Consider the following 61115-nt stretch of genomic DNA (forward strand, 5'->3'; position numbering starts at 1 on the left):
TCGCCAAGATACCAAAGTCTACAATCAAAAGTCAGAGATTACAATTCTAAAAAAACAACAACATTCTCATCAAATTCATCGAAAACCAACTTATCTAAACTATTCCATCCACATTTTTACACTCTTTATTGACAACAATTTTAGGAAAAACATCTGAGATGAAGTTAAAACTAATTAATCAAATTATGAAAGATCTAAGCAATAATCTTTCTCAGTTCTAAAAGTTTTACTTCAGGTTAAGGAACAATTTCTTGCTCTCTCATGGATTGAATCTACATGTAGAGATTAACATACTATGGTTACTATGGTAACAATATTACGCATACTATTTTGGAGTAGTTAATGCTTGATTTCTTTCATGGAATCTACCTGAATAAATAATGCAAAATACCATAACTCAATCAAAAATGTATCTGTGTAATATTCTCAATATTTTCAATAAAACACTGAACCACAATTTTCTTAATAAAATATACACAATATTTTTAATTATCACCTTACATTTTTTTAAATGAAAATTGCAAGACTCATGATTCATTTTTTACAGTGTACGGTTGTTAAAAACATATCCATTTAATTGCTTCAGCTTGTGAAAGCGCATCTCAGTTACAACTCAGGCAGACTCCTAAACTTGTTATTGGAGGTGCTAATATTTTGGATATGAAGTGTAATAACTCTTACATCAGAAAGTGTCTTAATCAAGATATCAGCTGCATGTTACCCAAAAGCAATTCTGAAATGGAAATATTTTTTTACTGCCAAATAAGGTCAAGGGAAATCATTTTAAAATACTACACAGGCAGGGGCGTAGAATTTAGTAGGGATGCTAGGGACGTGTCCCTACCAATATCCAGTGACACTGATATATCCCTAGCAATATTTTCGATCAAAACTTTAAATATATTCAATATTGATGTCCCCGTCCCCACCAATTTCAAAATCAAACCTACGCCACTGTACACAGGTATTATCCGTGTAATGCATTTCTTAATAAGTTTTTAAAAAGACATATCACCACAATGTTGTTTTTGTAATCTTGAATCTAAAACTAGTGACCAGTCACTAGAAAACTTTGAGTTGGGGAGGTTAGATTTCTTTCTTTTTTTTTTACAGTGTATCTGTTTGTCTTATATGTTTGATGTTAAATGTCATTGTAAGCTTTTATGAAAGTTGAATACAAAATAAAATAAAATAAAAACTTTAGGTTAACTAAGGCAAATGAAGCCGAGCACAGAATCATAAATACTGAATAAAACAGGTATATACTGAAGTTATCAGGGCGCTTTTATTTTACAAACGTCTCATGAGTTGTTTTGGCAGCTTTGTGAATGAGAGACATCTCCTGAAGATACAATTCAACAAACTATTACACAGACAAGCGCGCGTTTGTTCAGAGCGCATCCGCGCTGCACGCGCTCGAAGAGTCGTCGCTGGTTCATTTGATCGCTTTTGTAATAACTATATCACATTGTATCGTTTATATAATTGACCAAGCACAAGTAAACATAGTCAAACTTCAAACTTTGCGTCACCCAGCTTTATACTAACGAAGACTTGAAGTGAACTTCTCCCAGCAATTAGGCGCGTGCAGGTGCATGGTACAACTGTCGGTGCGTTTCGGCATCAGCTGTCATTCTGACTCACATTACATGGTTTGGTAAACACTGAACCTATAAACCTCTCAATACACAATGCAGATGTGTTTTGTGTGATGATGAATGCTGGGCGTTATGCATCTACCTGCCGTACAAACATTATGCCCGCATGCTTCATATTTATTACCAGTTTCTCAAACCCGAAATAATTTATTAGAGCATCTACGAACCTTATGACAGGACTTAAAAGATTAAACAACTCAACGTTCAATCTTATGAGTTTTTGGGACAACTACAACGGAGAACAGGGGAAGGGAGGGTACTCACGCTGCTATTTTCACCCGTCCAGTGGACCATTGCCTGGTTGTGGGTGGCATCCCCTTTAAGGACGAAAGAGCTGCTGAGTAGAGAGACTTTCTCCGGAGTCGATGCCCTCCGGACTCGGGGAACTCCCATGGCCGGTCCGCCCGGGTCCCCGCTGTAATCTCCGCGGCTGTGCGCTGAGATAAGCGTTTCATCTCTGCCAATGACATGCCCACCGCGGCTGTCAAGCTCTCGGTCCCGCTCGTTTATCTGCTGTATAACGCCGCTGTGACATGAAATCGGCCCGAACAGTGACATCCAGGCGCAGGCGAAAAACACAGCTGGGTACAGGTGCGCAAAAACTGCCATGATGAGCGTCTTCATTTAACAGTGTCAACGCGAGTGTGCGATGCAAGCGAAAGATGGAAAGCTCTAATGTAAGAGAGGGGGAGGGAGGGAGAGAGTGAGAGAGAAAGGGAGAGAGATGGGAAGAGGGTGGGGGAAAACAGAGCTACAAACCGAGCGCGCTCATGTGCTGTAACCTATACTAGTCAGCCGAGACCAGTGACAAGATCAGCCGTATTTGCCTGCCACCTAGTGGAGCTACGAGTCAAGTGTTTGTTTGCTTGTTAGAAAAGTTTATGTTTGTATTAACATCGCATATCAAATAATGCAACAAAAAAAGTCTCTCCTTCATTTCTAAGCTCCAGTTAATTCATTTAATCCCCCATAACATTTGTGACCAAAATTTTAATTCATAAATGTATATTTTTGTGTCAACTATATAGACTGTCTTGGACATTTTTTGTTTTGTTTACATAGTGTAAACAGTCACATGAACAGAGCTGGATGCATGTAAACTAGACTACTTCAAATACAATTACTACATATATATAATATTTAAATGGCCTATTGTTCAAGTATTATTAAGATTGCTCTGTTTTAAATAAACCACAATCACAATGCATGTAAAAAATGCAAAGGGTCACATCTGTGAGCAGGAAAACACTTTGGATTTACAAAATAGATTTTAAAGAACTGTTATATTAAATTAAACAAAGTTTTTTTTGTTTGTGTGTTTTTTTTTGTTTTTTGTTTTTATATCAATGCTCTCTTCCCCCATTTCCTTCAAGCTGTTTTGACTCTGTCTGTAGTACCGGTTAAACAATTGTTAGCAGGAATAAAATATAAGGCCCGGTTTCACAGACATGGCTTAGATTAAGCCACGATTAGGCCTTAGCTCAATTAGAACATTTAAGTGGCTTTTATAAACATGCCTTAAAAAAATATTACTGATGTGCATCTTGAGGCAAAACAATGCCACTAATATATTTATATATAAGATATGTCAGTGCAAGTTGCTTTCAGTTAAAACAGGTCAAACATGCATTTTAGTCTGGGACTATAGCTTAAGCCTTGTCTGTGAAACCGGGGGTAAAACTTTTTTGAAACTGTTTAAACCCTTTGATGCACAACATGGGTCTAAATAGACCCGACTGAGTTTTAATTTTCTATATCTTTGCAAGAAATTAATTTCATCATTCAGTATTCCAGGTATTCAAATCATTACAAGATCATTACAAAAACTTTTCGAATAAAAATCGTTTTTGTGTCACTACCCTTCTAATGCGCAACATGGGTCTAAAATGACCCGTATTCATGTTTCTTTGCTGGATATTTGAAAGAAATGTATTTTATCATTTATTAATCCAGGTATTTATTAAATATCTTGTTTTTGATTTCCACAAATCATTATGTTTATTTTTCCTTTCTTACTTTATAAACAAACACGGTTTTTGTATTTCTACATTAATTTTACACACATGGGTCAAAAATGACCCATATAGGAACCTTTGATATTTATAAATAGTATAAATATATGTACTGCAGAAAACTTTTCACCTGCCACACATTTCACAATTCAACACGGCTGCTTTTGTATATTTCATGCATGTAAGTTTTATTTAATACATTTTTTGTCACAGATTGTCACAATGTCACAAATATTTAATATTTTGTGAAAGACATCTAGATATAGCCAAATATTTGAACGTTTAGGCTAAGGTTACCTTGACCTTGAAATCCATTACTAGTGCAAAAGAGAAACATGTCCAATACTATTAGCTATAGCTTGCGGTCGGCATATTCTATTTTGTTAGCTAGGTCAACAAAATAAAAGTTGCAATAGAAAGTTATATATACAAGTATATATTGTCACTGTTGGGCAGAAAACTTGTACCTCCATAAATCAATGCTATCGGTCACATAAGCCGTCGTGTGGTGGCGTTCTGCTGCACTATGGCTGCTGTCGCATCATCCGGGTGGATGCTGCACATTGCTGGTGGGGAGATCCCCCTACAGTTGCACTATAAAGTTCAATTTCAGTGTTATCGGTTATATGTGTGTTATGTGTGACAAAGTGGCCAATAAACATATTTCAAGTGTTACAGTAAATGTGTTGATCTAAACAACTGTGACATTGGTTATTTTAACAAAAAAAATTCTTTATTCTTTTGTTTTATCACGCTTGCATGGATGGGTCATTTTAGACCCATGTGTGTAAACTTGATGTATTTACGAAATATTAAAATATGAATTTGTGATAATTGAAAACAAGATATTTTGAATATTCATAAATCATGAAATTTAAAGATCATGAAATATTAAATGCTCAAATAAAGTGATTTCAAAAGGTGAAACAAAAAAACGCCAAGCCATGCATGAAATAACATAGGAAATGAATACGGGTCTTTTAGACCCATGTTGTGCATTAGAAGGGGTTTCCTATAGCTATAGCGCATCAGGGTTAAAGCAGCAAATCACTTTAGCTTGGCTCCTGCATGGGGAAAATTTAATCTGACATTAAATTGTTTCATTCAGTGTTTTTGAATAGACATATGCACTTTTAAAATATTTTTTGATACCTCCGTGTACTTGTTGTGTGTGTGTGTATATATACACATATTTTTTCAAATTTGTATCTTTTTCCCTTTAACTTAAAACATTCAACATGGACCAATTATTCAGTGTCATTAAGCTAACTCAGTTGAAATCAATCTAAAAAATCTAGAATTTCAGAAGATGAAGCATGAAATTATATGCACAGCTAAGTATTTCAATTTACATTCTAGCGAGCTGATGCGGCCACTGAATCATACTGTCCAAGTTTTCTAAATAAAGGCAGATTTTCATTTTAAAACAAGCGACACTAAACAAGAGCTTTGCAATTGATTTAACACCTTTAGACTTGTATAGAGTAAAAAATATTATATATTTTGAGTTGAGTTGAAACTATTCTAAAACATCCACATTTTCTACACCTAATTATCAAATGTAGGGTCACAGGGCAGTGCTGAAGCTCAGGCTGACGGCAGTGAAACACACCTCCGTTCATATATTTTGGGGTCAGTACTCTTTTTTTAAATAGTTGTAAAAAAAGTCTCTTATGCTGCTCACACAGGCTGCATTTAAAAATACAGAAAAAAAACAGTAAGATTGAAATAGTCTTTCAAATTAAAATAACTGTTCTCTATTTTAATATTACATTAATGTGATTTAATTACTCCTGTGATGGCAAAGCTGAATTTTCAGCATTACGACTCTCCAATATTCAGTCACATGATGTTTTTTAGAAAACCATTCTAATATCCTGTAACATTTTTTTTATTTATTATTATTATTATTATCAATGTTGAAAACAATTTTGCTGCTGCTTAACATTTTTGTGGAAACTGTGATACATTTTTGTCAATGCTCTTTATAAATAGAATGTTCACAAGAACAACATTTATTGGAAATAGAAATCTTCTGTAAAACATTTTTGATCAATTTAATGCATCCTTGCTGAATAAAAGTAGGAATTCCTTTTAAAAAAAAATGTTTACTGAACCAAACATTTTGAACGGTGTACTATGCTACACATGACTGTGCTCATAGCAGGATTTGATCACTTCTAGGGACCCAGACAAGGTTCAATCCTTATGCAAGCAGGAACTGTTTCTGAGCCTAAATCAAGATACAAGTTAGGATTTCCTCACCTCAATCTCTCAGATGATTTATTGTCCAAGAGACAGACTAGGCTGACTGAGAGTCAGAGGATTACTGGACTAAATTTAAACATTAGCTGTCTGGAAAGAAAAAAATCACAAACACATTTCCTACTTTGATTCTGAATATATAACAAACTGATAAACAAACAGTAAAATTCAAATTGTGATAATTATAGATAAATGCTTTTTTTATGAGCCGATAGAGAATTTCCATCACTCATGCATGAAGTGAACTGACTAGCCTACTCAAGGCAAGAATCTTGCCATTATTTGTCTTCCAATGCCGGTTAAATGCACTTTAAGCAACATATTTTAAATTCATTCGTGTGTGTTGTCTGAATTGGTGAACCTGGAGTGATATAGCTCGGCGTAGTTGAGTAATAAAAGTGTGCGGTAACCTTCAGTTGGCCAAGAAAAGACGCCGTCCTTTATTACGTGCAAAATGTTTCGACCTTTCTCTCAACCAAACTACCGGTAACTACAGAATTGCGTCAGTTTTGACTAGAGCGATGATTGGTCGTGTAAGACAACCGTGTAAGAACAGAAGCTGTGATTGGTTGAATGAGACTTGCTCTTTCTGCGTGTCTCTCAGCGTGGACATTAGCAGTGAAGAGGAAGATGGCGAACTGGTGTGTGCGAGTGATCAGACAGAGCTCTTCTATTATAGCGTCTCCTTCACTTGTAAGGTAGGCTTTCAGAGCAGTGTTATTGTGTCCAGTTGGTGTCCAAGCTTGGTTAAATATTTTGGTTTTATGAAAATTAATAATCGTTCTGTTGCGTAAGCTGTTTAGAAATGAATGATTCTTTCTGATGTCCTAAGGACCCTCACTTATGGCTTCAGATGACAGTAGTCTATCGTTAGACAGCTTTGTTGTCCTGTCGGATACATTATAACTGTGCAGACTAGTTACGTGTGATCATCGATGCTTCTTAGTGAAATGTGCTTACTGTTCTTTACCATATCATGATATATATATCGTTACATACAGAAAATGTTTAATCGAGTTCAGGATGTTTGTTTTGATCGAGTTCAAGATGTTTGTTTTGATTTAAAAATAGTGTCCGTACGTTGGCATGGCAATGACAGACTCATTTTCAGACACGTGCTAGTTCTGAAGACTTACTGAAGTTTAGGCTAATCGTACTGCCGCTGTTTCACCTCTTGATTGGTTTAGACTATCTCTTAACTAGTTGCAGACTGGACTCTTAACTATTTTGTTATGTCAAGTTATCTAGAATCCCATGTCATTGAAAGGTTATGTCCTACAAAGAATTAACCAGTTTAAGATGATAAATCTATTTTATTTATTTTATAAGTAAAACATTCATCACCCATTCAGTGTTCACTGTTACCCATAAAGAAGCAGTTATCTTAAATCAACTAGTTTATAGATCTTGTCTTTTTTTAAGACTGCTTTGCTTTCCATACAGTGATCATTCATGACAGACTTGTCTCTGGCATGTACAGGACTTCATCAATCATTTAGTCCGCTTAAACTCTGATCCTGCAAGCTCATGTTCATCTGCATCCGTTTTTGAGTGCAACGCCCACATCTCACATCCAATCAACAACAGATATATAGAAGCAGGTCCCACTCCCACATTGTTTTTTCTTTTACACTCGGGTGTACATCAAAATATGGAAGAAAAGCTCTGTCACTGCTTTCACTTCATTGTGACTTTCAGTTCCAAAAAGGATAAAATACCCCAAAATCCCATTGATTTTCAATAGCCATTGAAATCAATGCCAATGCTAAAGAATGACATTCTGTTGGTAAACCTAATTTGAAAGAATTATGACTAATTGTTTTTGGGTGAACTTTTCTATTAAGAATAAGGCATAATATCTCTTATCCAAGATAGGTTGTGTAATCTCAATGTATATTTTGCCTATATTGCAAAGGCTGTATTGGTGAATATTCCCATCTTTTAACATTTCAGGACGACCCCACGCCTCCTTTGCACAGCAGCCCAACAGAAAAGCTCAGGAACTGGAACCGAAGAAGAGAATGGGACTCAGAAACCAGAGCCCGGTGCACCTGAGAAAGCCTTCACAGAAGAAAAGATGCAACTGGAAGAACAGCTGAAAGATGTTACGGTAATGCTTTATTTTCAGAAGGATGCAGTCTATTCTGATAATTGGATATATAAAATGTGGACGTTTAAAGGGTTAGCTCACCCAAAAATGAGAATTCTGTCATTAATTACTCACCCGCATGTAATTCCAAACCTGTAAGACTAGTAGAATACTTTTTGTGTGCAAAAAAACACACAAAAATAATAAACGGCCAATAATGAGCCGTAGAACCCGGAAGCGCTGCGTTGTTTAGACTGACACAGACGAGAAGAAATTGTTGAATAAAGTCTTTGTTTTTTGCGCACAAAAAGTATTCTCGTCACTTCATAACATTAAGGTTGAACCACCGTAGTCACATGGACTATTTTAACAATGTCTTTACTACCTTTCTGGGCTTTGAAAGTTGCAATTACGTTGCTGCCTATGGCTGGTTCAGAAACACCTCAGATTTCATCAAAAATATCTTAATTTGTGTTCCGAAGATGAACAATGGTCTTAAGGGTTTGGAACGACATTAGGGTAAGTAATTAATGACAGAAATTTCATTTTTGGGTGAACTAACCCTTTAATAACTAGGGGAGTAGCGGTATAAAGAAGTCACAATTTGGAATGTACCACGGTTTTGGGGTCACAGTTCGATACAAGTTTCAACAAATATCCAATGCTAGGTTTCTTTTCATTTATTTTGAACAGACAGTAGCTCAAATTACAGTTTGTTCCACCTAGCGGCATTTAGTCCCCTAGTTGGTACAGTACAGCCTCCTTTAGTATATTAAGCAGTAAACAGAATGCACTCATGCGGTGACAGAGGCGGATGCACAAAGTTCAATATTACGCTTTTCCAAGGAGAAATCATGGAAAGATGAGCGAGAAGGAGAAAAAGCGCCATCTACATCTGAGTCTACCTCACCTTTCCACAAGGAAACAGCGATTGAAGCAGCACCTGAGGCTTCCCATTTCCAGGACACAAATATTTCATCACTGGACTGAAGTAGTGAGACTTCCAAAGGAAAAATTGTGTCTCATTATAACAGCGGAAACAGTTATATACAGATTGGAGTGTGGATCTCCTGTGACTGACTGTATTCGTCGTCTGACAGTATGTTGACATGTACCGTCAATATTGGCTTAATATTTCTCTTGTGGACCATACATTAATGATAGTGGACAAAATAATAAGAAAAATATTTCCTGTTAAAGAAGTTTTGTTTTGTTATGAAGTCGGTGTTTGAAGCTGCTTTTGATTTTCATCGATGACTGATTATTATAGTGCTGTGTCGGGACCTAAAGATTAGGCTTATATAATTTTAGTAATAATAATATTATTATTAATAATAATTTGAAATTGTATTGTTACTAGCGTCATTAAAATGTTTTGTTAATGTCATGTGCTATCATATGGAAACAAAACAAAACGCTGACAAACAGTTCCCGTTTTTGCCAAGGCACAAATGACTGTATAAGAAAGAATGATGCTTCTCTTTTATAACCAGCACTCTTGACAATTTGTGAATAATAACCTTTCAGTTCCATTTTGATGTGGGATGTAGTTTAAAAAAATATATATTAATTGAGTCCTCAATCCTGTCACAAGTGTGGTGATGTTGTTATGAAATTTGGGTAGGCAAAAATTAATTGTATGTCCTAATATTAATTTGATAATAATTCTAGCCTGATATAATAAAAATAATAACAATAATCAGGGCTCCAGACTAACTTTTCCACTGGTTGCACTGGTGCTACCAACTTTCTCAGTTGGTTGCACCTTTTTTTTTTTTTTTGCGCTACATGCCATGGGATTAATCAATGCATGCTGATGAATAGTGGTTTTAATCTGCATACCATAATTTTGCACTGATTTAAAAAGACTGACAGTGACACAAGACCTCATGTTAGCAAAATGTTTTAACCTTTTAACTATCAAATCAAAATATTCTCAAAAAAACTATTAAAAAGTTAAAAGTAAAAAGATGACACTGAAAAATAGTAGTATTTAATTAAATGCATTTATGGTGAGATTACTACATTTTATTAAATTAAATGCATTTATGATGAAATTCATTGTCATGTCAATTTGTGCTCATTTGGACCACGAACTATGCGCTGTCACTTCAATTCAGCGCGTGCAGCACATAGACTGTAAAAAAAAGGTGCAGCACAGCAAAAATAGACTCGGTGTGTAAACGATCTCTGCACTGCTACGCACCGCTCCTGGAACGGATGCAGTGTGAAAATACCGTGTCAGGCTACACAAATATTGATCTTGACATTGTTAGCCTAGTCTTTTTTACATGTCGTACACTGTACATTTAACTTGCACTTATTATGACTTAATTCCTAATTGGCGCGTTTCACCATCAGTGCAATGCGCGTGACGTGTACGTTCGTTAATAAATAAACTGCAAGTGTCTTGTGGAAGAACATTGTAGCCGGAGCTACTTCTCTCCGTTAATGTCTATGGCGAGTCACACAGGCACTCGGCAACTCCGCAGCCGAGCCGACCCCGGGATAAAATAGTCAGAATATAAACACGGTTTATAAAGTCAAAAACACGGTTTGGAAAATGGATTCATGATGCACTCGTTCATTTTGAACATACGGACTGCAGCAGCTGCTGATTCAACGGCGTTCTTTTGCGCATGCGTGAATTTAACTGAGTACATGACCATGCACTCGCACAAATGCGACCACATAAAATTTTAACTCGCACATTCTCAAAAAATGGTCCATTTTGGTCGCAGTCTGGAAACCCTTATAATTTAATACGTCAATGTGAAAACAAGCCAATTATCATCTTGATATCTTTAAAGGCATCACCCATCTGCAATATCGCTGAGTCTGACTATCATGATGCATGATATCATCATCTACTGGCACAACCCTAGTATAGGTAGTTCCAGTCAAAAATTCACTTAAACAGAGATTGAAATGTACCGACAGTAAATGTTTTTCTTGCGGTTCACAAAATCATGTAATTTCCTCCTGCACAGCCTGACCTTCAATTGCCCTTGTAGTTCAAGGACACCCCAAGGACTATCCACTTGTTCTATATTGTTTATAAAACCAGTTTTGTAGGAACTGGAGCTGGTCATGTTTCAGATTATTGATATTCAGAGGATTTACTTGCCTGTAAATCAGCTGTAAAGTGTCCCAGACTTAAGCTGGGTGCACACTGTGCGATTTGTGCCACGATTTGGCCGTCTGAGACACTGTTTGCAAATCTTAAAAGATTCCTCTGATCCTAGGCTAAAGTTTGAAGTATTTGATCGTTAGTTTGACATGGTCACCGACAGCCGATTAATGACCGTTGCGATCAAATTTTTACCTCCGACGAAATTCTGAAGTCCTGTAGTGTGACTTCTGCTACGATTTTCAAGAAAAGCCAATGACCAAAATGAACGTTAGTGATTTCTTTGTAGCCACCATTTCAATCCTGCGTGTAATGCAGCTCACTGTCACCGAACGTGTCATTGATTGATGTAAAACTCCGGACAAGTTTTCTTTCTACAGTCTTTAATGACAACTGAGATCTTACAGTGTGACATGGCTTACAGCGAGGATCATGTTCGTACAGTCTGACAAGGAACAATTGTAAAAGACTATAATAAATCGCACAGTGTGCACCGGCTTAACTCAGAATGTGTCTTTGAGTGTCAACCTCAGCTTTGACCTTTCTTTATTTTGAAGCATTCAGATTAATCAATACCGTGAATCCAGCACGTTGTAAATGGTATTATTTCTGTGCAACATAAATCTTCTGAGAGTCAAAAGTGTTTTGGAGAGGAGAAGTTTAAATATTGTGTGTAATTTGATCAGATAACTCAGCATGCTGTTTGTAGTTTATTGTCTGATCATTTTAAATCGCCTTTTGCTGCAGGATAAATACAAGCGGGCACTAGCAGACACTGAGAACCTTAGGCAAAGAAGTCAAAAGATGATTGATGATGCTAAGCTATATGGTAAGCTATTATATTAGTTTATAAGCTGTTTTATAAACCGACATTTCCGCATCTTTGTTTAATGTTTTCACTCTTGTTTGTTTTTTCTCAGGAATTCAGGGCTTCTGTAAAGACCTCTTGGAGGTGGCTGACATCTTAGAGAAGGCAACAGAAAGTGTACCGAAAACAGAAGTGTCTGCTGCAAATCCTCACTTGAAAAATCTTTACGATGGCCTTGTAATGACTGAGGTGCAGATCCAAAAGGTCTTCAAAAAACACGGCCTTGTTAAGCTTAATCCTGATAGTCAGAAATTTGATCCTTATGAACATGAGGCTGTCTTTCATGCACCTGTGGAGGGCAAGGAGCCGGGTACCGTAGCCGTAGTTACTAAAGTAGGCTATAAGCTGCATGGCCGCACCCTCCGGCCAGCTCTGGTGGGTGTAGTCAAGGCCCCCTAACTACTCGTACACTCTATGGTGGGTCATTGCCTGGTCTTAGGTTCCACAGCTTTTTTTGTTAAAGGTGCCTCTGAGAGGTGAAGTCCAATATGTTGACAACTGAAGGACAATGCCAGACTAATCTTTATGTATTAATAATGATCAACATAAATATTGTAAGAGTATATTATAAGAGTTGAGTCTGTATGCAGTAGAAGATTCACTGAATATTGGATTGGATGCAACATTATTCCTTTGAGAATCACCACCACCATTCCATCTTTTAAAGAAACACTGCAGCACATTATACTGTTGGACATCTTTTCTCAATATACGTATTTGCTCTTATATTAATTACTTTACTAAATTTTTTTTTTTTTTTTTTTTTTTACCAATTTGGCCCCTACATGTATGATGATGTGTTGACAGCAGTTGTTAAATTCCACTTGATTTGTTTCTGTTTTTTGTTCAAAAATAAAATGTATATAATTTTATAATAATTTAATTAACAGCAGTTGTACTTCCTACTATTTCACTACTATTTTCATAGTGTGCAGACTTGATGAAATATCACATATGTCAACAGAAATTGTAATAAGAACTGATGAGTTTCTGTGAAGTTTTGGGGAGAGGAAGGTGCGAGCACTCTGAGAGAGATGTGTCCTACAAAGTCATTAAAAATGGTGGTGGTTATATGGGTATATTCAACTTTTCCATTCATGTGAACAAGCAGACAATTGTCAAATAAATCGCATACCATTTTCAAAAGTAGATCTCTCATTATTACATCTTCCATAAGTTTGTAGTACATTTATGTTGAAATTTTCAGGACAAGAGTTCAACTAAGGATACAGTGGTAAATTAAATACTTAATTTTGGTTACTGTTACATAATGTTATTTGAATGAAAGAATATAGTGATATATGTGGGCATATTCTTTTAAATGGCATTTCATACTAATAAAATCCATTAATATTTTAAAATGACTAAATTGTTGTTTTCTTACAGATCTTATTTAGATTACGCCTTCTGATATTTCAGTCTTGACATCTTGAAATGTAAGCAAGGGCATTTTTTCCATTTAAAAACAGACAATAGGTTATATTTCAACACTTTAATACAAAGTAGGAAAGAACATGACATATGCAATAAAATACTTTCCACAACTCAATATTTTGACAAATATGATCCTTCAAAAATGGACTATTTGACCAGAAAACATGTCACAACCAAGCAGAAAAAAGTCTCCTCATCATTTTTAAATGTCACATTGTCTTTAAAAAAATTCTAAAAACATACTTAAGATAGTGTCTTTCTGTGAAGATGCCATTTTCAGTATTATCCCCTCTCACATTTTCAGTTACTTTAGAAAAATAATTATACTTTTTGAAATAGCATATTGAATGAATATTACAGTGAAAATATTAAGCTTTAAATGAACAGGTCACTTTTTTTTCTTAACAATTGAATGGTGGTGAGCATGACTAGACTTGAAGAGTGGCTTGGGAACCAAAAGAAAGATGACCAAAGATCCTATTTCCTATAACTGAAGCACAACCTGAAGATTAACCCTTTGTAACATTTAAGCACCCCAATAGAAATCCCTAATATGCATTATTCATACATCTCACATATGCCATTGGTGAGTTTCTCTCCCAGTGCAACTGCACATCTGCTTTTAATGGCTTTACTCAGAAGACACAAATATTGTGTATTGTGTGGGGCAGTTATGTCTAGCATAGAAATGTGGAAAAAACAGGATCAAACAGACACCTAAATGTACATTTGTGATGTGGTACAATTTAAGATTAAAATATAATATTAATTTAAAGGGAAAGGGATAAAAACCATCAACCTGGGCACATTTGCTTCAAGGCACACTACATGAGCATACTCAAACATGACTGACTTTATATGTACCAATGTCTGGGGCAAAAAATGACAAACAAACAAATGTGGATGGCCACCTTGGCCTTTACAACGGATTTACACTAAACAGTTATTTCCAATATCGTATACATAAAAAAACAATAGCTAAAAGTTATAATGTATCTATTCTATTTGACTCTTAATATATTAATCATTTCAAAACTATGTAAAAATTTTAAACCTTTGCATTTGCCTCTGTGAACAGTGCTTGTCTTAGTTTTCTACAACTTTGGGGTAGACACGAGCAGGCAATAATAACATTAAAAATCATGGAAAAATAGGTTTGTCTCAGTTGTAATCTAAGATTTGGTATTGCATGAACATTTTGTCAAGGCATTTGAAAATTAAAGAAAAAAAACTTTAGTATGTAGTTGAAACACTAACACAGTCTCAGCTTAGAAATTTTGTTGTACACTTTTGAGATGAGAACCCTTGATGCTGCATGTAGCATTATCCATCAAACAAATAGGAATAATACCCTCTTGAAACATGAGCATTATGGTAAATATTCTTATGTTGCTTTACTCGTCAAGCTAATACTTTATATAACCTGGTTGTGTGCCTTTTAACCCAAGCTTCTGAAACATGCTCAATAAACAGCTATAGTAACAACCTCACAAAGGTCAACTCCAAAAAAAAAAATCATAATCAAACATGAACATCGGCTGTTTTTAGATAGTATCGAGCATGCTTCATGTGTCTCACATTCCCACCATTGACAACAGAATATATCCAACTGACACAGGCAAATTCAAGTTAGCATAAGACTTTTGGCAAGCAGAACAAGGATCTGTCTTAAATTCCTTCTTATGACAAAACAAGAAACTCAGAACCAAAACTCTGCTTTGTACAACATTAAGCATTCTGTTGAAACTCTATTGGCAGGGAACATTCAAGTGCCACTCAAAATCACATTCAAAACGGAGGCATTTTAACAAGGGGCAATGGGTTTTGTGTTATATTCTGATGTGTTACACAGGACAACATACTGGAATGTTCCCTATGATGGATACTGATTATGTACCTTCTATAACAGGAATTTCCCTATGTTTATGATCCTATGAGGAGATCTGAGATCAAAGACACACATGTTAGACTGACTGAAGGTCCACATCCAGTAGTGTGGCATCTACAGTCATTTTGTTCTCACAGGCTTTTCTGAGATCCATTATAAAACAGTAGAAAAATATATTTACAATCATTATTCATACAGCCGAATCTTTGGACAGTGTCGTTAAGAGGTTTCTCGGGATATCCAGCCACTCTCCGACAAAAAATTCAGAATCCGTTTTTTCAGCACCTTGTCCAGGTAGCTGGGTAGGCGGCTTTTCGAGGGAATGCCCTGCCGTTTCTGTAAGTGATCTTTGATGATGATAGTCTTGACAGTCAGATAGCGCGTAGGACTAAGGTTCATAGAGTTGCACAGTACCTTCTCCCGATCCGACAGCAGCTCAAAGCCAGACAGGTTCTCGATAGCTGAGAACTCACTGTCCTTCCCCTCCTCTTTAATGGCACTGACTCCTCCACCGCCGCCAAGCCCACCTCCTGCTCCAACCCCTCCTCCAAGCCCGGCCGCTCCTCCTCCACCACTGCTGCCTCTCTTTGAGCCAGCAACACTTTTGTTCTCTTTCCGTTTTTCCCGTTTGTGGCGTGCTGCCTCATACTCGGCCGACTCGTCGAGCCTCGTGATGCCATTTCGCCGATAACGCTGAAGCTCCCGAACCTTCGCCCGTAGCATGCGCTCTTTGTGCATGTTATCGAAGAATTCTTCAAACTCACGCTGTGGCATGAACTGGCAAAGACCACGTAGTTTGGTCCGTTGCTCCTTCTCTTCCTTGGTGATTTTGCGTTTCGGGGTTGCTGCTGCAGAGGAGCCCAGCGGCCCTGTTGGAATGATGGTGGTAACGCCCCCCAATCCAAGAGCACCACCTGCACCCGCAACCCCTCCTGTTCCACCCGGTCGTTCTCGCTCTTTATCTTTTTTGTCCCGTCCCAGAAAGGCTGGCACTAAATTGTAGTCACGAGCAATGTTTTTGCGGCGCTGGCGCTCACGCAGCTTCCGCACGTACATGTCCACGTGGGCTCGCTTCATCTCAATCTCAATATCTTCATCGTCGTAGTTTACAGACAACCCACTGATGAGTTTCTCTGCCTCCTGGTCATATTCAATCTCGTAGTCGTCCCGAAGCGGCATGTATCCAAGCTGCTGCTGCTCCGCCACAGATATGTCTAGTGGGGGCAACGGGGTAGTCAAACTAGGAGATAGCGGACCTCCACTTGGGCAAGTGTGGTCTGTCACGCGGTTGGGGATGCTGTCAGTGATGCAGGCTTTGCCCAGATTCCCATGGATATACATGCTCACATAATGGTCCATGACCTCCTGAGGGGTGCGCGATGCACCAACATGGGCTGCCATATCCTCCTAACACACAGAAATAATCAAAGTTAAAGGGTTAGTTCATCTAAAAAGGAAAATTCATCATCAATTACTCACCCTCATGTTGTTTCAAATCCACAAGACTTTCGTTCATCTTCAAAACATAAGTGAGGATGAGGTGACTGTGTATCTTCAGAAGACTTAAACAGGGTGAATCATGTGTAATACGTTTACAAAAATTTTAATACATTTTTTGATGACATGGACTTTCAATGAAGGAGCAAAAATCTCTCAGGTTTCATTTAAAATATCTTCATCTGTGTTTTGAAGATGAACAAAAGTTGTATGCGCTTGGAACAACATAAGAGCGAGAATATTCGGCGAACTATCCCTTTGACATACAGCCAGATCATTATAATGTGAAAGTTACAAACATAAATATTACTATTAAGTTAATGCAAATATTACTGAATCAACAAAATTGCTTTCGGTACAAGTGCACACAGTACAGTTTGTTCTCTCTATGTATATATTATGTTATAAGTTCTTATGAGTGACAAAAACTGTAATGCACCACAGACCTAGGGAATCTACTAGTAGGTTCTTTAAAAAAAATACTTTCTCTAAGTTTCTTCTTTGAGCAATGCATCATTTGTTTGCATTGCAATGCATCAGACTACTTGCATGGAGGTGCACATTTGGCAATACAATGGAGGTTTATTAAAGCCGCATAAATATGGACTCAATTGAGAATCGTACCCAGTTACCAAATCCATATTGCTCGATGGCATCGAGCAGCGACTGTTCTTCCCTGCTAGTCCATCCTCCCTCTGCTTCGGGACCCCAGAGCGAAAAGCGCCCGCCGTCAACTTGCTGATAGCCATGCCATCGTCTATGGTTGCCGATTTCGGCACCGGCGGAGAAGCACTCCGGGCAAAGTTCAATATCTTGACATTCGGCACAACGAATCCGCAAATTCGTAACATCTGCCAGGCAGTTCACACAGTACTTCTTCCCTACGTCGGCCATATTGCTTACTACCGCTTGTTGTTGGAAGCAGCAGTGGCGCGGGGGAGGACATGCGCAGTGGAGTATCACTGGTCACGCCGCTGCGTCTCATTAATATTAACAGTAACACAGCAATTGCTTGTGATTGGCTTTCGCTCTGGTGTCCATGGCAACACACACGCACTCCCATACAGACACAAAATAGTTGAGGCAAGCGCTGTTTCTGTTTCGTGAGGTAAACGTTGGTTATTTTAGATAAATTACAGGTAATTATTTTTTAGGTGAATAAAAAAATATTATTGTTAAAAATCGTGTGTAAATTCAACTAAATAAAATGGAAGAGGGTTCATTAGATCACGAAGAAAGCCCTGTTTTAGAAAATAACACGCCGGTGGAAAACACTGAAACGTTTGAGGATCTAACAGAGGCAACAAGTGCACAAGAAATTGAAGAAACTGAACCTCCTAATATTTCAGAAGTTGGTGAGGATGATGTGGTCGAGCAGGGTTCACACCTCTCATTGGGCGTCCTCACAGAAGACACGTCCAGTGCTGAGACAAGTGGACCCCAGCAGGAAGAAACCGAGTCTAGGCAACATATGATAACGGAAAAAAGGGATGAAATAGAACTCCTTATAAATGAGAACTCGGAGGACACTGATGGTCCTGAAATAGAACATTTCATTGATGATCTTCTATCACGTGAGGACACTGAGGAGGAGGAGGAGGAGGAGGAGAGACTTCTAACTCCTGACCCAAAAAATGAGAGGACCAGCCCTTCCAATGAATCACTGGTTCCTGCAGAAGTGGAAGAGTTTGGCCTACGGATCAACAATAAGGAACATATGGATCTGCTACATGAACTACAGGCTGAGAATGAAGCACTTAGACAGCTAAATGGTCAGCTGCAGACCCAAATAGCGGAATACCTCAGCAAGAAGACAAGTGCCAAACTGGAGGGAGATATCTCAGGACAGGAGCAGTACCAAAAGTGCATGGAGCTCATGGAGGACCTGAGAGAGCAGCACCACCTTTGCTCAGAGCTCCACCAACAGCAGACTAAGGAGCTCCGCCAGCAGAGCTTAGAGAAACTGAACCAGGTGAACCAGGAGTTGAGATCATTTGCTGCACTGAAATATGAGGCTGCCATGACAGCACTGACTGGTAAGGTGGGCAAACAGGCAGCACTGGCAAAGGTGGAGCAGCTGCAGGCTGATGGACTGAAGCAGGAAGACAAGCTGGCATGTGTGCGTCTCAACAGTATCAAGCTCAAGAACAAAATATGTCAATTTGAGATGGCACTTAGATCCAAACGGCAGCTGGCTGATGGCTTGCTGCTGATGGACTTTGAGCAGCTCAAAGCAGAGAACAAGACATTTAAAGACAAGATGAACGAGCGCAACGAGGAGCTACGTATTCTAAAAACGAGGGTTGCCTGCGCTGTGCAGGTAAATCACAAACATCACCTAAACATCCTTCTTTCTTTCTTTCTTTCTTTCTTTCTTTCTTTCTTTCTTTCTTTCTTTCTTTCTTTCTTTCTTTCTTTCTTTCAACTCATATTGAGGAGTGAAATTAGTTTTGTGGTCATCAGGATGTTAAAACATATATTTATTAATATATTTAATTCATTATATATCAATAAATAAAATATTATTTCAAATATATAGCTAAGCAGCTAAATGCACAACTGTACACATAAGATGTCTTTTGAAATGTTGTTGTGTATAGAAAGCTATTCTTAGTATTTATTTTAACAAACTGTGTAAGTTTTTCATTTAATTTCTACACATTTCTTTGTCCCACAACCTCAGGGCATTTCTCATGTGAAAGAGAAGCTGCATTTCATGCAGATAGAGAATAAGGCCAAACACACTCAACTTGCCAAGGCAGACACGTTGGTGGCTCTTAAACGTGAAGTACTGACACGTACCCGACAGGTTCGTGACGGCCTACGCGCAGACAATCTAAAGCTGCAGCAGCGCTGTGGCCTGCTGGGAAACACCACACTACTGCGGGACTTTGAGGAGAAGGTTGACACCTCTGAATGCCTGCAGCAGAGACTGGAGATGTTAAAAAGACGTCACGCTGAGCTCATACTGAAGTGTGCCGGAGTGAAGCAGAAGATTGAGCAAAGCAAACCAGAGTCCCAGTGACATCACATGTGCACTTTGATCCCCTAAATTGTAAATGTAATGTGTAACTTGACAAAGTAACATAAACAAGAGTGAAAATGTCTGGTGAGAAATACTGAGAAATAATACTTGTCATCAAATTTATCATCTTAGCATTCAAAGTTTATATCTTAGTTGTTTTCTTATTGTGATTGTTACAGTGCCAGCAGATGGCGGTATTTCTTATGGCTTACCTTGCAAGCTAATTGTCTTGTGTGTTCTATAAAGAAATCTGATATCACTACCTGATATTTTGGCATCTGTTGATATTTAAGCCTATTTAAACTAAACAAGTGCTTATAAAGGTTTGTGGTCAACAAACAATGGATGCCAGTTTTGGTTTATGCTCATGACTAACTACTGACTACTTTAAAGGATGCTGTTGAATTCTTGATTCTTTGGTGCAAAGCAGAAGTAATTTAAATGGCCTTTCTGATCTAATTTACTGTATCAATAATTCACAAAGGCAGCATTATTTGACAAAAGTACAAAGACAGTAAGAACATGTACATGGTCAGAGAAGATTTTACTTCAATGTGTATAACTTGCTGAGCAACCTGCATCAGTGCATGTTCTAATAACAATAATTTAGAGATTGCATGTCTTTATTTAAATGCTTATACAGATATATGATATAGATGAATAAAAAACAACAACAAAAGGCAACATTATAGTCTGACTGGCCAAAGTGGCCAATTATTCATACTTGGACACAGATATATTAAACATCCAACTGCCTTAAACTCCTTCAACATCCATATCCGTCCTTCGGATGAGACGTTAAACCGAGGCCCTGACTCTCTGTGGTCATTAAAAATCCCAGGATGTCCTTCGAAAAAGAGTAGGGGTGTAACCCCGGCATCCTGGCCAAAATTTGCCCTTGGCCTTTGTCCATCATGGCCTCCTAATCATCCCCATACACTGATTGGCTTCATCACTGTCTCCTTTCCACCAATAAGCTGGTGTGTGGTGGGCGTATTGGCGCAATATGGCTGCTGTCGCATCATCCAGGTGGATGCTGCACATTGGTGGTGGTTGAGGAGATTCCCCCTTCTATGTATAGCGCTTTTGAGTACCCAGAAAAGCGCTATATAAATGTAACGAATTATTATTATAAGTAAAACTAACAAACAATGCACAATACTTTATTCAGGGTTTTTCCTGGCTCAAAATGAGGTGGAGAAGAAACCACTTTTTACAAGAAAATATTTTAGTTATTTAACAATAAGGTAATTAGATTTATTTTGAGGACACTATCATATACTGTGTTTCCCACAGGATTTTGTGAATGTGAGGTGACTGGACCTTGGTTCTGCTAGGGGGGCGGGGGCTATGCCCATGTTCAGGTTGCAAATTAAAAGTCTGTGGATTGAAGGGGGCTTTAGGGCTCGTGCGCTAGAGATGAGCAGATCAGCTCTAACGCCACCTGAATCTGCTGTTAAAAATAAATCATCCACCTGCCAACCGCTCAAACTTATGATATTCTCTGATTTAGATATCTGCACCTGATCATCACATTACAATTATTCAAATTCTCAGTGTTAAGCATGATGATATGGTAACATATCACACTGAAGTAGGCTGCTTTTAAATGAACATTTATTTAAAATAAAAGTTCTTCTTTGGCAAAAATGAAATTTCTTTAATAGCCTAAACACAGGCTTTACTCCTTCAACCTTAAATTATCACTGTTTCATTACATCATTGTTGGAAAACACTCTTATCAGAATCATTTCTGTTAAGCTTGTTTATGTTTTTAGTTAAAGCTGTTAAGTTATAAAGCAATCTCATATAGGGTTTTCCTTTGTGTATTATATAATGCCCACTAGAAGGTGCTCTAGGCATGTTTTCCTTGATTGTTTTTCCCTGAAGAGAAATATGTTGTTGATAACGAAAGTAAAAGTGACTTCACATTTGTTGCATTTTACTGTGAAATTAGAGATCTGTGTCTTACATTAATGTACCTGTCTACCCACCATACTCCTGTGAAGAGGTGTGTGTGTGCTCTCTTTACACTCCAGCTCCAGAAATCATTACTCCGCTATCGCCCTGGTAAATGAAAAGAGACTCAATTAGTTCATATTCATCTGCTCACCATTATTCTGACTGTTCCATTACTCACCTGCCAGCTGTTACGCTCACCTTCATCACTGTCAATAAATACCCTGTTTGGGTTTAACCTTATCTCTGTCTCCGAGTCTGGTGTTCCCTGACAGAAGACCAGACCATACCAACATGAACCCATCGGGGTATTCACCTGTCCACCCCAGTGACCTGCTCCTATCCCTCTCATAAGCTGGCCGCCCTCTAGAAGACCATGTGGAGGAGTTACTCGAGCTGTCCCATCTGGTGTCCTGAAGCAACGACACTCTGAAGACAGTCTTCGGGAGTGGGTTGGATGATCATCTATTCAAACATCTACCAGTGGGAACTACCAACTGTACCCTTAAACGATATGTAGAATATGTACTGTGGCTGAGTGGTTCCTCCCTCACATTAGGCAAATTGGATGAAGACATCATCGCTCCTCAGTTGCAGGCTCTACAGCCCACTCTAGTCCTCCTGGTGCCGTCGGTCTTCATCTCAAAGATTTCAAAGGGACTTCCTCCCAAGTCCCTTTCCATCCCTCTTCACACCTTCCAACATGCTAGAGTTCACCACGAGTCAAGAACTAGAGCCAATGATTGCCACAAATCCCGAGCTCAGACAGCCCCTTACCCCACCCACCACAGTCACAGAGCCAGATCCAAACAAGGACCTGCCATGGATGGAGAAGGTCATGACCCCATGTCAGGGTCATGTCTGACCAGGTTCGAGAGTCGGCACCCATGGCCATCCCAGTGGGGATTTTAGTGTAATTTGACGGTGTGGAGTTGGATTCCATCCATGCCCCTTTCCCTGATGTACACTGGCTGCATACAAGAACAGTCAATATAATGGATTGACTGGTTCCCTCCTATTCCCAATGCCAGCCCCAAGACTCCTGCATCTCCGCTAGTCCCACCCAGCTCCGTCTCCTACTTCTCTGCTGGTCACGCCCAGCTCCAAGTCTCCATCTCCGATGGTCCCACCCCGCCTCCCTCTCCCGCTTCCTCTACCAAAGCCAGCCAGTAAAACTTGGCCCTGCTTCCGCTGTCTCCTGTTAGCCTCTCAACTCCTCCTTCAGCGATGCCGCATAATGGTTTGGATGCGCCTTGGGACCTCCAGTTTCCAGCTCCGCCTTGGCATGACAATCCCCCATGACAAGCGTAATAAAGCCTAGGCTTAAGTTTCGTTGGTGCAATCGACGTTAGGTCAACTCTAAAGACTGGTCTTAACCAAGACCTACTTAGCAGTTAGGACCAGGCTTAGTAAAGCCCTGTTGATGCAACCGGCTCCCGGACTCCACTTCGGTCCTCTGACCCATTGGCTCCACCTTGGCTCCATGCTCCCTTGACTCCACTGTGGACTGTAATTCCACTGTCTCCGTCTGGCTCCCTCATCCCTCAGGCTACACCTTTGTCAGACGTCTCCCTGGTTTTTCCACTGGATTCCTGGCCTCTAGCTCCTCCTCAACCTTCTATCCCTTCGGCTCCACCGGGCTCCGCCTTCCCTCTGGCTCCATAGTTGTCCTCGGTCACCCCGGATCCACCATCGTCTTCCAGGTACCCATCTCCAACTCAGTCCCATGAGCCATCAGCTCCGCCTTTGCCCTCCAGACCAGAGGTGTCATCTTGGCTCTTAGTCTCCTCGGTTTTGCCTGGGTCTCCACCTCCGTTGGTCAGAACTCTTGCTCCATCCTGGATCCGCCCTCCATCTGCTCCACCGTGGGTCCTCGTCCTGGCTCTAGTCTGGCTCCTGTGGTGTTTGCCTTCAAAAACTCCTCAATTGCCCTGTCACTCACTGTTCCCTCTCATTGCCTCAAGGACCATTACATTTTTGTGGGCGTCAGGAGTTGACAATGGAGGGGTGTGTGTGGGGGGGATTGGTAATGTCACATATGCTCCCTATCTGCCCATCTTCAACAGCCCAGTCATCTAACCAGAAACTACATTTCCTAGCATCCCTCCTGTCCCTCGCTTGCACTCAATCGGCCATAACCCACACCTATTTCCCATCAGCACTTCAATCTGCACCAGGATGTAAGTACACAGCTCACACTCACTCTTTGTCTGGTCTCAACTACGGACAATAGATTACTTACCTACTCCACTTACCTTTTGGATCTCCCTGTGATTCTCCAGCGATCTCCTTGTAAATCTCCCTGTGATACTCCAACAATCTCCTGTAAAGCTACTCTTTGGAATATTACACGTGCCTGTCTACTCACCATACTCATGTGAAGAGGTGTGTGCTCTCTCTACACTCCCGTTCCAGTCATCGTTGCTTTGATAATTTTCGCCCCATTTCAAATCTACAGTTTCTTTCTAAAATACTGGAAAGGATTATTGCAGCCCACACTGTAAAAAATTATCGTGATTTTAACGGTAAAAATGCTACAGTGAAAAAACGTTAATTGGTTAACAGAAAGTTTCCGTACTATATACACGGTACATAACTGTGATAGATCTGATGGTACATTTAATGTAGTTTTACTGTAAAAAAATTGTTTTTGGAAGTGAAAAAGAACAACTCATTGTATAATTTACAGTGAAAAACCGCAAATTGACATTCCCACAATTCCCTGCTTGACGCTTCACATTTGATGGATTTTTGTTGAAATAACTGTTTCTTCATAGTTTTTCTTAGTTTTTTTCTTATCAGTTATGTACATCATGGTTTTATGTTACATTTAATGTTGTTAAATTAATGTTTATTGCATTTTTTAAATGTCATGTGTGTTACCATGATGGTGTTTAGTGTGTGTGAATGACACTCTGCAGCTTCTGTATATCAGTATTAACTGTCTTGTAGAAGAACTGCTTGTGAGGAACTTTGATTGATCATGTGACTCATCACTGCTGTGATTGGTGGTTGTCATTGTATCATCACAATGATACAAAACAGATATTAATACTTCAATAGGACAGTAAATTCACCTTAAATCAGATAATGAAATATGGTTTATTACTGTAAATTTTTAAGTTAGGCCTGTAAAACCAATAAAGTTGCTACCGTATTTTTGACGGTAAAGTTCTGGCAGTCACTGTTGCTGTTTTTTTACTGTAAAAATGAAGGTTTATTTTTTACAGTGCAGGTCCAGGATCATCTTTCTGATAATAGTTTGTATGAGCAATTTCAATCTGGTTTCCATCCATATCATAGTGTTGATATGCATTAGTTAAGATCTTTAATGACTTACTGTCAGCTGCTGACAGCATTCTGTTAGACAGATTAAAGTCTATTGGAATCATTGGTACATTCATACATCAATATGGGTGTTCCGCAGGGCTCAGTTTTGGGTCCTCTTTTATTTATTATTTACTGTATCTTTTACACCTTGGATATATTTTTAGGAAATTTGGTATTCAATTACATTGCTATGCAAATGACACCCAACTTTACCTATCCTCCAAACCCATCTCTACTCTTCCTCCATCTGTCTCCTCATATTGTTATAGCAGAGATTAAAGAGTGTTTTTTTTTCTTCATATTAACAGCAGTAAAACAGAAATTATTCTTGTTGGTTCAAAAACCAATCTGGCCCAATCTAAATGTTCCTCTGTGAATATTGATAACTTTCAGTGTCTGTTTCTAAACAGGTTAAAAGTTTGGGTGTCATCTTTGACAGTACTCTATCATTCGAAGCACATATAAACAGTGTATTTCCACATACGTAATATTAACCGACTTCTTCCAGCTCTTTCAGTAAAGAGCACTGTGATTCTTGTTCATGCTTTAGTCACTTCCCGTATTGATTACTGTTACGCTCTTTTTTTATGGCCTGCCTTCAAAGCTTCTCTACAAAACTCCAGCTAGTACAGAATTCAGCTGCTTGAATTATTTGCAGAACTTCTCTAGCTGAACACATTACTCCCATACTACAACACTTGCATTGGCTCCTGGTTAAATATCATATTGATTTTAAAATTATTCTTCTTTCTTACAAGGGACTCAATAATCTTACCCCTTCATACTTATCTGACCTTCTTCATATTTACACACTATAAGATCATCTTCTGCACTTACTCTTGTTCTCCCTCGAACTCGCACTTCTTGGTCATGCAGCTCCTTATTTATGGAACTTGTTCCCACAGGATGTGCGAAACAGTGAAAGTCTTTCTATTCTAATGGTTTGTCGCAGTGCCGGCAGATGGCCGACAGTCAGCAAAGATGACCAGCTCTGTCTCATTCGTCTAATAATAAAATCGATTTCACCTTGGCATTGTGAGTCTATTTGAATCAAACAAGTTCTTATAGTGGTTAGTGCTCAGCAAACAAAGAATGTTTCAGTTTAAGCACATGACCTTTGGAGGGTCAGATGGGAAAGATGCTTCAGCCATATTTTCCCTGCTATTGCTTGTTGCTGTAGTTCATGCTGGAACATTCAAAGAATTTTTGACCTGATTCCATTACTAAAGAAAAACGTTTTCCATTTCACATTATAAGTGATGTTTTTATTTTTGACACAATCTATTTTCAAAACTATGCACAGCTTATGGCCTTCGACAGGAAATGCAGTTAGAGGTGGTATGGGGTCATAAGCCTCCAACCACAAATTCTAGTGTTCCGCTGACAAGTCTGAGGTGTTATCGTCTAGTGGCACATTGTATGTAGGTGAGACACTAGTGCTATTATAAGACAACACCATCATCACATTCTGTATAAGAAAAAAATCTGTTATGCAATACTGTGCTGTTCTTTTAATGATTAAAAAAATTCAAAAGAGTTATTAGAGAAAACAGGCTTGTATCTGGGTCACCCTTACATTATTGCATTTGATAAGTCTGTCTTGTTTGAGGTCCTTTCATGCTTTAAAGGGATACTCCACCCAAAAATGAAAATTCTGTCTGATATTCTAATTCTGATATTTTGAAGAACGATTGGAACCAAACAGTTGTGGGGCACCATTGACTTCCATAGTATTTTTTTTTTTTCTACTATGGAAGTCAATGGTGCCAAACAGCTGTTTGGTTCCAGTCGTTCTTCAAAATATCTTCCTTTGTGTTCAGCAGAAGAAAGAAACTCATACAGGTTTGCAACAACTTGAGGGTGAGTAAATGATGACAGAATTTTCAATTTTGGGTGGAGTATCCCTTTAAGGTCTACTAGTTCTAAGAAACTTATAAGAGATCCATGTTAATGATCTCACATAAAAATTACAACTCATTAACAGGTTGTATTTAGAAGGAAAATATTTTGGATCTGTCTTTAACTTACACCTCTTACTAGTATTCTTTTATTATTATTTTTTGACAAAGACTTCAGATGCGCAAAATGAGCAATGCATTTATTTTGCAATCCTAAATACTGGAACTCCAGTCCAAAGCTTTTCTCCTGGTTCAATTTAAACTGCATTATCTTTTAATACTTTAGTCACACTACACTTACTGTCTCTGCTGTCTGTGATGTGTGGTGTTGTGTGTGTCCGCTTTACTGTTGTGTGTGTCCGCTTTACTGTCCTCTCTACACTAAAGGATCTTGTTGAATTAATTGTTCTTGAGTGCAAAACAGTAAAAATGTAATATATAAGGACCTGGTTTCACAGGATTTCACAGGCTTTAGTTCAATTAGGATGTTCAAGTAGCTTTTACAAATGGGGCTTAGATTACAGTTTTTTTCAGTCGCTAACAAGCGTTTGTCCAACCAGTAGTCACATTTTCAAAACTCTAAACACAATTAGCACAACATCGGTCTATTGTGGCCATACCATTCACACATTTCATGTCGTTTTCACACAATATGCAGTCAGTGAACACATTTCCACAATGCTTACATTTTCTTAACAGACAAGTTATACCTCCCAACAAAATTATGGATTGTTTTTGTAGTATTTGCGAATGTTAACACACACCATCCCACAATAGCAAAAACAATATTCCAAACCTTAGATACAGTATAAAAACCTCTGCTCCTGCAATGATATCAGTTCAAAAACAATATATCTCAGCAAAATAATAAACAAACAATTGAATAATTGACACACAGCTGATTTATGTTGGGTAAATTGGGCCAACCCAAAATTACCCAATTTTTTTCTATTACATTGACACTTATACAGTAAAATTAGGACTTTGAGGAGTGATGTTTTTGGAAACAGAAACAGAAAAAGACAAACACTGTAATTTCTGGACGAGGAAGAGTAAGAGCAAGGGGCCCAGGGAGAAGAGCAGGAGCAGTGAGAGATGCAGTGAGAGGTGCAGTGAGAGATGCAGTGAGAGGAGCAGTGAGAGGTGCAGTGAGAGGTGCAGTGAGAGGTGCAGTGAGAGGAGCAGTGAGAGATGCAGTGAGAGGTGCAGTGAGAGATGCAGTGAGAGATGCAGTGAGAGGAGCAGTGAGAGATGCAGTGAGAGGTGCAGTGAGAGATGCAGTGAGAGGAGCAGTGAGAGATGCAGTGAGAGGTGCAGTGAGAGATGCAGTGAGAGATGCAGTGAGAGATGCAGTGAGAGGAGCAGTGAGAGATGCAGTGAGAGGTGCAGTGAGAGATGCAGTGAGAGGAGCAGTGAGAGATGCAGTGAGAGATGCAGTGAGAGGAGCAGTGAGAGGAGCAGTGAGAGATACAGTGAGAGGAGCAGTGAGAGGTGCAGTGAGAGATGCAGTGAGAGGTGCAGTGAGAGATGCAGTGAGAGGTGCAGTGAGAGGAGCAGTGAGAGGTGCAGTGAGAGATGCAGTGAGAGGAGCAGTGAGAGATGCAGTGAGAGGTGCAGTGAGAGATGCAGTGAGAGGAGCAGTGAGAGATGCAGTGAGAGATGCAGTGAGAGGAGCAGTGAGAGGTGCAGTGAGAGGAGCAGTGAGAGATACAGTGAGAGGAGCAGTGAGAGGTGCAGTGAGAGATGCAGTGAGAGGTGCAGTGAGAGATGCAGTGAGAGGTGCAGTGAGAGGAGCAGTGAGAGGTGCAGTGAGAGATGCAGTGAGAGGAGCAGTGAGAGATGCAGTGAGAGATGCAGTGAGAGATACAGTGAGAGGAGCAGTGAGAGGTGCAGTGAGAGATGCAGTGAGAGGTGCAGTGAGAGATGCAGTGAGAGGTGCAGTGAGAGATGCAGTGAGAGGAGCAGTGAGAGGTGCAGTGAGAGATGCAGTGAGAGGTGCAGTGAGAGATGCAGTGAGAGGTGCAGTGAGAGATGCAGTGAGAGGTGCAGTGAGAGGTGCAGTGAGAGGAGCAGTGAGAGGTGCAGTGAGAGATGCAGTGAGAGGTGCAGTGAGAGATGCAGTGAGAGGTGCAGTGAGAGATGCAGTGAGAGATGCAGTGAGAGGCGCAGTGAGAGATGCAGTGAGAGATGCAGTGAGAGGTGCAGTGAGAGGTGCAGTGAGAGGTGCAGTGAGAGGTGCAGTGAGAGATGCAGTGAGAGGTGCAGTGAGAGGTGCAGTGAGAGATGCAGTGAGAGGTGCAGTGAGAGGTGCAGTGAGAGGTGCAGTGAGAGGTGCAGTGAGAGATGCAGTGAGAGGTGCAGTGAGAGGTGCAGTGAGAGGTGCAGTGAGAGGTGCAATGAGAGATGCAGTGAGAGATGCAGTGAGAGGTGCAGTGAGATGTGCAGTGAGAGGTGCAGTGAGAGATGCAGTGAGAGGTGCAGTGAGATGTGCAGTGAGAGATGCAGTGAGAGATGCAGTGAGAGGTGCAGTGAGAGGTGCAGAAGTGCAATATTTGATGAAAACATGTGGCCTAACCCTGAAGATTGCAGAGATTAGATACAGTAATTTTGTGCTTTTTTTGTAAGCAATACTGTAAAACTTTTTCTGTTCTATCATACCGTGTTTCTACTGTACCTCCTGTTGTAAACAGTAAAGGGAAAAAACTGATTTGCTTTTTACTAGAATGCTTTTGAATGTGAACATTACTGTACATGTGGACATACAGTTCCCAACCAAGAAATTTAGTGTAAAAAGGTTGGATTGCATGTTTTGCATGCAAATACCTGTAAAACTGAAACATCAAAGTCTATGCAGTTATTGTAATGTCAACAATAGCCAGTATTTTGAAACCTGGTGTACTTTGATTGACTGCATGTACCGTGTGAAGTGAAAACAAGTGTTATTCTTTGACAGAATAATTTCATTTTGAGTCAGATTTCCAGTGTTTTGGTAAAGTTAGTGTGTGCAGAGAAAGATGTGTTCTATTTTGAAATGAAGAGTTAGTATATATTTAACAAAATGTGTTTTTGAGAAGAAAATTAACCATTTGGCCAATTGTGTTTTGTAGGTGCGAGTCTGTGTTAAGAGTTTAGAAAAAGTATCTGAAGTATGGGTAAGCGCTTGTTAGCGATTGAAAAAAACTGTAAGCTAGGAATAGGCTTTAGTTCAATTGGGACATTCAAGTAGCTTTTACAAGCCTGCCTTAGAAAAAATCATTACTGATGTGCATCTTGAGACAAAACAATGGCACATATTTTAAGATATGTCAGTGCAAGTTGCTTTCAGTTAAAACAGCTCAAACATGCATTTTAGTCTGGGACTATATCTTAAACCGGGCAAAGGTTTTCTTTATGAACACAGATAAGAGATCAATAATTACTGACATTTAAATTGATGTACAACTGGGAAATTCATTCAAAGATTCATCATAAGGGGGTTTGTCTTCTGTTTTACTTTATTAGAATTAAGAGCATCATATAAGACAGCTTAATTGTTAATGCAAATTTCTTAAAAATTAAACGTTAACATTTTGAACAATCACAAATCATGTTGTCTTTTTACATGTATTGCTTTCCAGCAAAAGTAACATTACAGTAGCAAGGTAGAACATTTTTTTCATGATGCCACATAATTATGAAAAAAATGACAGATAATAGAAAGAAGGTTACTGAGTTAATTCTTGGGTTAAGAATCAAGTTAAATCACTCATTTGAGTATGCCATTGCCACAACTGCATCACTAAAAGTCACGATCATCGATCATTTTAAGGGCACTCTTCACCCAGCTCAGCCCAGCGTTCACACAGATACGAAAACCCTTCTGTGTGACAAGACTGTAAGAAAGAAATGTTCACAGTTTACAAACATACACAATACAATTAATTTCTATTACGCAATATTTATGATGACAAATTACATATTATGAAAGTTTAATACAATCATTTGCCTCTATTGATTACAGAAAGAGGAATTTAAATAAACTCACATGACTCCAGGCTTATTGCAATCCACTCTCGTCTCGATGTAGGAAGTAACTTTAGCGATGGGGATTTTTCTTGGATAATAATTAAAACAGCATTCGTTTGGCATATTGGCATCTGTGTTGAAAAAAGTAATTTATTTATGTAATAAGTGATTTCTCATAAACATTAATCATCTCAAAGTTAATATAAACATTGTAAACAAATCATTGTATCACTAATTCACTCTTAGAAATGAGTTTCACACTGACAAATACATGTTTATTGATACATGTTAATTCACACCATTGAACAGATAAATAATGAAGGATTTGTTTGACTTACTGTTGGCCAGTACACCAGACTGGAGGAATGCAACCGCCAGAAGTCCAATAAAAAGACAAAGACAATAATGACGCATGGCTGCAGATTTTGCTTCTCGAGGTAATACTGATAACAATAGGATAATGGCCAACAAACTTCACCATGGACTTTAAAGGTAAAAGGGGAGGGGGCGAGTGTGGTTTTGGTAAGGGGTCAGGTTATAGGTGAGAAAATGTTCCACTGCGAATAATAACTGAAAAAAAAAGTGTGCTCACAGATCTTACAGGAAACAGTTATGCGGTTATTTCATGTAGCAAAACTGCAACTCACATATGACTCACCATCTTAATCTTAAGTCTATAGTGCCATTATTCTCAATGTGAACATTAATAAGGTGATGAGACAATGGACCATGAATATATTCAAGTTTATTTCTATATTGACACAACAAAAGCAAAGGCAGCATTATATGACAAAAGGACAAACATAAGAACACAGACATAGTTAAAACGTGTTGTGTGAGCTGCATCAATGCATACTCAAATAACGTCTGAAAGCTTCAAGTGTGGGGTTGCATGCACACAGTCTGCATTTGAATGCTCATAGTGCTTAAATGGATGAATAATAAAAAAAAAGAGCGAGTTTTGACTGGCAAACTATTCATACATAGATACACTGAACATTCTGCTGCCTTCATCTTTTCACCCGATTCGGTTAATTGCCACATAAACAAAACACGAACATAACAAATACAATGCACAATACATTATTGCACTTCATTATCAACATTCCCCGTGTTCGTGGATGCCCTACACCCTTCTAAACACAAATTGTTTATGATTATGTACGCACTCAAGTACTCACAACATAACATGACATTGGTTATACACACAAGTCAGCTCTGTCATTACAATTAAGATTGTAATGAGGACTTTTTTTTTTAAATTGTACATTAAGTCATAAGCAGCTGATTGCACTACCAGACACATATGAAGTCTTTTGAAATCTTTTTTGAGTTATGTATATATTTTCATAAGTTACTTCAAAGATTTGGACAAGAGAAAAAAAAAGCCACTAACAAAGCCATCAACTCCTGGTGCTTGATCCCAGATGTACAAGTTATTAATAGTTTTTTTTAATTGTTATACATAAATTGTTAATATCATAAGTTGAGGGCAATGAATGATCAGATTGATGGTAATGCAAACAGCCAACATTAACATGAAATTAATTCCTGGGGTTCTTATTTGGTAATGAACAAGAAACAAAACCTGAAATAGCAGAGAGCATAGTATAAAAGACCTATGAAATCTATGAAAAAGAAAATGTGCAAAGCAGCTTATTGCAATAGTCTGGTTTAAACCACAAAAAAGGTGGGATGTGTTCCTTCGATCACAGTGATCAAAAAGCAGCAAAACCTCACCACATTATCTTGATAATATCTAAACATAAACTTACGACAGAGTGTGCAAGATAACACGTGCCATTCAATATTCTTTGCAGTGCCTTCATAGATTGTTTACATATTACTGTGTGTACATGTGAACACATGCATTGCACACATGACATACACACAAGGGGATTAAGATCTTTTTCTCACAAAAAAATAAAAATAAAAATGCTAATCAATATAATAAATAAGCATCTGGATGTTTAACGTTATACTGTCAAACCAAAAAATGTCTCCATAAAATTCTCAATGAAAAATATTCACAAAAATGACAAACTTAAAAAAGTGAAAAACGCTGTTATTGCTGTTACATTGTGGTCCCATAAATTAGGCCGTTTTAGTGCATGTTATTTACATGAAACAAGCTAAGACCATGAAGTACTCTATTTGTTAGAATTCAAATTCATAACATTTTGTATTCATAATACGTTTTGCATGATTTTAATCTTGACATGATACATTAATAATTTACTGCAGTTTCTTTGTTATTAGCAAAGACAATATGTCAAACATAAATGTTAACGGGATAGCTCACCCAAAAATGAAAATTCTGTCATCATTTTTTCACCCTCAAGTTGTTCCAAACCTGTATGAGTTTATTTCTTCTGTTGAAAACAAAAGAAGATATTTTAAAGAATGTTGGTAATCAAACAGTCGATAGTAGCCATTGACTTCTAGCCTGGATGCCAGCCGAACTTAGCCCCGCCCAAAACATTTGAGGGTGCGAAGTTCGGTCTGGACTTGATCCGTTGTGAAGCAAGTACGCCTGAACCAAAGCTGTTCGGACCAATACAATTGTCGGGGCGGGCTTTATGCGATGATGGACAGATGATCAACAGTAACGTAATCACCCACGTCTCCAAAGAGCGCTTGGCTGAATTCGTTTACAACAAAGAATGGCTGCCGCTGGAGAATTTAGATGTGTAGATTCAGCCATCGCGTCTGTTATAGAAGATGTAGACAGCGCATTCATTTTAAAAGAGGAACAGACAACTGCGATCAAGGCATTTGTCGATCCAATTGAGTGCAGAGGCATTTTCTTTCCTGGTTCGGTTGAAACGCGCGCTCCATAATCACAGCCCAATGGAGCAGTCTCAGACTCACATTCTGACTAGAATCAGAGTATGACGACGTCAGGCTAATTGACTTCCATAATAGAAAAAAAAATACTATGGAAGTCAATGGCTACCGTCAACTTTCTGGTTACCAACATTCTTCAAAATATCTTCTTTTGTGTTCAGCAGAAGAAAGAAATTCATACAGGTTTGGAACAACTTGAGGGTGAGTAAATAATGACAGAATTTTTGGGTGAACTATCCCTTTAAGATGAGCTGTACGACACAAAACCATAATCATCTCTGAACAGGTTCTCCTACATAATCTTTCATCTACTTTCTTCTCAACACTTCAACCACTATGAGATCTAACTTGCACCGCAATGTTAAAGCCACATTCATCACACTAAATTCCTGTTGTGTAGGCATGAACGGAAGCCAAACTTCAGAAATAGGTATATCAGAAACAGCATGTTTGGTTTTAGACTGGCACAATATTTTCTATAAAAAAAAAGAAAAGGGAGAAAGAATCCAGTAGCAATACCACAACACACTAATATATTTCAGTACTCACTCAAATCTCTGAATAAAGACATTTGTGAGATAGAGGACAGAAACGTAGAATACAGACACAAGGAGTAAGAGGTAGAATAAATGATAGTTCTTGATAAGAAACTTAGATTAAAAAAGTGAGCAAAAAGTCTTCACTGACATTGCATTATAGCAAACAAAATGACCTCATGATTTGTGCACTTCCAGTTTTTTACCACATAAAACTCCCTTTGAGACTCCAAGATTTTGAAGGACACGGAGGTAATTTGAAGTCAGTATGCTTCCACACATTAAAAACAAACAAATAAAAACAATCTCAGAAAACCACAGCAAAATATATATTACTTTATTTCGCTTAAATGGAAATGCCACGTTTAAGCTAAGGGAGAGAAAATGATAAAGCCAAAGATAAAGGGTGAAGGAGTAAATAGTGGACAGAGACATGGAATAGTTAAGAGCTTCACAAACTCACATTGCCACACCTAACTGAGAGGTGGAGTGTACATTCATGTGATGTGTTGTCTCCGTTCCAGCCCTGTGAGATCAGTTTGTATTCCAAGCATCAGTTTGTATGGAAGAGGACACAGAGTGGCCACTGGAACTGATATTCTCTGATGAGGTACCAGAGGTATGCAGGAATACCCATGCACAGTCAACATGAGTTTCTCTCTTAGTCTCTGTAAGGTGGAAGGGAACACACGAGGATGCATCCTTAGCGTTTCAGTAGTGGACTGCCCCGATCTTGTCCTTTCTGCAAAGCCTGAAGAACCTAGAGGAACAAACGAGGGGAAAAAAGACTAGTTGAGTCCCATCAGATTAAACATTTTTAAATAAAACTAAAATACATTTCAGAAAGTATTCAGACTCTTTCATTTAGCCCATTCGTTTCTTTTTATATACGTTTTAAAATGTTAAATAAACTTTTTAAAAGCATTTTTTTTTTTGCATAAGGCTGCAACATAAAATGTGAAAAAAGGAAGGGTCTGAATACTTCCTGAACTCACTGTATAATCCGTTCAAAAGTCTGGTGTCATTAAGATTTTTTTTTTAAAAGAAATACTTTTATTCAGCAAGGACAAATTAAAGCTGCAGTCCGCAATTTTTCCTCTTTGTCGCCATCTCTGTTCGAAATCTGCAATTGCAGTTATTCGCGGAATTATCAACTTTACGTGAGTTGTACTTTGACACAGCACAGCGCGGATGAACACAATGTTTGAGGAGACTGTGAGGCTGTCAGTCACCACGCTAGTGTGGATACTGGCATTCAGAATCACAGATTATTCTTTTTGGAAGTATGACCAACATAATAATTTTCACCGAAAAATGTCATCTGAACAAGTAAAAAACATCCACTTTTGTTCTGGTTCTGACATTGCAGTAAATCGCGCTGATTAAATCTAACAATCGCTTATCATATCACGCAAAACCGTGCAAATTATACTTTGTTCTCAAATTGTTAAAGGGGTGGTTGATTATGATTTCACTTTTCTAACTTTAGTTAGTGTGTAATGTTGCTCTTTGAGCATAAACAACATCTGCAAAGTTACAACGCTCAAAGTTCAAAGCAAAGGGAGATATTTGCTTTTAAAGAAATCGCTTTTTAAGGACTACAATAAATGGCTGGTAGAAACTACACGAGCTTCGGACTGCAGCTTTAAATTGATCAAAAGCGAAAGTAAAAGGCATACGCAGTGAAACAAATATTCCAATTTCAAATAAATACTGTTACTTTGAACTTTCTATTCATCAAAATATCCTGAAAGATGTTTCAATATTTTCACAAAAATATTAAGCAGCACAACATCAATTTAACAAGTCAGAAATCAGAAATGTTTCTTGAGCAGCAAATAAGCATATTATAATGATTTCTGAAGGATCATGAGACACTGAAGACTGGAGTAATGATACTAAAAATTCCACTTTACCATCACAGGAATAAATTACATTATAAAATATATTTTAATAGAAAACAGTTACTTTAAATTGTAAAATTTTCACAATATTATTGTTTTTACTGTATTTTGATCAATTAAATGCAGCATCGGGAAGCATAAGAGACTTTTTTCAAAAGCATAAAAAAAAAACTTACAGACCCCAAACGTTTGAATGGTAGTACTGTATATATCATTCTGCATAATTCAGTGTATATGTAATCATTTCAATGCATGTGACGGGTTTATGTGTGATTGTTTAGAAAAAGATGCGCACCTGTGGCCATTTCTTGTTCTTGCTGTTCATGTTGATGGTGGTGATGCTGGAGAAGATCTCCTCAGCAGAGAGACAGTCCGGCAGGCGTGTCAGGAACTGAGCAATGTGGATGAAGTCCATGTGTGTGAGGATATCCTCATAAAGATGCAGGATACCCAGAGCAGTGCGGAAGAGAAATTCCTCACCATCACGACAGAACACGTCCCACACACGACACGCAATGTCCAGTGGGAGTGATTTACTGTACAAGGTGAAGATCCTACACAGACAAAAAAAAGCAGACCTCTTGATAAATAAATCTATACCTCACAAGACTCAGGGGTACGTTTATGAACTGAACTTTTCAAGAAACAAAGTAACTCACCAGTCAATTAAATAAATATCAGAGGACAGACTGTTATTTTTGAAATGTGCAAAAAGCTTTGGTAGATTTTCTTCAAAGAACACTTCAAATGCTGCAAAGTATGTCAACATCTAGGGAAGATAAAAAAAAAGGAGCATATGATGAGTCTTGACTAATTACGATCTTATTGATTGCACATCTTAAAAACCTGCTCATAAAACTCACAAGGCTGTGGTCCACTCTGTAGAAAGCCATTTGACAAGGCTTGTTCAACAAATTGGCAAATGCAATGAAGGCATCAGCAGTGTTCATGTTGAGAATCAACACTGCTGCTATAAAGGACATTCCTTGCACCTACACAAGAAAACAGATGGGGAACAAAATGACAAATACATAACAGACATGTTTGAGGATTTATCTCTAAAGTCAACATGAAACAGAATAGTCTTCTCTTCCCTATTGTGACATAAGTGAAGTGGCTTCTCGAACATGAAAACAAAAAAAATGTAGGGTGAGAATTTGTCCCTTTTGTCCATTGGGAATTGATTGGATCGTTGTAGCTTGCTATTGCTGTGATCTCATGCGAGTAGATTAAAGATTACGAGTGTACATGAATTAAAAAAAAAAGATAAATTATAATAGATACTGCAATATTCCATTAAAAAAACTAGAATTGTCCATTTGGATTTCATTGTGACTTTAATGCTGAGCTGATAAATGAGTGATGTTTATCAGCTCAAAAATAGAATCTACTCTTAATTTAAAAAAACAAAAAAACAAAAACAAAAAACACGTGTTACCCCATAAATGTCAGATGAGTGCCACCTTTCTATATTCAAACTGATAACAAGCATAGACGCAGAGTAACCACACTGTTCCCTGATAACATTCTTGTTCAACAGGTATGTGTTGTTCAAAGGGTAAAATGAAAATGATTAATAAAGCCAAGTTTTTTTTCTCAAAAGATTCTTAATGCAGAAGTACTAAACTAGGCAGCTAAATTATATTACAGATATTCTCATTTAAATTGTTGCATCATACCAGTGGAGCTGTTTTTGGGAGTGTGACAGAAAAGCTATTCTTAATTTTTAAGTTTTTACAATGTGACCTTTACACCCAGCTCCTATGTGGAGGTGTAAGTGCAAGAGCACTTTGGCCAAACAAATGATATTGTGGTGCAGTGAGCAGGATGTAGAAGGGCTGTGCAGCACACATTGCTGTGGCGTTCTCAAATGCGCAGCAGAATAAGGTCTAGGACTCTACGAAAAATGTGCGTAATAGCTGGAACAATATTGCTCATCATACCCCAGCAAACCAGCTGTACAACACAACATCTATGTCAGTTTCTGTTTTACTCTATAAAGATGTCTTTATATGAGTCAATACTCAAGCAAACTAAGGTTAAGATAGTCAGAGAGGGGTTTTGCTTGTAAACAGTGCAGTGGTGCATGCATTGGTGGTTTTAAAAACTAGACATTACTTGAGTAAAACAAGACGGGTACTTACATATCCCACATCGGGACGATAGCAAGTGTAAGCTCCCAGAATGCTGTGCAATACATCATGGTATGGGCCTCCCTGAAAATAAATGCAAAATCAAACAAAAAAATATGATACAATCTAGGGCTGTCAAATGATTAATCGTGATTAATCACATCCAAAATAAAAGTTTTTTTTACATAATATATGTGGGTGCACTGTGTATAATTATTTTGTGTATATATACACACACATGCAAGTATATTTAGGAAAATGTTTTTATTTATATATAAAATATTTATATTTATATATAATATACATTACATATAAATCTATATACAGTATATACATGAAAATATTTCTTAAATATATACAAGCATGTGTGTGTATTTATATATATAAAATAATTATACACAGTGCACCCACATATATTATGTAAAAAAAACTTTTATTTTGGATATGATTAATCACGATTAATCATTTGACAGCCCTAATACAATCATCAGCAGATGATATAAAACACCAGAAACAGCAATGCAACCTACCTGTTGGAATATACAGAGACTGGGAAAGGTTCTGGAAATGTCTAACTTGATCAGTTCTAGACTGGCCTCTCGATCAGCATGAGACAAGCCTGTATCTAAAAATTAAGCAATTATTAGTTACATGAAAGCAAAGGAGTTCAACAGAAAGAAGAGATTCTGATAAACGACAAAATAATGGACGAAATAGCATAAAAGAGGATAATAAAGATTGCTTTATATGAGGTTAAAGTCCCCGTGAACCGGAAGTTGCAAACGACTTTTCTCCAGTGTTGTGACGTATTTCCGAGAGAAACGGAATACTAAATGAGGCAAAATAGTGGGCGTGGCTTTTTTTCCCAACTAGCACCTGATTGGATCTAGAAAAGTAGGTGTTTTCATTCAGCCTGTCTACTGTCAGTTGGAGGGGCGTGGTTACGGATGTTAAGCAGACACCCAAACCGTCAAACCTACGTCATCAGGGAAGGTCCTCCAATGCAGAGGGGAGGGGAAATTTCAGATTTTGATTAAAGATTACGAAGCCAAACATTTGTTTTGTGTGGATTGACTTGCATGGATGAATTGTTCACCACAAAACGATCAATTTAGGCAAACAAAGTAAGTATGCTCAATTTTGAATTCATGGGGACTTTAAAAGAAGCAATTCCAGCAAAAGTGCAAGGAGAGAAACGAAGCTTAAATAATGGAAAACTAAAAAAGAAAAAGAAAAATTCATAACAATCACCTTCACTCTCTGTTTCTGCAGCAGCCGTCGGGGCTACAAAGGCATTCCACTTTTCCTTAGCTCTTGCCAAACAGATGTCATACAGCTCTATTTAAAACACATACACATGCAGAAAAAAATATGTGTTATTTAAATGTTAATGTTAATATGAAATCATTATTTGCTTTCTAATTAGACCCCCTAGTCAAGTCAATTCACATTTATTTATATAGTGCTTTTTACGATATAGATTGTTTCAAAGCAGATTTACAGAGATAACAGGAACATAATGCAACAAAGTTTGTTTCCAGAAGAAAAAGGCGTCACAGTCCAGCTTAAGTAAGTTCAGTGATGTTTCAGTTTTGTTGTAAAAAAGTTATTAATTTAGTTCATTTATATATACTGTATTTAGCCGCTCTGGAGAAAACCGTGATGTCATCGTCCAGCCCTAGTGATAGAGTAAGGTTATTACAAATCAAATTTGCTCTTAAAGATCTAAGACTAGAAGAGTGTTTCTGATTTCTGAGTGTTTATTGACTAAATATAAAAAAAGTAAGTGCATTGTTTAAATACAGGGAATGTATAAACAATAAATGTAAAACTAAGTTATCATAACATAACTACCCCGCTTGTAAACCTGTCCTCATCAAGAATCATTTGCTATTCAACATTATAGCTCCTAAACTTTCTTTATTTCCACACTTACATTACAACAGATGACTGTTGCAAAAAACAAAACAAAAAAAACATTACAACCACAACACAGTTTCAGTGTAAAGTTCTCACAGTGAACATCCACAAAAGCATTGTTACTACTGCTTGGATTACCATATGACATCAATACAGCATTCAAATAAATTGATTTGCAAATTTATGGTATAAATTACGCATGCAATGGGTTTTTGTTAACGGGGCAATTGTAATGTGGGAGAAAAGTTTCAAATGAAAGACTAATCAAACCACAGGATGCTGCTTGTGAAATACCATGAAAACAAAAGCAATACAAAGAAGGGCTGCACGATTTTTGAAGAAAATACAATATTAAATAATGTGATATTCAATATGTGCTACAATAATACTTTAAGTGTGTAAAATAAATTTAAATGTGATATAACCAACATACATGTTTTTTTTTTGTGAGAAGAAAGCATCCCTACAACTTCTGAAATTGAACAGCAGTGGATTAATGTAGCATCACATAAAAAGTAAGTGTCATTTTAACGTCAGTGTAAACCAGGTGGTTTTCAGGTAGGCTACATTAGGCTTATTTAACAACATAAATTGAATAATCATATCTAAAAACAAAAGACTGCATAGTCTTCACTGTATGAATTAAATATAAACTGATTCTTATTAAAGCTACAAAAGTTATCCCATCAAGAGCAGCAAGTAATTTTCTCTTGGTCTTTTGTTGTTTGATTATTTGATAGCCGTGGGAACGTATTTTGATTTCAATTATGTTGGTCAGTGAAAACATTGGAAAACTTTTCTTTGTACTTTTGTCAGCTAAAAAAAGGTTCAAGAGAATTAACAAATCACAAATGTCTATGTTTAATAGGCCTATAAACAAATTTGACATTGTACTACTTTATTGTTGATGTGTTTTCATTAATAATAATGAACTACAAACTAAGTATTCGTTTTAAATTAAGGGGATAATCCAAAGACCTTTCATTTATTTGTGTTACAAAGCGGGCATACCATGTCATCAGTCTTATTTGTTTTGTTAATAAAAGTTCTCTGTTTAACATAAGCAAGTTTGCAATTGTACTATTTTATTGTTGTTGTGTTTTTTCATTAAGAGTACTACTGAAGTAAGCATTAATTTTGTTCCAAGAAAAGGAAATATCTAACACTCAATTTTTTTTTATTTTTTTATTTTTTCTTGAGCTGTACGCCAGGGGGTGCTGCAGCACCCTTCCCGCGGTACTGCAGGCTGCTGTCACTTTAAGAGCTGCACCGATCCAAAGTACTGTTACATGCGCTCTTCCTTTCTCAACTATTTACTCCACTTAAGACATAGCTGACTGTGTTGACATGAATACTCACCAAGACAGGCATTTTGACATAGTTTTGTGTGTATTTGGTCATATAAACTGTAGAAGAGAACTGAATTAGGGATCACACTCTGTCTGATAGGCGGCTTCTAGGGCTGCATGACTAATTACAATTTCCATGTAATCGCACTTAAATCAAGATGGCTTATCGCGATTTTGAAATCGCAAAGGCTGCGATTATTTTGTATGCAGAGCTTGTCAATGATGTATGGCTCTGTAAACGCTGCTCCATCTGAAAGCACTGTGAGTTTGAATCACTTATAACATGCATTTGAAAAAGCAACACGCGTCAAACAGCTTTCCAAACATGAGAAGCATTTAATAACCTCTTGTCCAACAAAAGACAACATTTAATAACACGCTTTTACTCCAAACTCACTTCATAACGACAGTTGAGCATCCTTCTGTGAAATGATGTGGCTTCTTACACAGAATAAGACAGTTGTGTGTTTATTGGTCATGTTTAATCAATCAAAGCATCTCAATCTCCTGTTTATTCAGCTACAGCGATAGGAATTTCCTGGAATGACGGGCATTATCTACGTCTGTGGCGGGGCATATTTGGCATGTCTGCACGAGAGCGCCCTGTGGTGTTCAGATGGAGCAGCATATTTACTACCGATCAGGTGCACTGCACTGACAAGCTGCGCATAAAATAATAGCAGCCTTTGCCAAATCGCGTGCGGTTTTTAGTGCGATTAATTGTGCAGCCCCAGCGGCTTCCTACACGCATGAGTACTTTGCTTATAGCGCTTAACGTTAAGCATGAAACACGTATGTAACAGTCATGTATCCAGTCTATTCTCTGCAGTCTGCATCGACCTAAAGCTTAGACTTTTCATCATCTTTTGAAGTATTAAAATCATTCAGTATTTGTAAGCCATTGCGATATGCATATCGTGACATGTACATTTGCGATATTTCGCAGTTTGCATTTTTTTTTTTACATTTGCAGCCCTAATGCAAAGCGATTTATATAATAACCCACAAAATACACATTTAAAAAAAACTTTTATATTTAGTATTCTTTTTCATTCATAAATTAAAAAATGAATCCAAAGTGATTGTCCAAAGTGTAAAAGTCTTTTTAGTCTTTTCCTGTATGTGCTTACACTCACCTAGTTATTAGGAACACCATATTAGGAACACCATACTAATACTGTGTTTGACCCCCTTTCGCATTCAGAACTGCCTTAATTCTACGTGGCATTGATTCAACAAGGTGCTGAAAGCATTCTTTAGAAATGTTGGCCCATATTGATAGGATAGCATCTTGCAGTTGATGGAGATTTGTGGGATGCACATCCAGGGCACGAAGCTCCCGTTCCACCACATCCCAAAGATGCTCTATTGGGTTGAGATCTGGTGACTGTGGGGGCCATTTTAGTACAGTGAACTCATTGTCATGTTCAAGAAACCAATTTGAAATGATTCGAGCTTTGTGACATGGTGCATTATCCTGCTGGAAGTAGCCATCAGAGGATGGGTACACGGTGGCCATAAAGGGATGGACATGGTCAGAAACAATGCTCAGGTAGGCCGTGGCATTTAAACGATGCCCAATTGGCACTAAGGGGCCTAAAGTGTGCCAAGAAAACATCCCCCACACCATTACACCACCACCACCAGCCTGTACAGTGGTAACAAGGCATGATGGATCCATGTTCTCATTCTGTTTACGCCAAATTCTGACTCTACCATCTGAATGTCTCAACAGAAATCGAGACTCATCAGACCAGGCAACATTTTTCCAGTCTTCAACTGTCCAATTTTGGTGAGCTCTTGCAAATTGTGGCCTCTTTTTCCTATTTGTAGTGGAGATGAGTGGTACCCGGTGGGGTCTTCTGCTGTTGTAGCCCATCCGCCTCAAGGTTGTGTGTGTTGTGGCTTCACAAATGCTTTGCTGCATACATCGGTTGTAACGAGTGGTTATTTCAGTCAAAGTTGCTCTTCTATCAGCTTGAATCAGTCGGCCCATTCTCCTCTGACCTCTAGCATCAACACGGCATTTTCGCCCACAGGACTGCCGCATACTGGATGTTTTTCCCTTTTCACACCATTCTTTGTAAACCCTAGAAATGGTTGTGCGTGAAAATCCCAGTAACTGAGCAGATTGTGAAATACTCAGACCGGCCCGTCTGGCACCAACAACCATGCCACGCTCAAAATTGCTTAAATCACCTTTCTTTCCCATTCTGACATTCAGTTTGGAGTTCAGGAGATTGTCTTGACCAGGACCACACCCCTAAATGCATTGAAGCAACTGCCATGTGATTGGTTGATTAGATAATTGCATTAATGAGAAATTGAACAGGTGTTCCTAATAATTCTTTAGGTGAGTGTATATGTGGTATGCATGGGTTTTGTGTGTAAAAACATAATATACACAAATATAAAACACACATTCATACCATCTGTGATGTTCAGGTCATTTCCTATCGCTAGACTCCAGACTTTGCCCCTCACACTTGGTGGCAGACCTTGCCACCATAAATCTCTCACCCGCCTAGATGAACACCTGACATGGTGAAAAGAAAGACAGAGTGAAACAAGTTATTTCTCTTCAGATAGTTGTGTATATATCGTGACTGTTTCTCTGAGCACATTTTTAATTCTTACATTGTTTATTTCATTTTTGGACTTTTAGACATTTTAATGTTTTATTTATAGGGACAGAAGAGAGATGATAGGATTTAATAAGGATAAGAACTGGAGCTGAAAATGTTGCAAGCCAAATTGAAACTCACATAGCTTGCATAAGCACCTAAACTCAAAATATCAGCACAAAATATCATGTACTAACTTCTAATCCATGTCTCTCACTAATCTTACATTGGACAATACACCTCTTGCCAAAGATTACTATTTTTAGAATGTTTTTTGGCTACTCAATCTATTGACTGTTATTTAATTATATGGGATATCAAGAAGTGACATTTGTTTGTGTGGCTATAGACTGCGTCAATGAATTTTGTGTGCTGACTCACATGCTTTGCCAGTTGGGTAATATCTCCTGACTCCAGGTAAGCGCAGCATTGCCGATGCTTTCCTCTAGTTTACACCTGTCCTCTAGCTGTTTTTTCCGTTTCTGGGCCTCTTTCAGCTCTGCACAGAGAAACAGAGAAACACACACACACACGCACGCACACGCACAGTGTGTGTGTGAGAGAGAGAGAATGGCAATGAAATGGAAATCTGTCTCTTTTACAACAGCGCCCTCTAGAGCACACAAAACTAAAGACAAACAATCAAACTGTCAAGTTCAGATCCAACTTTTCGCAACATCTGCCAGTGATGAACTGAGAATATTTACTGGCCATAAATATTTCTTACCAGTCATGAAACAGTATTTTTTTTAATCATTATGGTGTGTTATGTGTTGTTGCATGCATATTATCCATGGACCCTGCGCTCACATATACAACAAACACATGCATGAAAAGAAAGTCACCTCTCTTCTTGGCCTGAGCCACCATCTCCTCATATTCTTGTCTGTGTTTCTGGGCTTCTTCCTCAGGCTTTGCGGGAAGATTCCTACACAATAGATACAAAATAACTGTCAATTCACTTTTACATTACTGCCTGTGAGAGTCACATTCGGTCAAACTTTACATCTGTAACTCGCTTCTTGATCTTGATTATCCCTATGCTTTAATACATACTAGTATGCAACATTAAATGGTGCTCATGTCTGTGAATGGTACAACGTTGCATTGAAGATAGAGGTGATTTCATTTTGTTTTAGGAGAGTGCTATGCAGGGGCGTTTCCTCCGAGGAGGCAAGGGAGGCAGTGTCTCCTCAAAACTAGATGAGAAAATAATTGATATTGCAAAAATAAAACAATGCAAACATTAGAGACACAAGTGACTTTTACACTTTTTAATGTAAAGTAACATTGCCCAACAGCGACACCCTCAGGTAAAGTTACAGTGGGAGGCTTCCCAATTGACTTAAAACAGAAACTTACCCATATTCAACATTTCATTCAGTAACATTAGGCCATTTTGATTTATATGCTGTTTATAGTTAGCATTATTTTTCATATGTATCTGCTTACAATATGAGATCTCTCGTTTCTGCTTCTTCTTTGCCTGTGTTTTTTTGATATGGAGATACTGTACTCGTTTAGGAGATGAGTAATAGCCCCCCCCCCTCCTTATAATAGTGATAACGAGGAAAGCCGTAAAAACTCGTCATTGGCAGGGAAGCGTTTTCTCATAAATGTAGCAAGTAAACAATTCAGCCATTTAAATATCACCACTTTATATCGCTTCAAAATCAAACTTGAATTGGCCTGAAAACATGATGACTGTGGGGGTTTTAGTGAGCAATCAGCTTAGTGAAATTAAAGGTACTTCTTCATGTCCATGCCTGTGACCAGTGTGTACAAGCTTGATGACTGCTGAAAATAAGTTGACTATTAAAAAGAAAAGTTGAACATTAGTTTGCAAATAATATTGTTTAAATTGTTACTGTCTTTAGTTACAATTTTGGAATAAATGTTTTTTTTTAAATGCTTAAAAACACCAACTTGATTTATACTTGGTTTTAATAAATAGATTATAAATTACATTTATACAAATTACAAATAAAATTATATTTGGTCTTTCTTTTTTATGCAATGTTTATTTAACTAGGAAAATTAAGTGTAACAGGGACATACATTTACATTTGATATATATATAAAAAGTGAGGACTTTTAAAACATTTTAAAACACCACTGCATACCACTGATGGTACCTCTAAATTCTTTTTTTTTCTTTTACCGATAATACAGGAATAAGAAGTTTGAGGATAGGAGGGTATAAAATGTAACACATTTACAGAGACATAGGCACACACAAAAACACTCACGCTGGACGGTTCTCCAGTATAAGGGCTGTGGTTGAAAGTGGCTCAAAGTCCAGGTTCTTTCTTACGTTCTTCTTGGGAGATGTGGAATTGCTTGTGTGTCCACTCCTGCTTTCATATTCCTGTAAAAATAGATAGATTAATTAATTAATAGCATACCTATAATAAATAATAATGTAGTTTTTAAAAATTTTGATAGTCACTTTTTTTTAACCAAAAAACAGTTAATGTAATTTGACAATGCATGATAATTAAGGCTGTTTTGAGGTCTATTAATTTTTTTTTGCAATGTGACATTATTTGTATGACAATAATGCACATTTTTTGCCATATTATCATTACTGTAATGTTGAGTTTTTTGTAATTCTCCTTATTCTCAATAAAAAGTCTAATTTAGCTCTAATTAATGTAACCATTTTTTGTATTTTATTGAAATCTGCATAAAAGAAAACCAATAGAACAAATACTAAGAGTTTTTGTTTTTGTTTATGGTAACAAGGCTTAACCACCCTAAAATTATAATTAAATAATACATTTCAAGGCTTTAGGCATGACACCTTGATGGAACTCATGCTGAAACATGTTAGAATGTTTTAACATCCAGCTTTTTTTGCCACACAATACTTTCTTCACAACCTGCACAGATGGAAGCAGAAGTTCTCAAACCAGCAGGAACTGAAAATAATAAATGTCTTAACAGAACACAATATGTCATGACGGGCCCAAATGAAATCAGAACAACTTGCTACTGTTACAGTACGAGTTTCCTTTACAAAGTTTCATGTCATACACTGTACACCCTGCCTGAATAGAAATCTGTGCAATCTTGCATTGCATCCATCTTTAAATTCTCTGATTTGGATGATATTCGGTCGAATTTGTATATCCAAACAAGTTGATAGAGGAATATGTTTTGTTTTATTTGTGCAGTCAGAAAGCACACACTATTGCACACTGAACTGAGTGAATATAAATATTTAATTTGCCCCCACACTGCACTTTCTCAGAGGTAACTAGACAAAATGACCTACATTCCAACTATGAGCCAAATAAGTTTAAGAAAAGGACATCAAGTAAGATTAGACGAAGAACTCTTAATTAGTTCTAAGAGTAAATGTGGGACAGCCAACAAAAAAAACAATGAAAATATAATTCACCAACACACACAAATGTGTTCACACATGAACACCAGGTACACCTACTACAACAGAATCTCTCTCGTTCCACGTCATTTCCTCCCCACAAATTCTTGTTTTTCTCTTTCTTCTCGTTCCCCTCACCTTTTCTTATTTATCTGACGGAAAACAATGAGGGGGAAAGAAAAAAATGAATAAGGCATGAACTCACCATGAACGCTGCAGTGCTGTTGAGACATTCAGAATCCAGCGTTTCAGACACTACACTCTACCATTGCAGTATTTTCCTAACTATAAGCTTTCTGCCTTGTAGACAGAAAGGCAAGGCACAGTAGCAGAGGAAGACCGCAAGGAATATGGGACACACCCTGAGAAACAGTAGCATGATACTTATGTGCTCCTGCTCCTCTGCTATTATTGCTGTCTCACTCCTGCTAAGTTACTTGACACTGTTTTTCCTCGCCCTCTTTCTCTCTATAACTCCGTCCAAACAAACATGCACCAAACTGGGAGGGCCTACATCAGAGGGACGCAGAGGATCTGATCTTGTCCCTTGCTCCTGTTGTGTCCATATGCGTGTGTGCATGCTAATGTTACTCGTCATCACAGCGCTGAGAGAGGATCCATGATTTACAGGCAGCCATACTAATTGATTCCAGCTATTAGGAGCATAGAGCTCTCTGCACTGCAGTTTTATACGATCAGTGCGCTCTGTGTTCCGCTGTGCATGCCTGAGTCATGTACAAAGATGATGCATAATCTGTTTTACTGTGTGTCATCAGTTCTCATGAGCTTCCACTGATTAAAATGAAATATAAAGAAACACATCCTAAACACATTGTCAGACAATCCCACAAATGTTTAGTCTGTTAAGACTTAACAAATAAAACAAGTAATGGTAGCAAGTAGAATACTGCAGTTTAAAGTCAGGACTAAAGCACATAATATTAAGTTCATCTTAACTCATCTCTTCCAAGGAGCCACTGCTAGAGAGCCTAAATAAAACAGCAACTCTAAACCAGTCACCCAATACCTCAATCTTCCATTACAGCTACAGAGAACAAAAACGAGAGATAAAGGCAGGAGTTGGAGGTGGGTGGAATCTAGATGGACACAGGGAGGCTGAATCACTGGGGTTCAAATTACCTATAGCACATTGCAGGCCTGTTGTTTCTCTGTACATAGGAAACAAAGCCCCATTCACAACAATGTCATAACAAGACTGCAATGTAAAGCCATTTGATTGATTCATGTGTAACAATTAAAAAAAAGACAAATCTAAACGAATATAGACAAATCCTAAAACATTTTTTTCACTGTTAAATTACTTTCTTTCAAGCAGAGAATATTTTAACTATTGGGATTGTTGTCCTGCCCTTACGCCGATGCACACATCATTAGAGAAGAGACTTTGCTGTGAGGGGGAGAGGAAGGTAAAGTTTTTGGCTGAAGACTACGATGCCACATGAATTAAAAAAAAAAAGCACTGATAAATAATTTTTAGTAAACACTACAATATTCCATACAAAAACTAAGAATTGTCAATTTTGATGGAGACTGAATTTTTATGGTGACTTTAATTCACATGTTGATACCCCCAAAACAGCTCAACCAATGGCGTGGGTTTGGGGCGGGACTACATCTGATCGGGGAAGGCTTTGGGAAACCAGTTTCATTCATTTTGCAAGTTTGTTTAAACTTTAAGCCAAAACATGAACAATACAGACACTAAGACATGACAAAGTATGAACACTACTTCTTGACCTTATTTTACATAGTTCATAAATGTGCATAAATACAAATTTTAGAAACCTCCCTTTGATTTAACTTAAATAAACATTGTTTTTGTAGCACTATATGACTTAATTGTTAAATTGTAAGTTACTGTAAATACTTTCCTCTCATACATTATAAACAAAAATCCACAATTAGAAACAGGACTATTTTCCTGGGTAAAGTGGCAACTTCACGTATTCTAAAGCATAGCTTGACAGTTAATAATTTCTTTAAGGGATGCCTATTAATATTTCACTTGTAAGTGCTATTTCTTGGTTAATATCTAATTCCATATTTGAAGCAGTCATGGGAGGAAAGTGTTACCCTGCACATTTTTACCATCAACGTTGCTAGGAGATGTATGACAAATTAAAACAATAAATTCTAAAAATTACTTAAAATAAATATGAAGCATGTCTGATGTCATCCAACTGGATGTAACCATAGACTCAAACTAAAAAATCTGCAGATTGGATGTGACTTTCAACAACTAATGTTGACTTCTTGAGACTGCAAATCGATGCAAAAATCTGGGCAAAAGATGTGTAGAGTATTCCAGGCTTTAGTTTAAAAGCAGCACCTCATATAACTTGCTTAATACTAAGAGATACTAAATATTCAAAATTAGCAGAGCCATGCTCAGTGAAGGGTACTTTTTACAAATTGAGTTTTTCAAACAATTTTTTCATAATTTCAGGTCAACCTTACTACATACAAAACCACCCAAAAAGCAAGTATTTTGTCTTTTAAAGCTGCAGTCCGCAGTTTTTCCTCTTTGTCGCCATCTCTGTTCGAAATCTGCAATTGCAGTCATTCGCGGAATTATCAACTTTATGTGAGTTGTACTTCGACACAGCACAGCGCGGATGAACACAATGTTTGAGGAGAGTGTGCAGCTGTCAGTCACCGCGCCGGTGTGGATACTGGCATTCAGAATCACAGATTATTCTTTTTGGAAGTATGACCAACAAAATAATTTTCTACGAAAAATGTCATCTGAACTAGTAAGAAACATCCACTTTTGTTCTGGTTCTGACATTGCAGTAAATTGCGCGGATTAAATCTAAAAATCGCTTATATCACGCAAAACCGTGCAAATTATACTTTTTTCTCAATTGTTATTGTTAACAACGTCAGCATTGTGTGACTACATGTAATGTCCTTCCGATATGTATCCTTGTTTTTGCATGGGTCCGGTTTCAGTCTCTTTTTTTCTGTAAGTTAGCCACTCCGAAGTCCGAACGAAGTCTTTTGCATTTTACAACGGGTGAATCTGTTGTCACTGGTGATTGTCGTTTGAACCTTTCTGGATCCGCCATCAAATTGATAAGTTTAATTATATCAAGTGCTGTGAGAAAAGGCTATAAATCTCCACCTCCAGCATCCTCACACGCAATATAGCTTATACTAGCCGAGACTCCTTCTTTATGAGTACAGATGTGACGTAATGACGCAAAGACATGCTCGAATCTCCCGCGGAAATCCACCAGTACCACTGGAATTAAAAACATTATTACAAGCTTACCGTTTTGAATCGAGCTAAGGCAAGCAGAGAGTTTTGAACACTGGCTGGTTATGTATTTTCTCAAATATGTATTTTGGATCATTTTTAACCCAAAAAAGCTACGGACTGCAGCTTTAAAGTCTTGTAAAAATGAGCAGGTGTGTAAAGTTAACGTACCTTTGGTATTTTCCTGGAGTCGTTGGTTGAAAATTCTTTATGTGGAACTTTACCAAACAGCTTCCACCCAGGCTCTCGCTGTCCTTCCAGTGCACCCGTGTCCTTCATCCTCTTAGCAAAAAGACTCCTTACAAATATAGAAAATAAATAACAGAACTGAGCAGTGAGCACTACTGAAAATGAACAAATTTGGCTCTATATTTTAAGCAATATGAACTCCATAAACTCCACATTTATTTAATTATAAAACGGTTAGTTCCAGTCCTTGATTCTGATTGGTCAATAGACCGCTTTTCCCGTGCCCTGACACGCTAGTCATTTGACAGTTGTGTCTTGTTGGTCTTGTTTCAGTCCTTTCAATATAAAAGTCTTCTCTACTGACTGACTCACTCATAAAGACAGTCTTTGCCGCCATCTAACGGCGAAATAATGCAACTTCTGCTGCTGTTCACAGTCAGGGACTTTTTTTTTTTCAGCGGAAGGAAGGCTTAGTGATTTTATTTCATGAAAGTTCCATTGATACATGTTTTTTGGCTTTAATATTTGTATTGTGTGGTAACCGTTTTATAAAAAGGTACTCAAGGCTAGTGCTGTATCGTGAATAAGTCACGACTGAAGGGGTTGCAAGCACTCTGCGACACACTTCAGCCGTGACTTATTCACGATACAGCACAGCCTCTCGTACCTTATTGCTTACGTATAGCACTTTTCATTGAATACTGCACTATAGTGGCGAGTAAGGGAGAAGGACAAATATTTGAGCTGTTTTAAGATATCTATTGAGAGCTTCAAGACAGTCCACCACATCACAAGTGATGAAAGGGCAGGTAATTCTGAGACATGGGTCATAAGAAACACAAGCATACTCTACAATTGGAAGTTCAGATAGAAAGGGATGTTGACAAGAATTTGGCATGTACACATAAGTACACTCAGAGTGTTTTTGTTGGCAGTTCCACTAAAGGCTTTTCCCTCTGTAAACATTTACAAAATCAGCAAGTGTATGATGCCTAGTGTTTTAAAATCTGTTCAGGTTTGAAAAGTTGTGTGTATTCCAGTCTTAAGGAAACACCACTTGCAGCAATTGCAGTATTTCAACTTGTGCTGTAGGTGTTGATATACTAAAAAAAAGGCTGAATCTCGAAAGAAAAACTGAAAAAAATACTTTTAGGGTGCTACCCCTTGACAAATCACAGAAGTCAATGATAAAAAGAGCTTAGATAGTGTGAAAAGTGAAAAGGTATCTACAACAAACAAACATCTATTGCCAAGAGTATTGTAAGATTTTCAAATGTACCTAAGAAAGATGCACACATGAAAAATAAAATGCAATCAAAAATTGTAAATTAGGAAAAAAGCTTTAAGCTTGTTGAATAATATTAATGCAACATTATTTGAAAGGCAACATTTGGATAAACTTGCACAGGCATATCATGATATTACTGAACCAATCTGGTTTCTTAGTGCGAGTTTAACAACATTACAAATGCAAATGCTACAATACCTGTGGAAGAAGTTGGCGAGAGGTCCCAGTCTCTTGGGCCTAGCCTCATGAGGCGTAGAGACCCCCACTGCCTGCCGTTGTGGGCTGCTCAGCTTGCCGTGTAGGTTAGTAGGGGGTGAGAGGGAATTATCAGAACGGTGCAACACATCATCATTCTCAAATGTAACAACGGCGCTGGACTCGGATGTAACCATGAAGTCTAGGAAGTCCTCATTACTGACTGACAATGTGGCAGAAAACTCAGTACTTAAACTGGACACACTGCACACTGAAATATCATCACTGCGGTTCAATGTACCCTTGCCTGCTGCACTGGAAAGCCCACTTGCACCGTAGAGACGTACCAAATCAAAGTCACAACGGGGGAAGGTGGAAGACTTGAGTAAGGAGCTATCTGAAATATCCAAGTTAAGTGTTGCTGGATTATCATCAAGTGGCGGTGGAACCACCAGCTCAGCTGTGTTGACCCGAGCATGAATGTGCTCAGGTGGGTTGATCTCAAGGGTGGGGATACCAGAGTCCTGAGAGGCCAGGCTACTGCGATCCTCATCACCTGCGCCGTTACATGGAGTGAATAATTTGCAGCCGAGTGAGACATGTGGGGGCTGAGAGCATGAGGGCATGAAATGGTTGACATGGTTTTGGGTGAGAGGCTTGGGGGCACTCCGCAAACACTGTGAAGACTTGATTATTGATGAGACCTGGGAATCTAGAAAGACAAATTACAAATGTTGATCAGTCCTTACAAGTAAAAAGCTAATATCTGTAAGCATCAAGTCATATGGGTGTTTCTTCCCTTTTAGAAAATAAACTGACATTTTTCTAAAGCTAACAGATGTAATTTCCATAAATAGGGTTTGATAGCATTCTGTGGTGGAAATTACAATTATCAAGACAAAGCAGTCAGCCATTTTCTTCATCATTCTAATTTTATAAAAGGCATTTTATGCATAGGGTTAGGGTTAGAGGCAGTTTGTGCAGAAAAAAAAATCCATCTCTACTTTTGACTTTACCCATCATCATATATTTCAAAGTCAACTGGAGAGAAATAATTCATAATCAAACTAAAAAAATAAATCAAACATATCTCTCTATCCATAACACCCTACATGGCATGAAAAAAATATAGAAAAACAAAAACGGTACTGGTAATTTTCAGCCAGGAAATCTTACAGACTTTTCCTTCAACCCCGAAACACAACACAATGCGTAAATTAAAATATGGGTAAAACACCTGTGAAATAATCCATCCAGAAAATTCCTTCATATTACCACAGTACATTGTACCCTATTTTTATATACTTTTGTACTGCAGATTTTCCATTGGGTGACAGGTCTGTGCTCTCAGCCCTCACTATAGGCTATTCCCCACATGTCAATGTTCCAGGTAAACATGTCCTGAAGAGTGATAAGACTCAATGTGTGTGGCTGGGTAAACACTTCTCTTAGTCTTGCCTGAGTAAAACAACAGTACAACAACCTTTATCCTCTTTTAGTCGTAACACACCGTTGACCAGCTTATCTCCACATAATAGAATGACATGAAAACTGTCCTGGAGTAGAGAAAGCAAGCTGAAACCAGATTAAAAATGTGACCCAAAGACCTGAGGAAACATCACGTCAACACTCCCTCAAACTATGAGACAGTTGTCCTCAAACGTCCTTGATAATCTACCGGACAATATCTTCCATCAAAATTTGACCAAAATAGCTCGTTGACTTAATGAGGATAGAGGATGAATGATTGGAGAGCGGAGGGCCTGAGGACAGCACAATAGCACATCAACAGCACATCAAAAACAAAGTGGAAAATAGAGCAACATCAGCTCACTATTTTGTTTGTCATGTTTATATTGTGCCTAATAAGGATGCAAAATATACAATGGGAGAGGCAACGAATAATACGAGCTCTACTGGTTCTTCTTCCCCAATTGAATATGGTTCAGTGTGCATCACAGGTGTGTGCAGCTGCACATCTACTGCAAAAGAAAAAAAAAGTGCAAATAATCTACAAGCCGATACTCGATTGTGGACAGAACATGCCTTAACAAAGCTGTGAAATCTTCAATTGAAAATGCAATCAGTAACTGCTGCATTTGACAGGACAATAATAGTTTAATTGCCCAACAATACACACCTTAAACAATAACAACGCTTTCAACGCTTTCAATGGTGACCCAGCCCACATATTTCTCACATACAAAGAATTATTTTTGGTCTTTGTGTTTTAAGGTTTCTGTGTTCCTGCAGTCACAGAGAAATAGCTAACTGATTTTGATTAAATTTCCGAATTAATAATTAGCTTTTTCAACCAAAATCATACAGTCATAGAGCAATGAAGTACCTCATGTGCTGTTAATGCTTGCAAAATGAGACTTGCTCTCTGATGCAATCTTTCATAAGGCAATCAGATCCGCTAAATTTCTCAAAAGCACCAAAGACAAACTGTTTTTTTTTTAAGGAACTGCAATTTCATGACAGAGATTATATGCTGACAAAAGTTAACGTCGGGCTACAACATTTTTATAACAATGAACAAAAGTATTTTGTGTTTAATGCTAATAAAAACAAGACAAGGACAATTTTTTTTTAGAATCTTCACTCATATTAGATTTCCATACGGTAATTTCACTCATTTTAATTAGGTATAGAGTTAATGTATATACAGTGTATATATACATACACAGTAAATAATAAACAAATTTTACATTTCATTGTCATTTGCGATGCTTCATGGGATTGTAGTTTATTCCCTCATTAAAGTGGTTACAGTCTTGTATACGGTGGCCGAGAGAGACAAAACGCAAAATGCTCACAAACGTGTCACTGCTTGATATACAACCACTGATGAACATTCGGTTTTGATGAGAGAGAAATAAAAATAAAAAAACGATACGAGTGCGGACTAGAACCCAGACCTCTGACACGCTTGGCAAAAGTTCTACCACTAGACCATTAAATAAACACAAGAATAGTTTGCGGATCTATGGATTTATTAATGTGAAAATTCTTGGCACTAACAATATATTTGTATATTATTAAATGACAAATAAGGCTAAACCCAATGTACTATAATTGATTTCTGGACATCGTAATGTTAGTGTACACATATATTGCACATATCTGATAGCAACCTCCACCTGGTTACATTTCAAGTGATGGCCTTGAAAATCAGTTTGACACTATCCTGTAGTCTCATTTCATTCTTTCATTGTTTTCTGGACATTGTAATGTTATTGTACACATATATTGTACATATCTGATAGCAACCTCCACCACCAATATCACAAGGTTTTCTATTTTTCTGGTAACATTTCAATTCATACTTTGCACGTGACGTCACAAGTACTGGCTGGCGGCAAGAACGTTGTTCTCTAGCAACGAAACCCAGTAAACTAATCAAGGATCTTGCCAGGACGTCACCAGTTTTACTATACAAAAGTTGGTGTTTTGAGGTTTGTGATATCTATGGTTTTCAATGAGAACCAGAGATGACCCAACAGTAGAGCTAGATTATTTACGGAGGAATTATTACTGCTCGATTATCTTAAAAAACCTTGTCTGCTTTACACAATTTAGATACCTTGGAGTTAATCCTATTTCTAGACCATAGTTATGCAGCTAGCTCGCTAACAGACTTGATAGCTACTAAAAGACCCATAAGACCTGGAACTACAGGACTCTACGTTGAAAATACCCGTTTGTTGCCCGCCAGCTATCCATGGTAGTCACGTGACTGCAAAGTATGAATTGATGACTCTGAAAATTAGTTTGACACTATCCTGTAGTCTCATTTCATTCTTTCATTGAGGTGCATGCTACATTAATTTGTCAATAATTTTTTTATGCTTTATCTTCTGTGTTTTAATACACATCTGAACATGTTAAACAGACAAATAAAAAATTCTGTGATATATAAACTTTCTTCATTTTTCTAAAGAACTTTTCGCTTATGCACAACATAAGCGTAATAATACTACCGTACTTATGCTGTTACCATTTTGACATTCAAGACCCTAAACAAACAGCTTGGAAAAGGATGTTGGGGGATGTACCGGTTACATACATAGGGCAACAAAGTTACTTTGAACTCACCATCGTTGTTCTGACAGTTTGTGTTGCTTTCACTGGACGTAAGCTCTGCTTCTGCCATGTTCCTGCTGCAGGTGAAGGGATGCGTGTGCGTCCATCACCCCCTCACCTTCACTCCAGAGTCCATACCCTCCAACAAACAATACATCAAATACTATTATTATTGCGATTATAATATCACACTGTCCGCTTAAGAACACTTCTACATTTTATTTATCATCTTATCTATAAAATGAACTCAAACCCACAACTTTTCTCATTGCTGCTGGTGCACATCACTCTTCCTCGGTTCGGGATACGTTCAATTTTTTACATTACGGCAGGTGACTGACTGAGCTCAAACTTTACTCAAACTTCTGCGCACGAGTAACGCTAACAGCGCTATAAAAGCTAATGAAAAGTATCTTACCTGTTGTGACGCTGCCACCGCCATTTTAAAACCTCCTCGCCGATATAAACGTGCCAGGAAAGCATACGAATCGATAAGTTCACCTGCCCTGACTGAATGAGGTGCAGGTCTGCCTCAAATAAAGTAAGAAAACTTGCTATTTCCACCTGTAGCAGTAATGTCGCGTTTCAGGGATACAAAACGTCATTTAAAGAGGGGCAGAGCGTTTTGAATCTGTTGGGACATAATGCGACAGTCAGTAAATCAGGAAGTGACCTTCAGTGCCCTATCAACACTGTACACACTGCGCGACGCGATAAAACTACAACGTTCCCATCTACGCAGCTGCTTACAGTGTTATAGCAATCTTCCATGAGTGATTATGGTTTTGTCGCCTCGCGTGAGGTTAAAGTTTGTTTATGCGTAGATACGGTTTAATGCTAGTTTTAATAAATCCAAGTAGGTGGTGTTTTATCAGTATCCAGTAGACAGACTGTTGCTATAGTAACTAAAACAACCCCCAAACCTGCATCAGGCTGATTAAAGTGAACGTCCCTCATTCCTCACACTAACTCTACAATGAAACGTCTGACCATTGGGTGGAAATAACAGTATTTCATCAGTTGTACTGACTAAATACTCTTTACTGTATCTAAAATACAGTTACTTCAGAAAGAATTAACAGTATTAGGAGCCCACCTGTTTGCTCGTAAATGCATTTAATGTTACTGACAGACCTTAAAATTTTACTTTCATTTCACCACTACCAGGTGACAACTTATGAATGAATACATCTGGAACATGCAATATTTGTAGCTGGATTTTATTGTTACTGGTACAGCGTACACTATAAACAGGAGCCCAGGCTGTACAGTGTGACACAGTGGAGAGGCCTCACATTTTAAAGTGAGTGGACCCTGGTAAAATAGACCAAAGCCTACTCTCAAATTACATAATTTTATAATACATTGGATACAATTATTGTGACAATTAAGATAAGTTAAATGTGATTTATTGTCAGCCAACAGTTTCATGAAAACAAAATCCATTCATAAATAAAATACTCAATAACAATTCACAGAATAAGAAAAATAAATGATAAATCATAGGCGGAGCGTTGCTGGGCAAGGTGGACTTAAGACTAGTGTGGAATTGTCTCAGTCAAACCACTGCCTACTGCTGCTTCTGATTGCTTTTAGAATGAAAACCTGCCCATAACTTCTGGTCTATGATAATTTTTTCGCCATAATAATAGCATATTGGCGATTTGGCAAAAGTCTCATTTGATTGAGTCGACCAGCCATCATTCTGAGTGGGCCAGTGCCACCCTGGCCCTTATGTAGCCTTGCCACTGTTGCACATGCTATGAAAAAATCTGTCTGTGTGATGAATGAATTTACCACAGTACGCATGTGATACAGTTTTTCCTGTGTGAGACAGACAATAGTATGAGACAGAGACACTTGTTCGAAGTAAGAGTTTGTTGTGTGTGAGTAATGAAACAGACATTACAATACATGCGTACTCACTAATGCTCACACCATATTTGGGGTAGAAATAGGAAAAATAATACATCTCTCTAAGACATTTGAAGTAAACATATGCGAATCCATACGTTTTTCTCCAGTGTAGAGAAGTGTGCAGGAGTTTTTTTTTTTTCTCAGTGGATGCATACAAATTTAGAAATTACCATCACAGATCTTGTTTTTTTTTTATTTTATTTTTTTTTATAAAACTTTAGACCTAAAGGATGGGTTTTGTTTTGATTGTGATTAGTGATATTGGGCTATATATAAACAAAATGGACTTAATGTTAAGCAAGAGTATTATGTTCCTGCAGTCTGCCAGTCAGTCAATGTTTGGCTGAAAACATTTCGTGTTAAGGTTTGGATTTTGTGTGCCCTGTATGGAACATTAATGTCTTTTGTCAGTCACATGCCTGTTTAAGTGATGAACTGCACTACTTTTGGTTGTTTTCAGAGATGGGAACAGATGTTTAATACTTGTGCTACAAAACTTTCAACCTCTGTAGCACCTAGAACATGGTGCTGGGCCTGCTCGCTATAACATTTTATTAGGCTTACTCAAAGGAAGCACTGAGAGAAAATACTATGAATATTCTTTAAAAGGCAAATTACAGTTTGTAATGTAATTGTCTGTGACAAGTCGTATCGGAAAGTCTTTAAGGTCAGGGATCCACTAACAGATTAAGCATTTCCCTCAGCCTGATTTTGTCATAACCAGGTTGGCTCAGGGTCAGAACTTAATGTGTACCTAAAACCAGGCCAATTCAACATTTAGCTACCTGGTTAATGACTGTATAAATCAGTATTTTTCAGAAATATCTCTAGCCGTCACTAAGAAACAGAACAACTATGAACTTTTTTGATGTTTATTAAAGGTTTAGAAACTTCACAATGGAAACAAAATGATGTACTCAGATGTACATGGCATTAGAACAATGCAACCAACTTTGTCTGTATTGGGGTTCGGTGACTTTCATCAGGTATTCAGAGGAAAAATACAGGTTTGGGCTCCAATTAAGAAGCTGTCACAGAGATGAAATGGAGAGAGTTTTGCTTTAAAAGTTATACAACATTGCAATCAAAACTTAAACCTGTAAGTACAGACTTGAAAGTCATCCTCTCCAAATGTATTGACCAAACCAAAACCTAAGAAAAGAAAGCAAATAATGCAATTTCTCCCACAGACATGTGAGTACTTTCTCCAGCAATCATACCACCTCACACACACAACTAGACTTGAAAGATAACAAAGTGTGTCATTTTTTTTTTCATTTTAAAATGAGTCTGTTCAAACTAAAAGATGAACTGATTCAAATTGATGCAACTGTAAATAATCTGCTTATGCTGTTTTGTTATATTTCACCATCACACATTCACTATATTTATGCATTGTCTCAAAATGCTTAAATTTGAAAAATGCTTTTATCCTCCATCACCCACCCAGCATAAACAATTAAGTTTCTTAATGAACATAAGTCCAACTAATACAAGAAACAACTCTGGAGGATGGCAACATTTCACTCCAAAGGGCTTGACAGAAAATAGTTAATTTATATTTTGATTAGAGAAAGTGATGCCAAAAATGTGTAATTGCATTTTGGAATCTCTGACAGTATTTTAAATTTGAAAAATGAAAGTGAATTGTAACGTTAATTGTCGACTAAATAATCCAATAAAGGCACCCAGGTGCTGCTCTACCCAGTTATACCATACAGTAAAATAATTTATTTGTGCCTTGTTTTCTACCACTAAACATTTCTATTAACTGGATATTTATGTTCTTTGTGAAAACAATCACACTCCCATAACCACAATAAGGAAATAATGTGGGGAAACAAACACACAAGCCGTTTCAAACTGGGTCATACAAAATCATCTCTCCAAGGCCTACAGCCATTTCCATACGGTCTAGGATCATACACTTCAAACCTTAGACCTGTTTCTGTTAAAATAAGCACAAATCTTTTAGAAGGACTAAGAGTGCAGACAATTTTCTTATACACATCTAAAGATTACATCTTAGACATGGTGTATGAATGTTAGCACCAATATATAAAATACTCTATTTTTTTTTTTTTTTTTTTTTTTTTTTTTGCAATTTAACCCAAAGTGCATCTCAGAACAGGTCAACAAAATAAACTCTCTTGCAAAGGGGCATTTTTTTTTGGACATTTGATGCCAAAGCAAGTTTAAAAACTTAAATCCTTGTGCCAACTGAAGGAATCGTTTTTCAAAGGAATTTTTTGGTCAATGCTGATGGGGCATTATTATTTTCCATTTCCTTGTCACATTCAAATTCCCCCTGAAAATATTTAACAAGTAATGCTTTAAAACAAAGTTCCCCACATTGGTAAAAAAAAAAAAAAAGCACACTAACATTTTTCAAAAAAAAAAAC

At 37.8% G+C, this 61115-nt stretch overlaps 5 protein-coding genes across 6 annotated transcripts; 2 read left to right on the plus strand and 3 right to left on the minus strand.

The window, feature by feature from the left end:
• The first annotated feature begins 6475 nt into the window (after positions 1-6475).
• On the plus strand, positions 6476-12909 carry grpel1 (GrpE-like 1, mitochondrial). The gene is made up of 4 exons (XM_056269895.1): positions 6476-6633; positions 7889-8045; positions 11902-11983; positions 12075-12909. The coding sequence occupies exons 1-4, from the start codon at positions 6509-6511 to the stop codon at positions 12419-12421; spliced, it is 711 nt and encodes a 236-aa protein (XP_056125870.1). The 5' UTR covers positions 6476-6508; the 3' UTR covers positions 12422-12909.
• A 2225-nt stretch (positions 12910-15134) lies between these two features.
• On the minus strand, positions 15135-17782 carry tada2b (transcriptional adaptor 2B). Its single transcript, XM_056269893.1, has 2 exons — positions 17466-17782; positions 15135-16751 (listed from the first exon to the last, which is right to left on the minus strand). The coding sequence occupies exons 1-2, from the start codon at positions 17733-17735 to the stop codon at positions 15564-15566; spliced, it is 1458 nt and encodes a 485-aa protein (XP_056125868.1). The 5' UTR covers positions 17736-17782; the 3' UTR covers positions 15135-15563.
• Positions 17684-20204, plus strand: ccdc96 (coiled-coil domain containing 96). The gene is made up of 2 exons (XM_056269894.1): positions 17684-19161; positions 19525-20204. The coding sequence occupies exons 1-2, from the start codon at positions 18049-18051 to the stop codon at positions 19864-19866; spliced, it is 1455 nt and encodes a 484-aa protein (XP_056125869.1). The 5' UTR covers positions 17684-18048; the 3' UTR covers positions 19867-20204.
• Positions 20205-30605: 10401 nt separating this feature from the next.
• Positions 30606-31586, minus strand: ccl36.1 (chemokine (C-C motif) ligand 36, duplicate 1). Its single transcript, XM_056269892.1, has 3 exons — positions 31397-31586; positions 31078-31189; positions 30606-30925 (listed from the first exon to the last, which is right to left on the minus strand). The coding sequence occupies exons 1-3, from the start codon at positions 31470-31472 to the stop codon at positions 30832-30834; spliced, it is 282 nt and encodes a 93-aa protein (XP_056125867.1). The 5' UTR covers positions 31473-31586; the 3' UTR covers positions 30606-30831.
• Positions 31587-34757: 3171 nt separating this feature from the next.
• tbc1d14 (TBC1 domain family, member 14) lies at positions 34758-57620 on the minus strand. 2 transcript variants are annotated; one of them, XM_056269890.1, is made up of 15 exons: positions 57215-57620; positions 56809-56935; positions 52714-53422; positions 51210-51336; positions 46620-46738; positions 45216-45298; positions 44752-44869; positions 44176-44282; positions 39729-39815; positions 39008-39102; positions 38490-38561; positions 37209-37337; positions 37005-37114; positions 36641-36899; positions 34758-35201 (listed from the first exon to the last, which is right to left on the minus strand). In XM_056269890.1, the coding sequence occupies exons 2-15, from the start codon at positions 56864-56866 to the stop codon at positions 35145-35147; spliced, it is 2130 nt and encodes a 709-aa protein (XP_056125865.1). In that variant the 5' UTR covers positions 56867-56935; positions 57215-57620; the 3' UTR covers positions 34758-35144. The 2 variants fall into 2 exon arrangements, with proteins under 2 accessions (XP_056125865.1, XP_056125866.1); XM_056269891.1 differs by lacking the exons at positions 51210-51336; positions 52714-53422; positions 56809-56935; positions 57215-57620 and adding an exon at positions 47964-48374.
• Positions 57621-61115: the final 3495 nt, after the last annotated feature.

The sequence above is a fragment of the Rhinichthys klamathensis genome, unplaced genomic scaffold (genome assembly GCF_029890125.1).
Source record: "Rhinichthys klamathensis goyatoka isolate OS25496 unplaced genomic scaffold, OSU_Roscu_1.1 h1tg000292l_1, whole genome shotgun sequence".
NCBI lineage: Eukaryota > Metazoa > Chordata > Actinopteri > Cypriniformes > Leuciscidae > Rhinichthys > Rhinichthys klamathensis.

Coding starts and splice junctions, on each gene's coding strand:
- grpel1 (XM_056269895.1), top strand. CDS start 6,509: ATGAGACTTGCTCTTTCTGCGTGTCTCTCAGCGTGGACATTAGCAGTG. Junction 6,634..7,888: donor GCGTCTCCTTCACTTGTAAG/GTAGGCTTTCAG, acceptor TTAACATTTCAG/GACGACCCCACGCCTCCTTT. Junction 11,984..12,074: donor TGATGATGCTAAGCTATATG/GTAAGCTATTAT, acceptor GTTTTTTCTCAG/GAATTCAGGGCTTCTGTAAA.
- tada2b (XM_056269893.1), bottom strand. CDS start 17,735: ATGGCCGACGTAGGGAAGAAGTACTGTGTGAACTGCCTGGCAGATGTT. Junction 16,752..17,465: donor AATATGGATTTGGTAACTGG/GTACGATTCTCA, acceptor TCTGTGTGTTAG/GAGGATATGGCAGCCCATGT.
- ccdc96 (XM_056269894.1), top strand. CDS start 18,049: ATGGAAGAGGGTTCATTAGATCACGAAGAAAGCCCTGTTTTAGAAAAT. Junction 19,162..19,524: donor GGGTTGCCTGCGCTGTGCAG/GTAAATCACAAA, acceptor CCACAACCTCAG/GGCATTTCTCATGTGAAAGA.
- ccl36.1 (XM_056269892.1), bottom strand. CDS start 31,472: ATGCGTCATTATTGTCTTTGTCTTTTTATTGGACTTCTGGCGGTTGCA. Junction 31,190..31,396: donor GTCTGGTGTACTGGCCAACA/GTAAGTCAAACA, acceptor TTTTCAACACAG/ATGCCAATATGCCAAACGAA. Junction 30,926..31,077: donor TGCAATAAGCCTGGAGTCAT/GTGAGTTTATTT, acceptor TCTTTCTTACAG/TCTTGTCACACAGAAGGGTT.
- tbc1d14 (XM_056269890.1), bottom strand. CDS start 56,866: ATGGCAGAAGCAGAGCTTACGTCCAGTGAAAGCAACACAAACTGTCAG. Junction 37,115..37,208: donor ACAGAGTGGACCACAGCCTT/GTGAGTTTTATG, acceptor TATCTTCCCTAG/ATGTTGACATACTTTGCAGC. Junction 36,900..37,004: donor GATATTTATTTAATTGACTG/GTGAGTTACTTT, acceptor TTGTCTGTGTAG/GATCTTCACCTTGTACAGTA.